This window comes from Microcaecilia unicolor, chromosome 9, assembly GCF_901765095.1.
Source record: "Microcaecilia unicolor chromosome 9, aMicUni1.1, whole genome shotgun sequence".
NCBI lineage: Eukaryota > Metazoa > Chordata > Amphibia > Gymnophiona > Siphonopidae > Microcaecilia > Microcaecilia unicolor.
In genome coordinates, this window is record NC_044039.1 from 222547888 (window position 1) to 222619976 (window position 72089).

Genomic DNA, 72089 nt, shown 5'->3' on the forward strand with positions numbered 1-72089 from the left:
CACACCCTTGCCCTTGAAAAGTGTGGCATGAGTTCCCCTGCATGTTGCAGGCACTACCCACAACCAACAAATTGAGCAGTGAGTTCCAGACCTTAACTATTCTTTGAATGAAAAAAATATTTCCTCCTATTTGTTTTAAAAGTATTTCCATGTAATTTCATTGACTGTCCTATAGTCTTTGTACTTTTTGAAACAATAAAAAATCGACTCACTTCTACTCGTTCTACACCACTCGGGATTTTGTAGACCTTAATCTTATTCCCCCGCAACCATAGCCATTCCTCATATAAGAGGAGTTCCATCCCTTTATCATTTTGGTCACTCTTCTTTGAACCTTTTCTAATTCCGCTAAATCTTTTTTGAAACACAGCGAGCAGAACTGAATGCAGTACTCAAGGTGAGGTCTCACCATAGAGCGATACAGAGGCATTGTAATGTTTTCAGTCTTGTTCACCATCCCTTTCCTAATAATTCTTAGCATCCTATTTGTTTTTTTGGCCACTACTGCACACTGGGCAGAAGATTTCAGCGTATTGTCTACAATGACACCTAGATCTTTTTCTTGGGTGCTGATCCCCAAGGTGGACCCTAGCATCAAGTGACTATGACTCAGATTATTCTTTCCTATGTGCATCACTTTGCATTTGTCCACATTAAATTTCATCTGCCATTTAGATGCCCAGTCTTCCAATTTCCTAAGGTCTTCACAGTCCACATGTGTTTTAACAACCTTGAATAGTTTTGTGTCGTCTGCAAATTTAATCACCTCACTCATTGTTCCAATTTCCAGATCATTTATAAATATGCTAAATAGCACTGGTTCCAGTACAGATCCCTGCTGCATGCCACTATTCATCCTCCTCTGTTGAGAGAAATGGCCATTTAAACCTACCCTCTGCATTCTGTTCAATAACCAGTTCCTAATCCACAACAGAACCTTGCCTCCTATTCCATGACTCTTTAATTTTCTCAGGAGTCTCTCATGAAGAACTTTGTCAAAAGCTTCCTGAAAATCTAGATACACTACATCAACCAGCTCACTTTTATCCACATGTTTATTAACGCCTTCAAAGAAGTGAAGCATATTGGTGAGACACGACTTTCCTTGGCTGAAACTATTCTGACTCTGTCCCATTAAACCATGTTTATTTATGTGTTCCATAATTTTATTCTTTATAATAGTTTCCACTGTTTTACCCAGCACTGACATCTGGCTTACCGGTCTGTAATTTCTCGGATCATCCCTGGAACCCAAAATCGGTGTCACATTGGCCACCCTCCAATCTTCAGGTACCACAGAATACTTTTTTAAAAAAAATTTTAACAAGAATCTTTATTGAAGGAATCCACGTATTACAACTGAAGTTTTACAGGCAAAAATCATACAGGTTCCCCTCCATTAAACTTCTGGTATACATACAATCCTCTACTGAAAGCCTTCGTACAACAGCAATAGTATTTCTTGTAACATTTAAACTTTTCAGTTATACCCATTCCCCTCCAAACCTGGTACCACAGAATACTTTAACGACAGATCAGCAATTTCATGTTTGAGTTCTGTCAGTACCCTTGGATGCGTGCCATTTGGTCCAGGTGATTTACTACTCTTTAATTTGTCGATTTGGCTCAGCACGTCTTCCAGGTTTACCAAGATTTCTTTCAGTTCCTCCCATCATCACCCTTGAAAACCATTTCTGGTACAGGTAGATCTCTTACATCTTCAGTAAAGACTGAAGCAAAGAATTCATTCAGTTTCTCTGCTATGGCCTTGTCCTCCCTGAGTGCCCCTTTTGCTCCTTCATGATCTAATGTCCCATGGATTCCCTCACAGGCTTCTGATGTACCTGAAAAAGTTGTTACCATGAGTTTTAGCCTCTGTAGCAAGTTTCTCTTCGTATTCTCTTTTAGCCTTCTTTATCAAAGCTTTGTATTTATTTATTTATTTGGATTTATTAACTGCCTTATGAAGAGATTCACCCAAGGTGGTGTACAGCAGGCACAATTTAAAATAAAACTTACAATTTTATTAACAGCATAACAATAGTAAAATAACCAAGAATAAACATAAATACAATAAATGAGGTAAACTTGAAAAAAGTAGATTGAAACCTAATAATAGAACTACTGTGAAACAAGTATAAAAAATAAACACATTTAACAGCACTGGAAATCAAATACCAGAGATATAATACAATGTTAGCATAATACTAATGATACACCTAATAAGAAAGCATTAGAACATTCAACTAACACAGATATGATAAGAATTTCTACAATATGGATTACCGTATAGCTAAGGGACCAAGAGCAGATATACGAGAGGAACAAGATGCGTGGTACTAGATTGACAGTGCTTATGTTGCTTCTTATTTTCTTCATTTGGGTCCTTTTCCCATTCTTTTGACTCTAGTATAACATTATATTGTTTGTACATTGGCATATTTTTTGAGGGAAAGGGGAAAGGAAAATGGGACTTGATATACCGCCTTTCTGAGGTTTTTACAACTACATTCAAAGCAGTTTACATATATTCAGGTACTTATTTTGTACCAGGGGCAATGGAGGGTTAAGTGATTTGACCAGAGTCACAAACAGCTGCAGTGGGAATGGAACCCAGTTCCCCAGGACCAAAGTCCACTGCACTAACCACTAGACTACTCCTCCACTCATTCCACCAATAAGAGCCAACCTCATCAGTGATGTCACAATGGCTTGATTGCCCTATACAGTTCCCCAGGATCAAAGTCCACTGCACTAACCACTAGACTACTCCTCCACTCATTCCACCAATAAGAGCCAACCTTGTGATGTCACAATGGCTTGATTGCCCAATACTTGGCTCACTTCTGATATTGTGATGTCATAAGGGAAAGGGGGGAAGGGAAATAGGACTTGATATACTGCCTTTCTGAGGTTTTTACAACTACATTCAAAGCAGTTTACATATATTCAGGTACTTATTTTGTACCAGGGGCAATGGAGGGTTAAGTGAGTTGACCAGAGTCACAAACAGCTGCAGTGGGAATCGAACCCAGTTCCCCAGGACCAAAGTCCACTGCACTAACCACTAGGCTACTCCTCCATTATGATGGCTTATTTTTATTTCCATAGTACTCACAGCACAGTATAAGGTGATTTGGTGTATAAGGCATAAGTGTTTGCACCTAAATTATTGGTACTTAATTCATCTGTCATACTAGTATTCTATGAAGGAAAGCAGGCACCACATAGGTGTCCTCAACATACCTAAACATAAGCTTAGTGTTATAGAATGGAGTGGAGAGGAGTAGCCTAGTGGTTAGAACACTAGACAGACAACCAGGGAAGCCTGATTCAAATCCTGCTGCCTGTTCCTTGGGCAAGTCGCTTAACTCTTTATTGCTTCAGATAGAAACTTAGGGACCAAAGCAAAAAGCTTGCAAAGACATTGGTGCAGGGTTAGCATGAAATCTGTGTGCAATTTTGTGGGCCTGGGATGCAGAGATAACTCTGTATGAATCCACCTGTAGGACACCAGCACACAGCATAATAAAGTGAATATTAATGAAGCTATAAGCTATTTGGCCTTAATGCAGATAAGTTTGCAGAAGACTTAGCTGAGCATACGGCTGGCTGGAGCTTTAACGCCACGTCAGAGGAGGCATTGAAAGGTTTGTACAATCTTATGCAGTACCATCTGAAAAGTATATCTCTTCTTTTTGCTCCAAATGTCCTCAGACTCCCCTCCCCACAGCCCCCAAGATAATCCCCTAATTCCCTTACCTCCCAAGATGACCCCAGTCCCCCAATTCCTATCCTGTATCCCTGAGATACGGATCAAACCTCCCTCTTCAGAAAAACACCCCCATGCCCCTGACCACCTGACCCCATCAACACCCCTCCCAAAAAATCCCTGATAGTCTAGTGGACCTCGCAACCCCTGATCCACTCCAAAATATCCCTGGTGGTCTAGTTGACCACCCCACCCCCTGTGACCACCCTGTGCTCCCCAAGCCCCCTCCCCTGCATACCCTCAAGTAAAGGCAGGAGTGATGCCCACTCACTTTTGTCTGTGTGCCATCATTTTCTCTTATTTGGTAGTTTCTGCCCAGACTATCAAATAAGGGAACATTTCCTATAATTGTCAGACTGATCCCATTTGATGTGTCCCAGGATACTCATGGGTCAGGTGCCACTGTTTTGGAAGATCCTATATCTCTCCCAACGCCTTCATTTTAATTTTTTAACCACAGTTAGAACCACTGGTGGTGACTCTTTTCACATAGGCTGTCAGCCTATTACTACTACTACTACTACTACTACTACTACTACTATTTAGCATTTCTATAGCGCTACAAGGCATACGCAGCGCTGCACAAACATAGAAGAAAGACAGTCCCTGCTCAAAGAGCTTACAATCTAATAGACAAAAAATAAATAAAGTAAGCAAAACAATTAATGTGAACGGGAAGGAAGAGAGGAGGGTAGGTGGAGGCGAGTGGTTACAAGTGGTTACGAGTCAAAAGCAATGTTAAAGAGGTGGGCTTTCAGTCTAGATTTAAAGGTGGCCAAGGATGGGGCAAGACGTAAGGGCTCAGGAAGTTTATTCCAGGCGTAGGGTGCAGCGAGACAGAAGGCGCGAAGTCTGGAGTTGGCAGTAGTGGAGAAGGGAACAGATAAGAAGGATTTATCCATGGAGCGGAGTGCACGGGAAGGGGTGTAGGGAAGGACGAGTGTGGAGAGATACTGGGGAGCAGCAGAGTGAGTACATTTATAGGTTAGTAGAAGAAGTTTGAACAGGATGCGAAAACGGATAGGGAGCCAGTGAAGGGTCTTGAGGAGAGGGGTAGTATGAGTAAAGCGACCCTGGCGGAAGACGAGACGGGCAGCAGAGTTTTGAACCGACTGGAGAGGGGAGAGGTGACTAAGTGGGAGGTCAGCAAGAAGCAGATTGCAGTAGTCTAAACGAGAGGTGACAAGGGTGTGGATGAGGGTTTTGGTAGAGTGCTCGGAAAGAAAGGGGCGGATTTTACGGATGTTGTAAAGAAAGAAATGACAGGTCTTGGCGGTCTGCTGGATATGAGCAGAGAAGGAGAGAGAAGAGTCAAAGATGACTCCAAGGTTTCGAGCTGAGGAGACAGGGAGAATGAGAGAGCCATCAACAGAAATAGAAAACGGGGGGAGCGGGGAGGTGGGTTTGGGGGGGAAAATGAGAAGCTCGGTTTTGGTCATATTTAATTTCAGGTGGCGTTGAGACATCCAGGCAGCAATGTCAGACAAGCACGCTGAAACTTTGGTTTGGATGCAAGGTGACTCGCCTTTTCTCATCATTGGTTCTAAACATAAATGCGGCTATATTAGTGTTTATAAATTTATTTCTGAACAAAATCTAATAAATTGAAATATTTTTCTTCATATATAAATATATATATGAATTTTATAACATATTCCATTCAACTCAATCTATTATATCCTGGATCGAGTTAAGATTAATAAGGCCAGAATTGCATGGAGACACATTGGCCCAGCATATTAAAAATTATAGATTTCCTTGAGGCCTATGAATATATAGAGCACCAAAGATGTTTACATATGATATGGTGTTCTTTAACAAATGGAATGCCATTTTAAATAAAACATCTTACGTTGCTGATAATAGAAACCACTTCTAAAATGGAAAGTGAGATTTAAAAAAAAACACAATTGAAGAAACTGATATCAAGTTAAAACAAACTATCAACATTGAGGATTATGATAAACAACATTTGGAACTATCACAAAAGATTCAGTCTTTCAAAGAATCAATTTGTCAAATTAAGAGGGATGAGCGAGATTATGAAACTGACACGGTTGACCCCTGGATGAATAAGAAGCAGATGGCATTTGACCACTTTTCAGGTGATTCTGATTCTAGTGGAGAAGATAATGAATGACAAATGCCATCTCAGCAAGATCGAGCTTTTATATCCAACAGACAACCAGGCAGACAGCAACAAGGACCCAAACAAGTGGGATATCGAGACCAACAACTATCATGAGGACCAAATACCAGAGCCAGGATGCAACAAGATTGTCAGTTGTCATAATATCAAACTGTAGTCACATCATCTCAAAAACAATTTTTTGAGTATGGATTGAGATTTGTACTGTGTGATATGTCACTTTCAAAATGCTTATAGCAATTTTCAAATTCATTTGTAAGTTACAATTAGAGATACATTTTGAAAACTCTTGCAGGTGCCGAAGTGAGAGAAGATTTTTAGATATATTTTGTTTATTTGAGTTTTACCATCTTTTGAGAGTGGAGGAGTAGCCTAGTGGTTAGTGCAGTGGACTTTGATCCTGGGGAACTGGGTTCAATTCCCACTGCAGCTCCTTGTGACTCTGGGCAAGTCACTTAACCCTCCATTGCCCCTGGTACAAAATAAGTACCTGAATAGATGTAAACCGCTTTGAATGTAGTTGCAAAAACCTCAGAAAGGCGGTATGTCAAGTCCCATTTCCCTTTCCCTTATGACATCACAATATCAGAAGTGAGCCAAGTGACATCAAGCCCCAGTTCCCTTTCCCTTTAATAGTTATTTGCTCATTTAGAACCACTCCTTGATGCAAATACCAAAACATGGCCCATGTCAGCATTTGGCGCAGAATTTGCAAGATAAGTGTTCTTATTTAAGCATTGAATAACTTGCATGTTGCTGCTTTATGCTTGACTGGGAAACCTGCAAGAAGACATCCACTTATCAAGTTATGAGCACTATAATTGATTGAATAACATATTTTATTATGTATATAAAAGAAAAAAGAAGAAAAATGTTTCAATGTATTAGATTTTGTTTAGAAATAAATTTATGAACATTAATATAGCCATGTTTATGTTTAGAACTGATGACGAGAAAATGCAAGTCATAGGCTAATAGCCAATCAGGGGCATTTTTGAAAGAGAAGGGCACCCATCTTCAAACACAAATCGGGAGATGGGCGTCCTCTCAGGGTCGCCCAATTCGGCATAATTGAAAGCCGATTTTGGGCGTCCTCAACTGCAGTCCATCGCGGGGACGACCAAAGTTCATGGGTACGTGTCGGAGGCGTAACGAAGGCGGGACTGGGGCGTGCTTAACACATGGGCATCCTCGGCCGATAATGGAAAAAAGAAGGGCGTCCCTGACGAGCATTTGGTCAACTTGGTCCATTTTTTTCACGACCAAGCCTCAAAAAGGTGCCCAAACTGACCAGATGACCACCGGAGGGAATTGGGGATGACCTCCCCTTACTCCCCCAGTGGTCACCAACCCCCTCCCACCCTAAGAAAAAAAAAATAAAAAAAATTTTTTTTGCCATCCTCTATGCCAGCCTCATGCAGGTCCCTGGAGCAGTTTTAGTGGGTGCAGTGCACTTCAGGCAGGCAGACCCAGGCCCATTCCCCCCACCTGTTACACTTGTGCTGGTAAATGTGAGCCCTTCAAAACCCACTGTACCCACATCTAGGTGCCCCCCTTCACCCCTTAGGGCTCTGGTAGTGGTGTACAGTTGTGGGGAGTGGGTATTGGGGGGCTCAGAACCAAAGGTAAGAGAGCTATGCACCTGGGAGCAATTTGTGAAGTCCACTGCATTGCTCCCTAGGGTGCCCAGTTGGTGTCCTGGCATGTGAGGGGGACCAGTGCATTATGAATGCCGGCTCCTCCCACAACCAAATGCCTTGGATTTGGTCGTTTTTGAGATGGGCATCCTCGGTTACTATTATCGCTGAAAACCGGGGACGACCATCTCTAAGGTCGACCTAAATGTTGAGATTTGGGCGTCCCCGACCCTATTATCAAAACGAAAGATGGACGGCCATCATGTTTCGATAATAGCGATTTCCTTGCACCTTCACCGGGACGTCCTAAGAGATGGGCGCCCTTAGAGATGGTCGTCCCCGTTCGATTATGCCCCTCCATGTGAAAAGAGTCACCACCGATGGCTCTGAGGCAAAAAAATTTAAATGAAGGTGTTGGGATAAATATAGAATTTGGTTACATACTCCTCCTGTTAGAAAAAACAGTCCACAGCTGAGTTAAGATTAATTACTATTCTTGAAGATGGCAGCATGAAGACAAGAATGAGTAGGCATCACTTTTGTCTCTCCTTCAATCTCTGCAAAAAACGGCCATTCAAAGTTCTTAAATTGCAAGAGGATTGTGAAAAATTGCAAGACGACCTTACAAGACTGGGAGACTGGGCATCCAAATGGCAGATGATATTTAATGTGAGCAAGTGCAAAGTGATACATGTGGAAAAGAGGAACCAAAGTATAACTATGTGATACAAAGTTCTACGTTAGGAGTCACCAACCAGGAAAAGGGTCTAGGAGTCATCGTTGATGATACTTTGAAGCCCTCTGCTCAGTGTGCTGTGGTGGCAAAGAAAGCAAATAGAATGTTAGGTATTACTAGGAAAGGAATAGAAAATATAAACGAGGATGTTATAATGCCTTTGTATCGGTCCATGGTGCGACCACACCTTGAATACTGTGAGCAATTCTGGTCACAGCATCACAAAAACGATATAGTGGAATTAGAAAAGATACAGAGAAGGGTGACAAAAATGATAAAGAGGATGGGATGACTTCCCTATAAAGAAAGGCTAAAGAGGCTAGCAGGCTTATTTTCAAAGCACTTTGGGAGGCTAAGTTCCATAGGTTTCTATGGAACTTTGGGAGGCTAAGTGCTTTGAAAATACACCTCAGGGCCTAGGTCTCTTCAGCGTGGAGAAAAACGACTTAGGGGAGATATGATAGAGGTCTATAAAATAATGAGTGGAATGGAAAGGGCATGCAATGAAGCTACAAATTAGTAAATTTTAAACGAATTGGAGAAAATATTTCTTCACTCAGCATGTAATTAAACTCTGGAATTCGTTGCCAGAAAATGTAGTAAAAGCAGCTACATAGTAAATGGGTTTAAAAAAGGTTTGGATAGCTTCCTAAAAGAAAAGTCCATAAGCCATTATTAAAATTGACTTGGGGAAAATCCATTACTTATTTCTAGGATAAGCAGCATAAAGTGTATTGTACTTTTTTGGGATTTTGCCAGGTACTTGTGACCTGGATTGGCCACTGTTATAAACAGGATGCTGAGCTTGATGGACCTTTGGTCTGTCCCAGTATGGCAATACTTACGTACCCTTAGGGTTACCATATGGCTCCAGAAAAAGGAGGACGGATTGAGCCAGCCGGGTTTTACTTCCATTGCTTTCAAGCAATGGAAATAAAACCCGGCTGGCTTAGGGTTACCATATGGCTCCAGAAAAAGGAGGACGGATTGAGCCAGCCGGGTTTTACTTCCATTGCTTTCAATGGAAGTAATTGAGCCACCCGGGTTTTACTTCCATTGCTTTGAAAGCAATGGAAGTAAAACCCGGCTGGCTCAATCCGTCCTCCTTTTTCTGGAGCCATATGGTAACCCTACGTACCCTTAGTAAAACCGTGTTACCTCTGATATTATAACCCAGTGGATTCTAGGAAGTTCAGTCTTCTTTCCTTTAGCAATGCTTCCATTACTTTCCCAGTAACCAAAGTGAGGTTTACCAGCCTGTAGTTTCCAGCTTCTTCTCTGTTGCCACTTTTGTGACCACATCCGCTGTTCTCCAATCCCACGGAACCTACCACGTCTCCAAGGATTTATTAAACAAATCTTTAAGAGGGCCCGCCATAACCTCTCTAAGCTCCCTCAATATCCTGGGATGGATTCCGTCCAGTCTGATGTTTTGTCCACCTTCAGTTTTTCAAGTTGTTCATAAACACTTTCTTCCATGAACATCATTCTCATATGTACCTTTGCCAGTCTATCGTAGTCCTTCTCCAGGATTTTCTTAACAAGAAGTATTTGTTTAGCATGTTCGCTTTTTCCTCGTCACTCTCCACGTAGAGGTCCACAGCATCTTTCAGTTTCTCAATTCCGTTTTTAGCCTTTCTCCTTTTACTAATATACCTGAAAAAATTATTTTCGCCCCGCCTTACATTTTTAGCCATTTGTTCTTCCACTTGAGCTTTTGCCAAACGTACATCTCTCTTGACTTCTTTCAGTTTCATTCACTATTCTTTTCTGTGTTCCTCTTCTTGAATTTTTCTGTATTTCATGAATGCCAACCATATCAGTTACTTTTTTCCTCTTGTTTTTATTTACTCTCCTCGCATAAAGATCAGTAGCCGTTTTTATAGCTCCTTTCAGCCTGGACCACTGTCTTTCCACTTCTTGTATTTCCTCCCATCCCATCAGGTATTCCCCCATTTTACTAAAGCCAGCATGTTTGAAATCCAGAACTTTGAGTTTTGAGTGGCTGCCCTCTGCCCTAGCTGTTATATTAAACCAAACAGTTTGATGATCACAACTGCCCAGGTGGCTCCAACTCAGATATCAGACACACTATCCTCATTTGTGAGCAGCAGATCCAGCGATGCTCCTTCCCTTGTGTGTTCCATCACCATTTGTCTGAGCAGATCACTTTGAAAGGCATCCACAATCTCTCTATTTTTCTTTGCAGTTCCGCAGATGGAACTTTCCATTCTGCATCTGGCAGGTTGAAATCTCCCAGTATCAGCACTTCCCCTTTCTTTTCCAATTTTTGGACATCTACAATCAGATCTTTATCAATTGTGTTGGAGGTCTGTAGACAACACCCATATGGATAGAGGCTCTTTTTTTAAGGTGATCCATATGCTTCTTCCTTTACCCAGGCCCCCTGCATTTCAGTTGCTTTTATATTGTTTCTCACACAGAGCTACTCCTCCACCTTTTCGACCATCTCTGTCCTTCCTAAATAGATTATAGCCCAGTATGTTTGCGTTCCATTCATGGGAATCACTGAAGCATGTCTCTGTGATAGCAACAATATCTAAATCTGCCTCTAAGATCAGGGCTTGCAGATCATGAACTTTATTGCTTAGATTGTGAGTGTTTGTGGTCATTGCTTTCCAGCTACATTTCAGTGGCAGTTTTGTCTTCTGTATTGTTTTTTGTTTAGTCTCATCTTCTGCTTTGTTGCTAAGAAGTGAATAGCCAAGATTGTTGTTTACATTGCTTTCTTTATTATTGTCACATCTTCTCTTTAGCTGGGGGTGACCACTGGTGACCTTCATCCATATGCCACCCCCACCTTCTAGTTTAAATGCCTAGAAACATATTGTCTGAATTTCTCAAAAGGGATTATGTTTCCTGCCACAGTGAGATGCAGCCCATTGTTACAATATAGTCTTTTGTTTTTCCATGTATTGCCCTATCCTCCTATGTACTAGGATTGTACTGAATATTCCTATTCTATTTGGCCACAAATAGTGCCCCAAATACATTATTTGTATTGGAAACGTGAAGGGGCATTTTCGAAAGGTCGTCCAAGTATGAATTAGGATGCCCTAGCAAAGTCGTCCAAAATCAGGTAGGTATAATCGAAAAATAGTATGGACGTCCTTAGACATTCCAATATCACAGCGCGAAACGCCTAAATCGGGGATGCCCAAAATGTAGTAAAAAAGGACGCCCATCTTCCAGAACCACCAAAGGACGTCCCCAACATTCGTCATATGAATGTGCTTCGGCGGTTCTACGAGAAAGATGTCCTTATTACTATACTTTGGGCTTCTCTGATGTATCTGGTTGTTGCGCAAGTACAGTGCATGCAATTGCGGACATCCAGGTACGGGAAATATAAGGAATATTCATAAGTGCAAAATACAGTAAGAAGGACGTGTTTCTTGCAGAACTGCCGAAGGACGTCCATCTTACTAGGCCCTCCGAAAATGAGAGATTTTGCCCATAATCGAAATTAGGACGACCATCTTGGGGACGCCTATGCCGCTCTTACATGGGTGTCCTTGGGACATTCTTGGGATGTCCTTCTCAGTATTTTCGAAGTTTTGCATCCCATTGTCAGAATGGCACCAAAACAGGCACCCACCCGCAAAGGTAATTTCACTGTGTCTTCTGCATTCCTTCCACAGTTCTATGTGTACCCACCTGCCTGTGTGGCTCTCTTGGACATCACTCTCTAAAATGCACTGTACTCCTCTTCTCCAGCTCTGTACCATCTACAAACAGATCTGTGTGATTACCTGCTAATGCCATTCTTCACGATCTGTTTCCTGGGTCTTCACATGTGGGCCTATGTGTCAGACTTGTGAGTTCTTGTACCAAGTAGAGCACTGCTGAGCCCGGTATTCGGATCAGGTTCTGCGTGGCAGCTGGACAACCCCGGGTTTCACCTGCACTGACCGCCGTTCCCCAGAGGTTGAGCCCCTAGGAGCGGGTGACCTGCAGGACTTACGGGACAGAGCTGGAAACGGGGTGATGAATGTATCGGCCAGGCAGGCAGCAGGTCAAGAGAGTAATCCAGGTACAAGCGGCAGTCAGTAGGCAGGTGGCAGGCAAGAGAGTAATCCAGTTGCAGGCTAAAGTCAGTAGGCAGGCGGCAGGCAAGAGAGTAATCCAGATGCAGGCTAAAGTCAGCAGCGAGGGACCAGTAGATAAGAAGCAGACTACAGAGTTAGAAACACCTACCAAAGTAGAAACCGAAGCATGGAGTCCAGGAAGAGCTGAGCTGATAAAGTGCTGGCGTCTGACATCAGCAGGGAGAAGGGGCACAGCCATAGGACAAGAGCAAGGGAAGGAGGAACCAGAAGACCAATAGGAGAGAAGCAAGGGAAGCCAGGCAGAGGAAGAGCAGACCCAGGTGGGTGGAAGCAAAGCAATCAAGGAGCCTGGAATCCAGGTAGAAAAAGAGAGAGCAGACCCAGGTGCATGGAAGCAAGCAATTAAGGAGCCTGCAACCACCGCTTTCTGAACAAACCCAGAGAGGACTACACACACATGGCTCAGGCAGTGCCAGTCAAGTGTGTGTGTTGACGGGACCCCATGCAGCCCGAGGACGCTGCTTGCATTGAGCTAGGGGACATGACACTATGTATATGAATGCTGCAAAACAAAACTGGGTTATTTTGACCAACACACTTCCGCCCCTTTTCCTGTGCAGGTGATGACACCAGTCAGACACAGAAGCTGGTCTTAGTGGGCACCAGCCCCAGCATACTGAAGGGCAGATAGAGCAGCAAACCAGGGACACAGACAAAGGTAACAGGGCACTGAACAACTCTCAACTTTCTCTCTCAACAATGACCTCGCCACTCTCCAACTCCACAAAATTGCTAATGGGTCTAAAGACAACTTTCCTCTTAGCCTGGTCGCTTTTATTTCAGGTCTAACTAAGAACGCCCATGTTCCCGCCCATGCAAACCCATTTCGCTAGCCATTATACGTTGGAGGTGCCCATCTCGTAACGCCGCCCAGAACATGCCTCTAACATGCCCCCTGTGGGGACGACCATAGATGGGCGCCCTGGCACTGAGGACATCTTTACGGCCCTGTTTCGATTATCGGATTTGGACAACCTTCTTTCATAGGGGCGCCCATGTGCTTTTTGTGTTGCTTTTTGAATGCCCTTCTCTTTCGAAAATGAGCCTGATAGTGATTTAAATTCCAATATGATTAATCTAAGGCTCTACTGTCTTAAATCCTACTGAAATAAACACTTGATCTCTGATTTCATGTTGCTTCTTTTATCCGTTCTTATGTTAAAGCTCAATGCCCAATATTCATATCTGGCTGAATAATGGTTTTCATTGTTTGCATTCGGCTGAATAGTAAAAAATGCTATTCGGTACAGCTCTACTGTGTACCTAAAACCTTCTTGGTGATACTAGGCTTTGAGCTACCTATTGAAGTTTTCAGTGTTTTGTAATCTTTCCTCTCCCTTTCCGTAAGTAGGTAGAACTTCAGAAAAAGCTGCAATCTGTAACAAAGGTTTTAATCCCTCCCCCAGCTCCTGGAAAGCTCTCTGCAGTACAAGTGGGGTATTATTGGCCAGGTCATTTGTCCCAGGTGGGGCACTTAGGCTTACAACGTTCCATAGGTTTTTGAAAGAGAAAAGTGTCTAAAAAGTGTCATAAAGCAGCATTTGGATGAAAATCTTCTCAAAACATCCAAATTGGTATTTTCAAAACCTATATTGCAGATGTCTATCTATAATTACATCTTGTTGTGTACATTTTGATTTGTACATGTGGAAAAATATATGTTGGGAAAAACTAGCCGATTGTTAAAACTTTAATGTCTCAGTGAGCATAAACACAATATATTACATCTTAAATTAGAAGCTCCCATCGTAGCACATAGCGTTACAGCACAGCGTACTTTTGGGGATTACAAATGTGTAGTCATTGATCAGATACCAATTTCCATCAGAGGGGGAGATCAAAGACACAAATTGCTACAATTGGAACAAAGATGGATTCATAGATTAAAGTCACACTGGAAAGCTTAAACAATAGAAATGAATGGAAAGGTTTTCTTCAACATCCACTAATTTGGCTTTCATACTGTTCCTTTACTTAATTTAAATATTGATAGGAGCGTTTTGATAGGCTCACAAGGTAAGCGCCCTATTAAAGGGGGACGCCATTTTGAATTTCCCAGCGTTTGAAGAAAAGATTCAAAGAAAAGTAAGAGGTAGGTACAGCGTAACCAAATAATATTCATGTGGATAAGAATTTCATGTAGCTTTCACCAATATTCCCCGTATGTTTATTTGATTTTATCCAGGACAAGTTACAAAGAGGAGTGGTGGATTGACTCCTGAGGAAGAGATAAGTGAAACGGAGGCACTCTGTAGAGCACACCGCAACAAACCATATCTTACCAAGGTAAGTGTCCTCAATTTGTCATGTTCCTGATAAATGATAAAAGTTAATATAGAAAGAAAGAAAAGAGAAAAAAAGAATTAAATATAAAAAATTACTATATCTTACACAATAAAGGGAGGTTTTTAAGACTAATGATGAAACTTGCTCAGCGTCTATATTGGAAATTATACCATTGACAGGCGAGCATCTGAAGTCTTTTCCTCCACCAGTACTATAGATTATTCATATAGGGGATTGGTGTACTTGCTTCTTATAGTGTTTTAAACATCTATCTATGCAATTCATCTGCAGTGTATCCAGATCACAAGGGGGCATGTCAGGGGCGTTTTGAAGGTGGGATTAGGGTGTGCTAAGACTGGGACGTTTTACAACCATAATGGAACAAAATGAAAATGTCCAGGGTAAAAATCTAAATGCTTTGGTCTAGACCTGTTTTTAGAACGAATAAGTTACAAAAAGGTGCCCTAGATGACCAGATGACCACTGAAGGGAATCAGGGATGACCCCTCCTTACTCTCTCAGTGGTCACTGACACCCCCTCCAGAATGTGAATAAAAATAGTACTCACCAGCCTCTATGCCAGCCTCAGATGAAATACTTAGGTCCATTAGAAAAGTATTTCCCAAGTCCGGTCCTGGAGTACCCCTTGACAGTCAGGTTTTCAGGATATCCACAATTAGTATGTATGAAAGAGATGTATATATAATAGAGGCAGTATATGCAAATCAAGTTCATGCATATCCTGAAAACCTGACTGGCAAGGGGTACTCCAGGACCGGACTTGGGAAACACTGCATTAGAGCAGCATGCAAGTTCCCAGAGTAGTGCAGTGGTGGGTGCAGTGCACTGTAGACAGGTGGACCCAGGCCCATACATCTCTCTACCTGTTGCACTTGTGGTGGAAACTGTGAGCCCCCAAAACTCACCAGAAACCCACTGTGCCCACATATTCGTGTCCCCTTCACCCATAAGGGCTATTGTAGTGATGTACAGTTTATTTATTTATTCATGGCTTGATATACCGCTTTAACTGACAGGCTGATCAAAGTGGTTTACATTCAAAAAGAAAAAGAAAAGAACTACAATGCTCAATAGGAAAGTTAGTCACAAAAGAGAGGGAAAACAGCATACAAGTACAACAAAGCAAACAAAAAAGAAGCAGAAACTGGGCCTTCAGGATTGAGAAAAAATGCAGTCCTTTAATTTCACAAATACCCGACACGGGCCGTGTTTCAGCGTACAAACGCCTGCATCAGGGGTCAATAAACTCCTATCGGTCAACTTGCAAACTGTAGCACAAGAGGTGAGTAAACCGATCGGGGTAAAACTCCACAGTGATGACGTGGAAAACTTGGGGAATAACTCGAATATATTCCTCTACAATATATTATTCCTTACCCCACGTCTCATGTAGTAAAAGCTACAAAGCACCAAGGCACTTTCACTTTTCATCCATTTTGATACAGAAAGTGAAAGTGCCTTGGTGCTTTGTAGCTTTTACTACATGAGACGTGGGGTAAGGAATAATATATTGTAGAGGAATATATTCGAGTTATTCCCCAAGTTTTCCACGTCATCACTGTGGAGTTTTACCCCGATCGGTTTACTCACCTCTTGTGCTACAGTTTGCAAGTTGACCGATAGGAGTTTATTGACCCCTGATGCAGGCGTTTGTACGCCGAAACACGGCCCGTGTCGGGTATTTGTGAAATTAAAGGACTGCATTTTTTCTCAATCCTGAAGGCCCAGTTTCTGCTTCTTTTTTGTTTGCAATAGGAAAGTTAAACATGCATTCAAGAACACAGCACAATTTAAAATAACATCTGGTAAGAACTAACATTTATATGTACTCCTTCCCGAGATGCCAGTGCCCAAGAGAGTTACCTCACTCATTAGAATATGCCTGCTAGAACAATCATGCCTTCAAAAAACACCTTAAATTTATTTAGATTAACTTCACCACGCAAAGACAATGGCGTAGAATTCCACAAGTGTGCAGCAATAAAGAAAAAGACACTGACATGTAATTTCCATGTGAACTAAACAGGGTCCTGGAAAGACCATACGATGGTAATTAATGGAGCGCAGAACACAAGGCAAGGCATACAGAGTGGTCAATGATGAAAGAAACATAGGTGTACCCTGACGAAAAGCTTTAAAAGCTAGTAACAATGTTTTGAATTGAATACGATAAGAAACAGGCAACCAGTGATGATTTTTCAAAGCACACACAACCTACACCACGAGAGGGCAAACAGATTCACAAGTATTCTGGCAACTGATATATGACAATGAATGGAAAACACGTACGGACTCCATACACTACCTCAACCATTGGGAGGACAGATGCAGAAGCATACTAAATGAAATAGCTCCCTTAAAGACAAGAATATCAAGAAGACAAAACTCGATACCATGGTTAAAAAAACTCAAAACACAGTCCAGGAAATTTGAACGAGCATGGAAAAAAACAAAAGATGAACATACACTCAATACATGGAAACAAATACACAGAAAATACAAATATGCAATAAGACAAACCAAAAGGTCCTATTACAAAACTGAAATAGGACCGGATTACAAAGATATGAAGAAACTATTTTAACTTGTAAATAAGTTATTAGACACCACTCCTATCACCACAACCAACACAGACATCCCACCCACAGACAAACTTGCTAACTACTTTAACGAAAAAATAATAAAATTACGCAGCACACTTCCTCAGCACAACACTGACATCGAAAACTTCTTCAACGACCTGGACCTAATACCTGGTGGATGCCCAGCTGACCGTATCTGGTCAACATTTACTCTCCTCACCACTGAATCAGTTATAAAAACGACTCATAGGTTTGCCAACACCCACTGCAAACTGGACATATGTCCCAGTCATCTACTCAAATCCACCCCTGATCGCTACATAGCAGACCTCACATCCCACCTAAACTTCATGCTTAAACAAGGTCTCTTCCCTGAGGAATATGACAACATCCTACTCACCCCAATACCAAAAGACGCCAAGAAAACCAGAAACGATTTAACCAGTTACCGCCCAGTTGCATCTATCCCACTAGTAGTCAAACTGATGGAGAGCTTGGTGACCAAACAGCTTACGGAATGCATGGACAAGTTCTTAATACTACGTGACTCACAGGATTCCGCCCCCACCACAGTACTGAAACTGTCCTAGTCACGCTCATGGCCAAATTCAAGCAAGAAATAACCACAGGTAAAAGTATACTTCTCCTCCAATTCGACATGTCGAGCGCATTCGACATGGTAAACCACAATATACTACTAAGACTCCTTGGCCACTTTGGGATTGATGGAAATGTATTTAACTGGATAAAGGGTTTTCTAACCACCAGAACTTACCGAGTAAAATCAAACTCAAATATATCACCACCGTGGAAAGCTACCTGTGGAGTACCTCAAGGATCACCATTATCACCAATACTCTTCAACATGATGATGATCCCACTGGCAAAGTCCCTATCCAACTGGGGCCTCAACCCGTTCATCTATGCAGATGACGTCACAATCTACATTCCCTTCAGTCATGACTTGACAGAAATAATCAATGAAATCAATGACAGCCTGAACATCAAGAACTCCTGGGCAAATTCATTCCAACTGAAACTGAGAGGTGTGGTAGCCGTGTTAGTCCACTCTTAAAGGGTATCAATAGAAATCAAACAAAATAAAACATGGAAAAGAAAATAAGATGATACCTTTTTTATTGGACATAACTTAATACACTTAATACATGAAACTGAACACTGAAAAAACACACTGCCTCATCCTCTCATCTCAACATAACAAGTACAAACCCACAACCATAAACACCCTAGAAAACACCCTCCCTACCTCAGACAGCCTAAAAATACTCGGCGTCACAATTGACCGCAACCTTACTCTTGAGAGCCAAGTAAACTCCGTAATAAAGAAAATGTTCTATTCAATGTGGAAATTTAAACGAATAAAACCTTACTTCCCAAGGGAAATCTTTCGAAACCTAATACAATCAATGGTCCTAAGCCATGCAGATTACTTCAATGCAATTTATGCGGGATGTAAAGAACAACTCGCAAAAAAACTCCAGACTGCCCAAAACACAGCTGCCAGGCTGATATTTGGTAAATCACGCTTCGAAAGTGCTAAAGCCCTCCGAGAAAAGCTGCACTGGCTCTCAATCAAAGAACGGATCATCTTCAAAATCTCCACCTTTGTCCACAAAATTATCTACGGCGTAGTCCCAGGATACATGACAGACCTCATAGATCTACCAACCAGAAACAGAATGATCATCACGATCATACCTAAACTTACATTACCCAAACTGCAAAGGACTTAAATACAAAACAACTTACGCATCCAGCTTCTCCTACGTAAGCACACAACTATGGAATGGACTCCCAAAAGCTGTAAAAATAATTCATGACCACCTAAACTTCAGAAAATCACTAAAAACTAACCTCTTCAAAAAGGCTTACCCCACCGATCCAACGTAAATCCGCACACTCAGCAACACAGCACAACCAATGATCGAATTGGACAATATACAATCTTCATTCCTTTCGACCTACACGGTGCCTGATACACACCTACCTCATTCGACCACAATACCACCTTGTATTTGTTATCAACCGACTGGCGAACGCCTTTACAGTATTATGTAAGCCACATTGAGCCTGCAAATAGGTGGGAAAATGTGGGGTACAAATGTAACAAATTAAAAAAAAAAAAGCAGGTGTAACATGATCAAATTTCTGCAAATAACAAAGGAGGTGTATAGCTATGATGTTACAGTAATCCAAATAAAAAGAGAGAGAATTAGAGAGTGAAAATTATTATGGTAAAAAAAGAATGAACAGATCTCAGCTGATGTAAAAGAAAAAAAATGAGATTTACATTGTTCAGAAATTTGAGGCTCATAAGAAAGGCTAGAATCAAGAAGTACTTCTAAATATCAAAAACTGGTTACTGGAGAAATCAAAGTACCCAGCAGAGTGGGGCAGTTGGAATCGAAAGATAACCAGTTAACCAACAGGCCACCATCTTGTCAGAATTCAGCACAAGGCAGTGGCTCATGAGCGACTAGGCAATTGCACATAAACAACATTGAAGAGGTTGCGGATCAAGATTATGGAAGAATAGATCCCTGTGGAACTCCACATACTAAAGATTTATTAGGAGAATAGTGGTTAAACGTAACAAAGAAAGAAGATCTGTAAGAAATGAATGAAACCAATGTAAAACAGTATTAGAAATCCCCAGAGATGCTAACTGCAAAAGAAGCAAAGAACAATTTACCAAATAACGCTTCAGAAATGGCTAAAGTTAAATAGTGACTGTCTAAGTGTGACCTTACCTCACTAAGAACAGATGCTTGAATAGTTTCAGTACTGCAAGCTGGCCTAAACCCCAGTTGCCTAGGATGTAAGACTAGTTTTTGCTCAATGAAATGATTGAGCTGTGAGAACACCACTTTCTCAACTATCTTTGATATAAAGCACAAGTTCAAAACAGGCCTGTAATTAATGGGAAGAGATGAATCAAGAGTAGGCTTTTTCAAAATTGGTTTAACAGTGGCTACTTTCCAATCTGGGAGGACTTGACCAAACATCAGACTGGAATTCACTATTGATAATAAATAGGGAGATAACTGCAAATTGGACAATTTGATCCAGGCTGATGGAAACGGATCCAAAGAACAAAAAGTAATTCTTAAAGAGGTCAGAACCTTACCCAGAGGAACCAATGTCTGAGGATGAAATGAATCCCAGTTCGAAGAGAGAGCAGTTGTTAAAGATAATGAGTTGGAAGAATCTGCCCCATCTGTACAAGGAAGTGGTACAGGGAGAGAAGAGTACAAAGAACACCATAATTTTTGTACTTTCTCAACAAAGAAGTCCACTAGTGAAGATGGAAGAGTTGCTAATTTTGAGCTAGAAGAATCATTGCGAACAAAAGAACTAAGGATAGCATGCAGTTCTCTTGTGGGGTTGGTAAATTTAATGATCCTAGCCGAGAAGTAAGATTCTTTCCCTTTCCGGAGATAATAATTAAACTGTTGTCGCTTGATGTGACAAAGATAAAGATCAGAAGATAATCTGGGGGTAGTGGGTTTAAGGTGAGTTTTGGAGGGCTCAACAGACAAGAGAGCAACGGTGAGATGTGTACCTGGAAGCATTTATACAAAGTTCACAGCAGTGCCCCCCTAGGGTGCCCCAGTGCTCTCCTGGGATGTCTGGAGGACCGGTCTGCTAAAAATGCTGGTTCCTCCTACATCCCAATGGCTCGATTTTCTACATTTTTCACTTGTACTCTTTTTTTTTTTTTTTTTGTAAATGGCCTGAAAAGATAAATGCACAGAGCACAAAACTTGTTACAAACGGTATTAAAAAAAAAAGATGTTTGCTGTTTTGAAAATGCCCATATTTCCTATTTGGATTTGGGATGTTTAGTACAAAACATCCAAAGTCTAACTTAGACATCATATAAAAAATACCCCTCTATGTAAAAATGCCCTGACCCTCTCCCTCCTCTCCTCTCTGGTAGACGTGTGTAGGCCCTTAAAGCTCATCTCATGTCCTTTACAGAATTCTCTACCAGCACAAACAAAATTGGGCTAAGTATACTTGAGCTTACAAAAAACAAAAAGAAAATCTGGTTCAACTTTTTATAAGTTCTTCTTGTCAAAGGGGCACTAATTAATTTTTGTATAAGACAGTTAATATAGCACGGAGTGGCACTTAGAACCCTAACTACCTTCCTGGGTAGAGAAGACATGCCCTCCTTCTTTGTCCCCATTTAGCATGTAACCATTTTAGTTGCTTTTCTGAATGTGCCTCTACCATATCTCTATCCTTTCTGAGATCCAGCCTTCAAATTGTATATTGTATTGTTTTCATGTCTTTGTCATTTTTTATCCATTATGAATGTTCTTTTGTAACCCACCCAGAATTTTGGATGAAGCAGGATAGAAATTTGTGAAATAAATAGAAGTGAACAGAGTATTTACTTTTTCATTGGTGAAGCCTCACCTAGAGTCCTCTTAGCTTTTTCCACATGTATGGTGACGCCTGGATGTCTCGGCGTCACCTGAAGCTCAACATGACCAAAACCGAGCTGCTTATCTTTCCTCCTAAACCTACCTCCCCTCTCCCCCCTTTCTGTATTTCGGTGGATGGCACTCTCATTCTCCCTGTCTCATCTGCTTGTAACCTTGGGGTCATCTTTGACTCCTCTCTCTCCTCTGCTCACATTCATCAGATTGCCAAAACCTGTCATTTCTTTCTCTACAACATTGGCAAAATCCGTCCCTTCATCTCTGAGCACTCCACCAGAACCCTTATCCACACTTTTATCACCTCTCATCTTGATTATTGTAACCTACTTTTTGCCGGCCTCCCTCTTAGCCATCTCTCTCCTCTTCAATCAATCCAAAACTCTGCTGCACGACTCATCTTCCACCAAAGTCACTATGCCCACATTAGCCCTCTCCTTAAGTCACTTCACTAGCTTCCTATCCGTTTCCGTATTCAATTCAAACTTCTCCTACTGACCTATAAGTGCATTCACTCTGCCGCTCCCCAGTACCTCTCCACTCTTGTCTCTCCCTACGTCCCCCCTCGAGTACTCCGTTCTGTAGATAAATCTCTCTTATCTGTCCCTTTCTCCTCTATTGCTAATTCAAGACTCTGTTCCTTTTATCTCGCTGCATCCCACGCCTGGAATAGACTTCCCGAGCCTGTACATCTAGCCCCATCTTCAGCCGTTTTCAAGTCCAAACTCAAACCACACCTCTTTACCACTGCATTTAACTCCTAACTCACTTACCTTGCCCTTTATCCTCACCTCCTCATTCCCTTACCCTTAATTGTTCTGTCTGTTTACCTGTCTTATCTAGATTGTAAGCTCTTTGAGCAGGGACTGTCTTTTCTGTATGGTGTACAGCTCTGCGTATGCCTTGTAGCGCTATAGAAATGATAAGTAGTAGTATCTGAAAAGTGAGTGTCCTGATTCAGTTTTCACTTAACAGAACTCTTTGCTAGAGGATGTGGTAACAGCGGTTAGAGTATCTGGGTTTAAAAAAGGTTTGGACGAATTCCTGGAGGAAAACTCCATAGTCTGCTATTGAGATAGACATGGAGAAGCCACTGCTTGTCCCAGGATTGGTAGCATGGAATGTTGCAACTAATTGGGTTTCTGCCAGGTACTGTGACCTGGATTGGCCACTGTCGGAAGCAGGATACTGGGCTAGATGGACCATTGCTCTGACTCAGTATGGCCACTCTTATGTTAGAATTTATGACACAAGGCTAAAGGGAGCCTTAACTGTGGGACTAGGCTGACAACTACTTTTCTTGGCTGAGATTAAATAAGATCCGAGTTATGCACCTCCTGACCTTTTGGACTGTCATTGAGAACCTGTACAATATGAGGACTCGACTTAGTAACAGAATAAATGACAGCAGATGAAGACCAACATGGTCCATACAGTCTGCCCAGTTAAGGTGGTTAGGATTGTAAGTGCCACTTGGTGCAAGTTCCCCCCCCCCCCCCCCCCACCACCGCCACACACACTCACTTTTATTTTTGAGTTATGACTGCTGCTCCTTGAAAGTTACCTCCCTCTGTGAAAGTCATTTAAGTTTTGCTGTGAGCAGAAATTCTCTATACTGTGATTCTTGTTATATATAAGGATAATCTGTGTTTAACCCAGGCTATTTTGAAATCTGCCTCTGCCAGGAGGGTACTGAAGGCATCTACCACCTTTTCTTGCTGTATGACCCTCCTGAGGACACATAAGTGTTTTCATCCTGGCCAAAAAGGGAAGATTAAATAGCCCATAAAACAGAAAGGGATACATGTAGGTACATTTTTTTCTGTACAACATGACTTCTAATCTGAAGACAAACATATTTATTTATTTATTTATTTGTTACATTTGTACCCCGCATTTTCCCACCTATTTGCAGGCTCAATGTGGCTTACATAGCGCCGTGGGACGAAAACCTCCTCCAGTGAAGAAACAAATATAGAGTGATGTTATTTTAAATGAAATAGATATGTACTGACACATTAGGGAAACATAGAGAGGGAAGTTATATAAAGTTCATTAAGTTCATAACAAATTTGGGTCAAATTTCTGTCTACTGTACAGAACAAAACTCTGTCTACAGATGCTAGTAGTTCTGAAACAGTCTGATATGAGGGGAATGGATCTTTTGACTGCTCCTTTCTGCTAGTGTTAAGTGTATGCACATGAGTCTGCTCTTATCCAGATTTTTAAAAAAGGCATGAAGGAGTGGCCTAGTGGTTAGGGTGGTGGACTCTTGTCCTGAGGAACTGAGTTCAATTCCCACTTCAGGCACAGCTCCTTGTGACTCTGGGCAAGTCACTTAACCCTCCATTGCCCCAGGTACAAATAAGTACCTGTCTATGTAAGCCATATTGAGCCTGCCATGAGTGGGAAAGCGTGGGGTACAAATGTAACTAAAATAAATAAATGTGAGGAAAAAACAGCTCCTCTTGTATAATTATTGCAGGTCACAACTAGACCTTATGCTACCAGTACTTCTCTTCTTACCCAATTGATTGTGCCTGTTGGGAAGGTTACATCTGCACTGCATCGGTATAAAGACACACACACAAAGGGGACTGAAAGTGGTTTACATAGTAGATACAGGTACTTATTTGTAACTGGGGCAATGGAGGGTTAAGTGACTTGGCCAGAATCACAAGGAGCTGCAGTGGGAATTAAACCCAGTCCCCCAGAATCAAAGTCTGTTGCACTAACCACTAGGCTACTCCTAGAAGCATTCACACACCCACAAACACAAAGAGGTATGCCTCATAGAATGCCTGTCACACACCCAGAGCCCGAACAGACATACATGAGTTTGTAAATGGAGGAAGTGGAAACACACCATTTTATACTATGTGCATACTTTTCAACTGTTTTCTTTGCAATTTGTAGGGTCAGACCCCTAGAGGTACTACAGTGGCTCCCTGAAAGCAGCTGACCTGGAGCTGTTTCTGATTTTCTACCTTTGCACCAGCTGCAGTTTCTCCCTCCAGCTATCAACATTACAGCTAGTCATGAGGCTGCTATGTTGGTATTTCATGCTTAAGTGGCTCTGTTCAAGCTACTCTTGTGCAATCACACTGTACAACAGGCATTCACTCCTACCCAAAGCTTCAGGCAAGGATCAGCCAGTGCAGGGAAAACAAACAGGGTTGCGCTAGGAAAGATCAGTCCACAGCACAGATAGTAATCTCAGAATTTGCATTCCAAAAGTGTAGAGGAGGAGCTGACCTAGTAGAGCCCATTTCTGCCTGATTACTTGGCAGGTTATCATTTGGGAAGGCTTTTTAAGACTGGTCTTGCCAGTCAGGCAGCTGTGTGCTACAGTGAGATGGCTGTTACCAAACAAGGTGATTATGCAACAGGAGCCTGGGGAGTTGAAGGCAGAGGCTGGGCAGGCACTGTACAATCTGCTGACTTTAAACTAGAGAATGACACAGGGACAAAGTTTGTCCTCATCCCTGCAAACTCTGTCCCTGTCTACAGAAGCCTCAAACAGTTGATTCCATATTTATATCTTTTTATTACAGTATAAAAATGAGAAAACAATATTCTGAACTGTCATTTATAAATGCCCTGGGCAGTGGCGTAGCCAGACCTGACATTTTGGGTGGGCCCAGGGCTAATATGGGTGGGCACTGTGTATATATATATATATAACCTTTTCTCACACGAGCACGCAGCTTTGGAATACACTGCCGCGCAACTTAAGCCTGGGGAGTTGAAGGCAGAGGCTGGGCAGGCACTGTACAATCTGCTGACTTTAAACTAGAGAATGACACAGGGACAAAGTTTGTCCTCATCCCTGCAAACTCTGTCCCTGTCTACAGAAGCCTCAAACAGTTGATTCCATATTTATATCTTTTTATTACAGTATAAAAATGAGAAAACAATATTCTGAACTGTCATTTATAAATGCCCTGGGCAGTGGCGTAGCCAGACCTGACATTTTGGGTGGGCCCAGGGCTAATATGGGTGGGCACTGTGTATATATATATATATAACCTTTTCTCACACGAGCACGCAGCTTTGGAATACACTGCCGCGCAACTTAAGAACGATTTACGAACAAGCCTCCTTCCGCAAATTACTGAAGACTTATCTGTTTGAAACAATTTATGGCAAGAGCCAAAACACATAGAGTCCACACTCACTGATCATCAATGCATCATACACCCACTTCTAACCCTCATCCCCCGTAATTCCACATCACTCATACATTGATGTCCCATTGTTATATTCTTAATGATACTTTGATGGTTTCACAAAACTTGTACAATGTAACCCATAACCAAGTTGTAACAAATGTATTTCCATTAGTCATATCTTATTGTAAGCCACACTGAGCCCGCAAAGAGGTGGGAAAATGTGGGATACAAATGCAATAAATAAATAAATAAATATTGGTATGAGTAGTGTTTCTTGGGACACTACAAAATAATGCCTTAGAATGAACTTGATGATGAATTTCTAAGTAATCTGCCCAACAGCTGCCCTGCATCAATATAAACCATATACATACTTAATGGAAAAATAAATATTTTTAAATATAGCTACATTAAGAGGGGCATAATCGAACAGAAACGCCTATCTCCATGGGCGTTTATCTCCGAGAACGGGTCCGTGAAGGGGCGGGGCGGATCGTATTTTTTAAAAGAAAAAGACGCCCATGTTTTATTCGTCAAGGTGTGAGCTGGGCGTTTTTGCTTTTCAGCGATAATGGAAAATGAAATCGCCCAGCTCAAAAACGAATAAATCCAAGACATTTATTCGTGGGAGGGGCCAGGATTCATAGTGCACTGGTCCCCCTCACATGCCAGGACACCAACCGGGCACCCTAGGGGGCACTTTTACAAAACCAAAAAAACAGGTAAAAGAGCTCCCAGGTGCATAGCACCCTTCCCTTGGGTGTTGAGCCCCCCAAATCCCCCTCAAAACCCACTGCCCACAAGTCTACACCATTACTATAGCCCTAAGAGGTGAAGGGGGGCACCTACATGTGGGTACAGTGGGTTTGGGGGGGTTGGACGACTAGTAGCATTAAGCAGCACAATTGTAACAGGTAGGGGGGGGATGGGCCTGGGTCCACCTGCCTGACGTCCACTGCACCCCCTAACAACTGCTCCAGGGACCTGCATACTGCTGCTTGGGAGGAGGGTATGACATTTGAGGGTGAAAGTAAAAAGTTGTGAAACATCATTTGTTGTGGTGGGAGGGGGTTAGTGACCACTGGGGGAGTCAGGGGAGGTCATCCCCGACTCCCTCTGGGGGTCATCTGGTCATTTAGGGCACTTTTGGGGGCCTTATTCGTGAAAAAACAGGGTCCAGGAAAAGTGTCCTAAATTCTAGCTCAAAACTGTTCCATTATCGGCGAAGGGCGCCCATCTCTGTTCGCCCGATAACCACGCCCCAGTTCCGCCTTCACCACGCCTCCGACACGCCCCCGTCAACTTTGTCCGCACCCGCGACGGAGTGCAGTTGAAAGCGTCCAAAGTTCGGCTTTCGATTATACCGCTTTATTTGTTTTTGTGAGAAGAACGCCCATCTCCCGATTTAGGTCGGAACTTGGGCGTTATTCTCGTTCGATTATAAGCTGGTAAGTCTACTATAATGGCAAACATCTCAACACACATGACAGGATTCTGCAATATAATTACAGCAATATATACTTCAAACTTTGCAAACTTTAACACCAATTCCAATAACAATACCTTTACAAAGGCAGCAGTGAATATACACAACAGCACTAAGCATTCCATTGGAAACGTCAGACAAGTCACTCATAGATCCCCACACAAACCACATACCAGCATACTCAGTCAAATGAAGAACACAAACCAACCCTCATCAATTACAGAATAAAGGACCAAAATTTAGAAATTGTCCTGTAACCTGACATCAGCCCTTCCCTAAACCCCCTCCTATCCATCCCTATAGCCCGTCATCAGCTTTTCCCTTCCCTACCCCCCCAACCATAGCCCAGCATCAGCTTTTCCCTCCCCCCCCCCCCCCCCCCCCATCCATCCCCATAGACTGCCATCAGCCCTTCCTGAACAGATTTGAAGAAGCATGCTCTAGGCATGGTTTGGGCAAAAGTTAAAACTACATGTGTTTCCTAGGCCTGGGTGGAGGCGATAGCGACACTGATGGCAGCCTCAGCCGGCACAGAACATTTCCCGTTCAGCTCAACTTCGGCGCTGTGATGCACACGCACTGGGGGCGGGGAACAAAGAGCAAGGCAAAGCACTACTACTATTTAGCATTTATATAGCGCTACAAAGCATACACAGCGTTGCACAAACATAACTGCAGCCAACTGGGGGGGGGGGGGGGAACAGGCCATCTCCCACCCCACCACCCAGGATCTCCCAGCCAGCCACCTCACCACTAGCACCCAGGAACTGCAGCCACCTGGGGGGGGGGGGGGGAAACAGGCTATCTCCCACCCCACCACCCAGGATCTCCCAGCCAGCCACCCCACCACCACCACCCAGGAACTGCAGCCACCTTCACAAGGGCAGCAGGAAAGAGCAGAGAGCCGAGGAGAGGGAAGGAGTTTTGGCCACCAAGTCACTGGCATTCGGCTGCCTTCACACTCTCACTCGCCGAGCACCCCCCCCCCCCCAACGCCTCACACGCATTCGGGGCAACTGGTTTCGCCACCTCTCTCCCTCTGTCTTTCACCTCCTTGTAGGCGACCCGGCATCTCTCTCCCCACCCCGTTGTCAAACTCATACCTGAGGTCGGCCACCAACAATTCCACAGCTTTCCTTCTCCGGTGCCCCATCCCCTATGACACAGCTTCTCTCTCTCTGAGGCATCCCGCCTTGCCGGAAACAGGAAGTTGAGCACAGAACCGGATGGGGAGCGAGGAAGGCACTGAACTATGACGTGCAGGCTGCAGCTGTAGCGCAACTGCTACAATGACGGACCTGCCTACAACTTCCGTATCAGGACTCGGGAGGACGAGGACTGGAGAGCTGCCGGCTGTCTGGATGGGCCTGAGCCGAGATTAGGTGGGCCTGGGCCCACCCAGGCCCACCCGTAGCTACGCCCCTGGCCCTGGGATTTGTAGTACTGAGTGTTGCCAGATACTTGTGACCTGGCTGGGCCACTGTTTGGAAAACAGGATTCTGGGCTAGATGGACCAACCGTCTGACCCAGTATGGCTACTCTTAACATTCTTATGTTCTAAAACAAAAATAGAAGATACACCCCCCCCCCCCATCTTCCCTCCCTCCTCCCCTCTCACAAACAACATCTCCTCCCCTACACTCCCTCCCTGCCCCACTTACAAGAAACACTCTTGCAGTCAACAAATATGAAGCACCTTGCCCATAGAAACACTCCCTATACTCTTGAACTAGTGTTCTGGTTTTTTAATCTGTGGATGAATAGTAAGTCATCCACAATATCGGGATTCAATCAAGCTCTCCTAATGTAGCCTAGTGGTTAGTGTAGTGGACTTTGATTGTTTCCTCGGAGGCAGGCCGCAGTAGACAGAAGAGGCCGGAAACCTCCGCTCACAGGACAAATCCCTCCTCTCAGTACCCTTCTCCTCCACCGCCAACTCCAGGCTCCGCCCTTTCTGCCTCACCTCACCGTACGCTTGGAATAAACTCCCCGAGTCCATACGTCAAGCCCCCTCCTTGCCCATCTTCAAATCCTTGCTCAAAGCACACCTTTTCAATGTCGCCTTTGGCACCTAACCATTATACCTCTATTCAGGATATCTAGACTGCCCCAACTTGACATTTCGTCCTTTAGATGCAGGGACTGTCCTTCGTTAAACTGTACAGCGCTGCGTAACCCTAGTAGCGCTTTATAAATGTAGTAGTAGTAGTAGTAGTGGCAGGGCAGCCTATGGGATTTGCTGCCGTCTTTTGGAAAACAAAGGTAGGCTTAGGGAAGGGGGTTGAAGAAGGAAGGGGGGAGATGCCAGACCACAGTCAGGGGGGGGGGGGGGAGCGCCATCTCAGCCCTCGCCTCAGGCGGCAGCAGATTGCCTTGTGCCACCTCTGGGTTCAGGTACTACAAATCTCACACTGCTTTGAGATGTAAATTCAAAACCAGAACTGTCCCAAAATTTCCAGCTTTGAACTGGGTAATTTGGCATCTCTGATTTTTTATTAACATCAGAGAGAACAGGGTGGCTGGAAGTTTCAGGAAACAATCCCTTTAGTATTGGTGGCTGTTCAGACATGGGCAGGGACCTGGGTGATAGATGACAAGCCCTGGAATAAGCCTCACTGTAATGAAATTTCAAGATGCCTGGGACAGACACAGAGGGCAGTGTGTTATGACTAGGACTGAGGGGGTTAGTAAAAGTAAAGCCTAAATTTCCAAAAAGCACTAAAAACAGACCTGTTCAGAAAAGCATACCCCACCGACCCAACTTTAAAAACCTGGATACCTTCGACATAACGTAACCAAACACCGTTATGGACATATCCTAACTCTTCCTCTCCCTCTCTAAGTTCCCACATACATGTACCTCATTCTACCACAATATCACCTTGTATTTGTTCATACCGGAACCGGCTAATGCTGTTTACGGTACTATGTAAGCCACATTGAGCCTGCAAAAAGGTGGGATAATGTGGGATACAAATGTAACAAACAAACAAATAAATAAATAAATAAATAAATAAAGCCATGCAGGGAACTTAAAAATATAGATGTACCAATACCCACAGTGATAGGAGCTAGAGAGGATGACAGATCAGCAGATTAGGTGGGCATTTCACAATCTCATCTCCCAGCTGTCTCTTTATCATTCTTTACATTTCTCTGAAAACAGCATGGTGACATCAGGGGCAAGGACCTTAATCTGTGTGCTTTGTAAGAGTAAAATAATCAGGGACTGTCTGAAAACAATTTATTTCTCTAACATGTTGACTGGGATAGACACATGAAGACAAAATATATATTTTCCCCATTATGAATAGCTTTAAAACTGTAAAGAGTTCTGGCTAGAAAGCTTTGTTTTTTGTATGTACTTTTTTGGGTTTTGGGGAAACTTTGAGGGTCTCTTTGAGCCCTGTGAAGCTGTCTGCTGCCCCTCTTACTTCTCTTACTGTTCTGCTGCTTCACTTCACTCTTAGGATTTTGGAGTATTTGTGGAGATTCCTGTATGAATGATAATACAGGAAGATAAAAGGTACTATAGTGATTTCTAACCTATTTTAGCTGACATTTAGAACATAAGAGTAGCCACACTAGGTCAGACCAGTGGTCCATCTAGCCCAGTATCCTGAACTGTGGCCAAGCCAGGTCACAAGTACCTGGCACAAACCCAATTAGTAGCAACATTCCATGCTACCAATCCCGGGGCAAGCAGTTGCTTCCCCATGTCTGTCTCAATAGCAAACTATTGACTTTTCCTCCAGGAACTTGTCCAAACCTTGAATAAACCCAGATATGTTAACTGCTGTTACCACATTCTCCGGCAAAGAGTTCCAGAGCTTAACTATTTGTTGAGTAAAAAAAGTATTTGTTTCTATTTGTTTTAAACGTATTTCCATGTAACTTCCTTGAATGTCCCCTAGTCTTTGCACTTTTGGAACGAGTGAAAAATTGATTTACTTCTACTCGTTCTACACCACTCAGGATTTTGTAGACCTCAATCATATTTCCCCTCATCCATCTCTTTTCCAAGATGAAGAACCGTGGCCTAGTGGTTAGGGTGCTGGACTTTGGTCCTGAGGAACTGAGTTCAAAACCCACTTCAGGCACAGGCAGCTCCTTGTGACTCTGGGCAAGTCACTTAACCCTCCATTGCCCCAGGTACAAATAAATACCTGTATACAATATGTAAGCCGCATTGAGCCTGCCATGAGTGGGAAAGCACGGGGTACAAATGTAGCAAAAATAAATAAAAAATAACCTCTTCAGCCTTTCCTCATATGAGAGGAGTTCTATCCCTTTTGGCTGCTCTTCTTTGAACCTTTTCTAATTCCGCTATATCTTTTTTGAGATATGGCGACCAGAACTGAATGCAATACTCAAGGTGCGGTCACACCATGGAGCGATACAAAGACATTATAGTATTTTCGGTCTTATTCACCATCTCTTTCCTAATAATTCCTAGCATCCTGTTTTCTTTTTTTGGCTGCCGCCGCCGCACACCGAGCAAAACATTTCAGGGTATTATCTAGAGAGCCGTGTTAGTCCACTCTTAAAGTTTATCAATAGAAATCAAACAAAATAAAACATGGAAAAGAAAATAAGATGATACCTTTTTTATTGGACATAACTTAATACATTTCTTGATTAGCTTTCGAAGGTTGCCCTTCTTCGTCTGATCGGAAATTATCTACAATGACACCTAGATCTTTTTCTTGAGTGCTGACCCCCAAGGTGGACCCTAGCATCAGGTAACTATGATTTGGATTATTCTTTCCAATGTGCATCACCTAGCATTTGTCCACATTAAATTTCATCTGCTATTTGGATGCCCAGTCTTCCAATTTCCTATGGTCTTCCAGCAATATTTCACAGTCTGCACATGTTTTAACAACCTTGAATAGTTTTGTATCATCTGCAAATGTAATCACCTCACTCGTCATTCTGCTTTCCATATAATTTATAAATATGTTAAACAGCATTGGTGCCAGTACAGATCCCTGTGGCAATCCACTGTTCACCCTCCTCCATTGAGAGAAATGACCATTTAATCCTACCCTTTGTTTTCTGTCCAATAACCAATTCCTAATCCACACCAGAACCTTGCCTCCTATCCCATGACTTTTAATTTTCTCAGGAGTCTCTCATAAGGAACTTTACCAAAAGCTTTCTGAAAATCTAGATACACTACATCAATCACGGTGCAACCACACCTCGAATATTGTGTTCAATTCTGGTCGCCGCATCTCAAAAAAGATATAGTGGAATTAGAAAAGGTACAGAGAAGGGCGACGAAAATGATAAAGGGGATGGGATGACTTCCCTATGAGGAAAGGCTAAAGTGGCTAGGGCTCTTCAGCTTGGAGAAAAGGCAGCTGAGGGGAGATATAATGGAGGTCTATAAAATAATGAGTGGAGTTGAATGGGTAGATGTGAAGCGTCTGTTTACGCTTTCCAAAAATACTAGAACTAGGGGCCATGCGATAAAGCTACAATGTAGTAAATTTAAAACGAATCAGAGAAAATGTTTCTTCACTCAATGTGTAATTAAACTCTGGAATTCGTTGCCAGAGAATGTGGTAAAGGCGGTTAGCTTAGTGGAGTTTAAAAAAGGTTTGGACGGCTTCCTAAAGGAAAAGTCCATAGACCATTATTAAATGAACTTGAGGAAAATCCACTATTTCTGGGATAAGCAGTATAAAATGTTTCGTACTTTTTTGGGATCTTGCTAGGTATTTGTGACCTGGATTGGCCACTGTTGGAAACAGGATGCTGGGCTTGATGGACCTTTGGTTTGTCCCAGTATGGCAATACTTATGTATTTATGTAACCGGCTCACCTTTATCCACGTTTATTCACGCCTTCAAAGAATGAAACAAAATTGGTGAGACAAGAATTCCTTTGCCTGAACCTATGCTGACTGTCCCGTTAAACCATGTTTGTCTATGTGTTCTGTAATGTTATTCTTTATAAAAATGTCCACTATTTTACCCTATTTGGGGTTTTTTCCATACCTCAATTTCATTTCAGAACAGATTGCAGAAAGAGTTCTGCTGGCATGAATAAGACCCTGTTTTTCAGCCCCATAAATCCTTATCGTCTTGAAATACTACAGTTCTTACACTAATTTGCACTCCTCACTAGGGCTCAGATTAAAACTTCAGACTCAATCAGTTAGGAACAAAATATCCCACACTGTGCACGTCTGTATTATCGTATGAAGCATCTGATGACAGAGATTCTTGTTCTGAATAGCTTATGCTTCAATAAATCTGTTTGTCTCTCAGATGACAGTTTTGCGAGCACAGACTAACATGGCTGTCCCTCTGGATGTGGGAAGTATATGTGAGTAATGCAGACTTTAACTTTAAAGCTGTGCAAGAGTAATTACAGGTCCTAGTGTCACAGCAGAATCTGCAGAGAACATTTACTAGCTTTGGGCAATAATTTCATTTGGAAAACAGTAGATGCAGTGAAAAATTCATATTACATTTATAAAATTTACCTCAAGGCTGTATTATTTGGAATTTGTACACAGAGCTCTAACTTGGAAATATTTTGGCTTATCAACCCTCATTCTTTGTGTGGCTTGGCTGGTTGAAACTATAATACAAGGCATTTTGCTGCAGGTGACTGATTATGAGTGATCTTGCTGGGGTCCTGTGAGCTAGTGCTGTTGTGTATTTCTGTTTTGCTCTGGTAGTTGTCCTGCACCTAACGTGAACCTCTTCTATACTGGGCTAAGAAGCCTCTATTTGCAGCTACCTGAGCTTTTATATCCCTACTCTCACCATTTTAATCCAGTCATATTCATATGACAGCCACCTGTGACAGCCTGCTCACTCTGATCCAGCTACCAGATGCTGCTGATGGTCAAAAGCTGAGATTTCCTCTCAGTTCTTCTGCTTTCCAGTGAGCTACTGGGCCAGTCCTAGTCTTGAGTTTTTATCTCTTTCTGAGCTGCTCAGCGAGAGTTTTTCAGTTTAAAACACTGTAAATAAAATAAACAAGGTTGGCTCACCTGTTCCCTATGATCTGGATCCAGGCTGTCAACCTACTAGCTTGTAAGTATAACCCTGGTCTCGCCAAACACAGTCCGGGCACCAGCTAGCTCGTCGTGGGTCAGGGGTACCCTGAAACCAGGACCACAAAGAACTTCAATGTTCACCTAAAGCACTGTAGCTTTATCAGTCACATACACTGAGCTGGGCACAGGCTGGGGCCAGATAAAAATCTGGAAGGCCATAGGGTTATGAGCTGGGGCTTTATTTCTCTCATCTCTTTACCGGTCTGGGAGTAAATGAATTACACTCTCACTCAAAGAAAAGACTACAGTCCAGACAGTTATGCAAAAATAACCAAACTTTATTGAAAAATTCTGCAATACACAGTTCAAGTCTTCCTTGAAGCAAACAGCCAATTTATAATCCACTTAATGTCAAATGCAAATTATAATCCAAAGCAATTTAGGGATATGGTGTATCTTCTCAAAGGCAATTTATAATCTTACAGTATATACATATTTACAGCGCCTCCTGTCCATATCCATCCCTTCTGGGTGAAACCATCTAAGGCTGTGCCTGCAGTACATATGCAGCAAGCAGATCCTCTGGATCAGACCTCCCTGTCTGTCCACCTCCTCTCCTCCAAAGGAGTACGTCTCCAGTCTACCACCTTTGGCTCTGAACAGCTCTTCACTGCTACTGCTCCCAGGCTGGGATCCCTTATATCTTATTTATTTGTAATTCAATATACTGCCTTTAACCGAAGAACAGAGCAAGGCAGTTAACAGTAAAATAAAAGCACAAAAAAGGAACTACAATGTTTTGACAGGAAAGATAAGCAAACATACAAGCAAAATCAAGCACTCCAATACAAGCAGACATAGATCTTCCCCTTCCCAGGTAATGGCTACCCCAGGGAGCCATCTCAATCAGCTAGTATAAGCCTGCTTAAATAACCAAGCCTTCAACAGAGCCTTAACTTTCTTAATATTGGGTTCACTACGGAGAAATAAAGGCACTGAGTTCCAAAGATGAGGAACAGCAAAAGAAAAAAGAATGCACTGCAACGAGTTGTTTTGATTGGGCAAAATGAGGACCTGGTAAAACCATGCGGTGGTTGTTAGTAGAAAGAGTGGAAGTAGATTAATGACCCAAGAGACTAGGACAACAATCTTTATTAACAGTGGTTTATTGTAGACTTAACACAGATCTGTGTTTTGGACACAGGCCTGCCTCAGAAGTCTTCTAATGTTTCAATATTCTCTTTGAGCCAGCGATACTGTTTTCAGCTGTTCTTGCTGACTTTCGACAAAAGGTCTTTTCCAAAACTCCTGAGGCTCCTAAATCCCGATTGACAAGCATATAATACCAGGTTTTTTAAAAAATTGGCTTAATTGTAAGAAGACGACCTTTTCAACCACCTTTGAAATAAAGCACATATTAGATACCGGCCTGTAATTAACAGGGAGAAAAGGATCCAAAGTTGGCTTCTTCAAAATCAGTCTTACAGATGCAATTTTCAAATCTGAGGGAACTGAAGTGCAGTTTAAGCTAGAATTGACAATGGACAACAACTGAAAAAGTAGATGTAGGTTGGGCAGGTTATATTTCAATCTTTTTTATTCAAATGGCAAACAGCTCAGAAATTAACAACACCCCAGACACTTCATTCCGTGTCCGGGAAAAAGACCATATTGTGTACAAACATTTCCACAACCGTTTTCCTTTTTCCCCTTTCCCCGTCTTGTTAACATTATTTCAACGGTATTGCCGCTTTTTCTTTTCTTCCCCCCTCCCTCCACCCTTCCCCCCTTTCCCCCCCACCCCCCTTCTTTAGAGCTAAACTACTTTCCCACTAATCCCTCACATCAACAACATCTTTAGTCTTATCTAATCCTCTTATTTAATGTATGTTCCACTAACTGTCTTTAAAGGTTCAAAAGTTCAAAAGGTAACTCCGGGCTGCTGGGGTTCTTGTCGACCAAAAGGGAGTCCAGCACTTTTGGAATTTCTTCCCTGTCTCTGAGTCTAGGTTGTGAATCCCTTGCCGTTCTATTCTCATTAGGTGCAACATCTTGCTTCTCCATTGTTGTCTCGTGGGTGGTTTGGCTGAGATCCATTCTGACAGAATGATGTGCTTAGCTACGATGGTGGTTTTAAGTACAAACTCTTTGAGCCCCCCAGGGCTGGGTGTACTCAACCGTGGCTGGCCAAACAACAAAGTCGCCTCACACATCCAAGACGTGTTCCATAACTGTGAAACATAGGATGTAATGTTTCTCCAGAATTTCCCAACTTTCCGGCAGGTCCAGAACAGGTTGGGCAGTTTAATCCAAGCCAAAGGAATTGGGTCAAGGGAACAAGAGGTGATTCTCATTGAAGATAGCACCTTACCCAAAGAAAATAGGGTTTGTGATTGAAATGTGTCCCACTGCAATGATAGTCCAAGAACTGACTCTAATAGGTCAGGATTATTTAAAGGTGAGGGAGAAGGAAGAATGGGGAAAGAATTAAGTAATTTTTTAATCTTACCGGTAAAGAAGTCAGCCAAGGAATTTGGAGAGAGAATGTTGGTTTGATTTTGCAGGATGAGTCTTTACAAACCAGAAATCCGAAGATGGAATGGAGTTCCCTTGATGGGTTAGAGGATTTGATGATTCTTGTTGAGAAAAAAGCTTATTTAGCCTTTCCGAAGGAAACAATTAAATTGATGTTGTCTATTATGGCAAAGATTTAAATCAGCTGGTTGCTTAGATTTTCAACAGCGATGTTCTGGCTGACAAAACTGGCATTTAAGTAGCCTTAAACCACTGTGATACCAAGGTCGCCTGTCTGATTAGTCAAAGTCACGGATTCTAAAGGAGCAAATTCATCTAAAGTGGCAGCTAAGGTAGAATGCCATAAGAGCTTCTTCAACCTCAGTCTCACTGTTTTTCTTCCTTTGAAGTCCACTCCATCCGTCTATTTGCTCCTCTGCCTCTCCGAGTAGCAGTCATTTATCGACCCCCTGGTAAGTCCCTTTCTTCCTTTCTCACTGACTTTGATGCCTGGCTTTCCTTCTTTCTTGAACCTTCATCTCTTTCCCTCATTCTTGGGGAATTTAACATTCATGCTAATGATCCCTCTGACTCTTATGCTTCTCAGTTTCTTGCTTTAACATCCTCTTTCAATCTTCAAATGTGCTCCACTGCCCCCACTCACCAGAATGGTCACTGTATTGATCTTATCCTCTTCTCAAACTGTTTACTCTCCGGTTTTTGTGCCTCAACTCTTCCCCTGTTTGACCATCATCTGATAACTTTCACACTTAAACACCCTCCTCCCCAGTCCCGTCCAAACTTAACCAATACATTTAGGAATTTTCAGGCTATTGACCCTTCTACAGTGTTTCAAATCTCTTCTCTACCACTATGTTATCCAAGTCTGTCAATGAGGCTGTCTCTTCCTATACTATTCTCTCCTCTGCTCTGGATTCTCTTGCTACTCCCATTCCCCGTTCTGTAAAACATACCAAACCCCAGCCTTGGCTGACCTCTAGAATCCGCTACTTACGTTCCTGTGCCCGCTCTGCCGAACGCCTTTGGCTGAAATCCCGTGCCCATGTTGACCATACATTTCAAATTCTTGCTGACCTCCTTCCAGTCTGCTCTTTTACTTACCAAACAGGACTATTACATCCAGTTGACAAATTCTCTTGGCTCAAACCCTCGACGTCTCTTTGCCACACTGAACTCTCTCCTCAAAGTGCCTTCACCTCCAACCCCCCCTTCACTTTCCCCCCAGACTCTGGCTGAGTACTGTCATGATAAGGTTCACAAGATTAAACTTGAATTCTCAACCAGGTCACCTCCACCTCTCCTTCGCTTAGTCTATTCTCTCAACCCTCCAACCCCTGCCTCCTTTTCTTCCTTTTCTGAAATCACTGAAGAGGAAACTACACATCTTATTTCCTCCTTGAAACTAACTACCTGTCCCTCTGATCCTGTTCCCACCCATCTACTTAACACTATCTCTCCTACTGTCATCCCTTTTATCTGTCATATCCTCAATCTTTCACTGTCCACTGCGACTGTTCCTGATGCCTTCAAACATGCTGTAGTCACACCACTCCTTAAAAAACCTTCATTGGACCCTACCTGTCCTTCCAACTATCGCCCCATCTCCCTCCTCCATTTCCTATCCAAGATACTTGAACGTGCTGTTCACCGCCGTTGCCTTGACTGTCTTTCATCTCAAGCTATTCCTGATCTACTTCAGTCTGGCTTTCGCCCCCTTCATTCAACTGAAACAGCGCTTGCTAAAGTCTCCAATGATCTGTTCCTGGCCAGATCCAAAGGTCTTGATTCTATCCTCATCCTTCTCAATCTATCTGCTGCTTTTAACACTGTTGATCACAGCCTACTCCTTGATACGCTGTCCTCACTTGGATTTCAGGGCTCTGTTCTTTCCTGGTTTTCTACTTATCTCTCCCAGCGTACCTTTAGTGTATACTCTAGTGGCTCCTCCTCTACTTCTATCCCACTGTCAGTTGGTGTACCTCAGGGATCTGTCCTGGGACCTCTTCTTTTCTCCATCTATACTTCTTCCCTTGGTACTCTGATCTCATCCCATGGTTTTCAGTATAATCTTTACACTGATGACTCCCAGATCTACCTCTCCACACCAGAAATCTCAGCCGAAATCCAGGCCAAAGTATCAGCCTGCCTGTCTGACATTGCTGCCTGTATGACTCAGCGCCATCTGAAACTAAACATGACCAAGACTGAGTTTCTTATCTTTTCCCCTAAACCAACCTCTCCTCCTCCCCCATTCTCTATTTCTGTGGATAACACTCTCATCCTTCCTGTCTCATCAGCTCGTAACCTTGGGGTCATCTTCAACTCCTCCCTCTCCTTCTCTGCACATATTCAGCGGACTGCTAAAACCTGTCGTTTCTTTCTCTATAATATCAGCAAAATTCGCCCTTTCCTTTCTGAGCACACTACCAGAACCCTCAACCACGCTCTTATCACCTCTCGCTTAGACTATTGCAACTTGCTTCTCACAGGTCTCCCAATAAGCCATCTCTCTCCCTTGGTTCTGTTCAAAACTGTTGTGCACGACTTATGAGCATTGCGACGCTGGTGGTATATATTAGCCCTCTCCTCAAGTCACTTCACTGGCTTCCTATCCGTTTCCGCATACAGTTCAAATTCTTCTTATTGACCTATAACTGCATTCATTCTGCAGCTCCTCAGTACCTCTCCACTCATCTCTCCCTACATTCCTCCCCGGGAACTCCGTTCACTGGGTAAATCTCTGTTATCTGCACCCTCCTCCTCCATCGCTAACTCCAGACTCCGTTCCTTTTATCTTGCTGCACCATATGCCTGGAATAGACTTCCTGAGCCGGTATGTCAAGCTCCATCTCTGGCCGTCTTCAAATCTAAGCTAAAAGCCCTCCTTTTTGATGCTGCTTTTAACTCCTAACCCTTATTCACTTGTTCAGAACCCTTATTTTATCATCCTCACTTTAATATTCCCTTATCTCTTGTTTGTCTGTCCTAATTAGATTGTAAGCTCTGTCGAGCAGGGACTGTCTCTTCATGTTCAAGTGTACAGCGCTGCGTATGTCTAGTAGCGCTTTAGAAATGATAAGTAGTAGTAGTAGTACTTATGTCAGTGCCTGAGTGCTGATTGGCTCAGGCACTGACAAGAAAGTCAATATGGTAGCATGCTGCAGCTGCTTATCCCCAAACCCTACTGAGCCCGAGCCTTCCCCACCCAACCTTAAAAAAATCACCTGGTGGACCAGCAGGCCCACCAACCTGACCTGGTGGCCGGGCCTGACCCCCTAGTCGCCACTTAAGCCTTCATGGTCTAGTGGAATTTCCCTCTCCCCCAATCCTCCACATACCCTTACTGTGGGAGTTAAGAGGAACACCTACTCCTTCCTGCCTGTGCATTGGGAGGGGCCTAAGTACCATATAAGGAAAAAACTCCTTGAAAACCTGACTGGCTGAGTGTACCCCAAGGATTGGGTTGAGAAACACTGCGGTATAGTCACCACACAAACACCTATGTGATTTAAACAAAGGAGCCCTTTTACTAAAGTGTGTTAGATTTTGTAGTTAATGCATCATAATGTAAGAAATCGACCTGTGTTAAGTACAAATCTAATATCGTAACTATTGGAATAGTGCTGGGGAGGAGCCGGCTGTCTTACATAGTAGATGACGGCAGAAAAAGACCTGCATGGTCCATCCAGTCTGCCCAAGAAGATAAATTCATATGTGCTACTTTTTTATTTGTACTGTCCTCTTCAGTGCACAGACGGTATGAGTCTGGCCAGCCCTATCCCCGCCTCCCAACCACCAACCCCGCCTCCCAACCTCCAGCTCTGGCACAGACCCTATAAGTCTGCCCAGCACTATCCCCGCCTCCCAACTACCAGTCCCGCCTCCCACGACCAGCTCTGGCACAGACCGTATAAGTCTGCCCAGCACTATCCCTGCCTCCCACCACCGGCTCTGGCACAGACCGTATAAGTCTGCTTAGCACTATCCCCGCCGCCCAACCACCAGCCCCGGCACAGACCGTATAAGTCTGCCCAGCACTATCCCTGCCTCCCACCACCGGCTCTGGCACAGACCGTATAAGTCTGCCCAGCACTATCCCCGCCGCCCAACCACCAGCCCCGGCACAGACCGTATAAGTCTGCCCAGCACTATCCCTGCCTCCCACCACCGGCTCTGGCACAGACCGTATAAGTCTGCCCAGCACTATCCCCGCCGCCCAACCACCAGCCCCGGCACAGACCGTATAAGTCTGCCCAGCACTATCCCTGCCTCCCACCACCGGCTCTGGCACAGACCGTATAAGTCTGCCCAGCACTATCCCCGCCGCCCAACCACCAGTCCCGGCACAGACCGTATAAGTCTGCCCAGCACTAGTCCCGCCTCCCAACCACCAGCTCTGCCACCCATTCTAGGCTAAGCTCCTGAGGATCCCTTCCTTCTGCACAGGATTCCTTTATGTTTATCCCACGTATGTTTGAATTCCGTTACCGTTTTCATCTCAACCACCTCCCGCGGGAGGGCATTCCAAGCATCCACCACCATCTCCGTGAAAAAATACTTCCTGACATTCTTCTTGAGTCTGCCCCCCTTCAATCTCATTTCATGCCCTCTCGTTCTACCGCTTTCCCATCTCCGGTACCAATGACATAGGAAAATGTGGGCGAGAGGTTCTGGAAGCCAAATTTAGGCTCTTAGGTAGAAAGCTCAAATCCAGATCCTCTAAGGTAGCATTTTCTGAAATGCTACCCGTTCCACGCGTAGGGCCCAAGAGAAAGGCAGAGCTCTGGAGTCTCAATGCGTGGATGAGACGATGGGGCAGGGAGGAGGGTTCTAGATTTGTTAGGAACTGGGCAACATTTTGGGGAAGGGGGAGCCTATTCCGAAAGGATGGGCTCAACCAGGGTGGGACCAGGCTGCTGGCATCGGCATTGAAAAAGGAGATAGAGCAGCTTTAAAACTAGAAACGGGAGGGGGGGGGGGGGGGGCGACAGTCGCTCAAAAGCACATGGTTCAGGATAAGGTATCTTTCAAAGATATCACCAAAACAGGGAAGATAGGGTATCCTGATAGTGAGACTGGAAAAGAAACCGTAGTAGAGATTAGCCTGCTTATAATCGAAAGAGAATAACGCCTATATTGCGACCCAAATCGGGAGATGGGCATCTTTCTCCCGTGGGTGCCCAAATCGGTATAATCGAAAGCCGATTTTGGGCGTTTCCATCTGCAATCTGTCGCGGAAACGGGTAAAGTTGACGGGGGCAAGTCGGAGGTGTGGTGAAGGCAGAACTGGGGCGTGGTTATTGGCCGAGGAGAGATGGGCGTCTTTAGCTGATAATCATAAAAAAAAGGCGTTTTTACCGCGATTTTGGTTCACTTTTTTGGACCCTTTTTTTTCACAAACAAGTCCCAAAAAAGTGCCCCATCTACCCAGATGACCACTGGAGGGAATCGGGGATGACCTCCCCGGACTCCCCCAGTGGTCACTAACCCCCTCCCACCAAAAAAACCCACTTTAATAACTTTTTTCCAGCATCTATGCCAGCCTCAAATGCCGTACCCACCTCTATGACAGCAGAATGTGTTCTATCTTGTGACAGCCTTTCCCTGGTTCTGATGTGGCTCTCGGGTGAGTGTGACAACTTTTCTGTTATGCGCACTGCAGAGTCACATCAGCAATGCATTGTGGTGGGTGTAGGGTATTGGGCTCCGTGATTCCACTAGCTTGTGGCAAATGCTCACGATGTTGGTAGTTGGTAAGCTCTACTCCCATGGTGCTTTTCCCTCTGCTTACTGGGTCAGAATGTGCCCTGTTTTGTTTCCGGTAGTCCATGAGGTAGTGGCCATTTTTGTAAGCCAGTTTTAGATCCCTTTCACGTGTTAGTCACGTTACAGAACTTAGTTCTTACCTTGAATGTGGCTGAAAGAGGGCATTGTACACCATTCTGCCAACTCTGACCTACTGCTAATCTCAGTACCAGGGAGACTCGTTGCCAGTGGGGCACAACCTCTGATCTGCAGTTAACTGTGAGTAAGCGTGCTTATTCCAATAAAGGACGTTTTCGGAGAGATTAGTCTTCAGGTGTCAACTGGTGTGCCAATGTTATATAGCAGCAACAAGTCCTAGAGGCCTGCGTGTATGCAGGTCCCTGGAGCACTTTTAGTGGGTACCGCAGTGCACTTCAGCCAGGTGGACCCAGGCCCATCCCCCCCTACCTGTAACACTTGTGCTGGTAAATGGGAGGTCTCCAAAACCCACTGTACCAACATGTAGGTGCCCCCTTCACCCCTAAGAGCTATGGTAGTGTTGTACATTTGTGGGTAGTGGGTTTTGGGGGAGGGGGGTTGGGTGCTCAGCACCCGTGGTAAGGGAGCTATGCATGTGGGAGCGTTGTCTGAAGTCCACCACACTGACCTCTAGGGTGCCCAGTTGGTGTCCTGGCATGTCAGGGGGGCGAGTGTACTACGAATCGTGGCCCCTCCCATGACCAAATGGCTCGGATTAGGACGTTTTTGAGCTGGGCGTTTTTACTTTCCATTATCGCTAAAAAAAAAACAAATGCCCAGCTGAAAAACATCCATTTTTTCGAAAATACGGTCTGTCCCGCCTCTTCACATACCCGTTTTCGGACATAGACGCCCATGGAGATAGGCGTTCGCGTTCGATTATGCCCCTCCACGTGTCCTTAAATAAAATTAAAAATCAGACAAAAGATTGCAAATTAATACTGTCAAGTACTAAGCATGATGTAAATAGGAACAACAAACATACTTTGAAATGTCTATATGTGAATGCCAGGAGCCTAAGAAATAAGATGGGAGAGTTAGAATATATTGCACTAAATGGAAAAATTAGATATAATAGGCATCTCTGAGACCTGGTGGAAGGAGGCTAACCAGTGGGACACTGTCATACCGGGGTACAAATTATATCCTAGTGATAGGGTGGATCGAATTGGTGGAGGGGTAGCATTGTATATTAACGAGAGCCTTGAATCAAATAGATTGAAAATTCTACAGGAAACAAAACACTTCTTGGAATCACTGTGGATTGAAATTCCATGTGTAAAGGGGAAAAGGATAATGATAGGAATGTACTACCGTCCGCCTGGCCAGGATGAACAGACAAATGCAGAAATGTTAAAGGAAATTAGGGACGCAAACAAACTGGGCAACACAATAATAATGGGTGATTTCAATTACCCCGATATTGACTGGGTAAATGTAACATTGGGGCATGCTAGGGAGGTAAAATTCCTTGATGAAATCAAGGACAGCTTTATGGAGCAGCTGGTATAGGAACCGACGAGAGAAGGAAAAATTGTAGACCTAGTCCTTAGTGGAGCACATGATCTGGTGCGGGAAGTAATGGTGCTGGAGCTGCTTGATAACAGTGATCATAATATGATCGGATTTGATATTAGCTTTGAAGTAAGTATACATAGGAAATCAAATATGTTAGCGTTTAACTTTAAAAAAGGAGACTATGATAAAATGAGAAGAACGGTGAAAAGAAACTTAGTGGAGCGACTGCGAGGGTCAAAAATTTACATCAGGCGTGGATGCTGTTCAAAAACACCATCCTGGAAGCCCAGGCCAAATATATTCCGTGTATTAAAAAAGGAGGACGGAAGACCAGATGACAGCCGGCGTGTTTAAAAAGTGAGGTGAAGGAAGCTATTAGAGCTAAAAGAGAATCTTTCAGAAAATGGAAGAAGGAACAAATTGAAAATAATAAGAAACAGCATAAGGAATGTCAAGCCATTTGCAAAGCGCTGATATGTATGGAAGGCTAAGAGGGACTTCGAAAAAAAGATTGCATTGGAGGCAAAAACACATAGTAAAAATTTTTTTAGGTATATTAAAAGCAGGAAGCCAGCAAAAGAATTGGTTGGACTGCTAGATGACCGAGGAATAAAAGGGGCGATCGGGGAAGACAAAGCCGTAGCGGAGAGATTAATTGAATTCTTTGCTTCGGTCTTCATTCACTGCGGAAGATTTGGGTGGGATACCAGTGCCGGAAATGGTATTCGAAGCTGACGAGTCAGAGAAACTTAATGAATTCTCTGTACACCTGGAGGATGTAATGGGGCAGTTCTACAAACTGAAGAGTAGAAAATCTCCTGGACCGGATGGTATTCATCCCAGAGTACTGATAGAACTGAAAAATGAGCTTGCAGAGCTATTGTTACAAAAAATATTACAGTTCTAATATGATATTTAAGAACAGGGGGAATTACTCAGAGCACGTGGTAATATTTCTAGTTTTTAAGAACATGCGCTGTATTTATAAGTTTTAAGATATATATTTTTATTAATTCTCCACCAACTACCTATAAGGTAATAAGATTTACAATTGCAAGAATAAAAATGAATTTACATTAAACTGCACTGCAAGGTTTAAGAACTTGTGCTCAGAACATAAAGACCATATATTTAGCTTCAAAAGGGGTTTATTTACAATACAGGTAATGTAATAGTTCCAAACAAGAGGTAGCTTAAGAATCTTTACAGGAGAATTTGTGTTTTAACACAAGATAACAGGTTTAAATCAAAAGTTAACTTACAAAAGTCTTTGTTGTTGTCCAGCTGATTGATGAGCAGCATGAGGTAAGAGGAGCCCAAGAATTCTGCAGTAGAGAGTTGCACGGGGACAGAAATCCAACCAGTTCCCACCCATTCCCACTGGAATCCAACCCATCCCCGTCCTTTTGGCTCTCTCAGTCTCTGGGTTTGAGCTGCAGCACTGCAGGCAAAGAAGGAATGGAAGTTGGAACACTCTGGTGCCTATGTCAGAGCTGAGGTCTGTGCATCAACCCGGGAGCAGAGAGGATTAATAGTAACATAGTAAATGACAGCAGATAAAAACCGGATTGGTCCATCCAGTCTGCCCAATAGTCATAGTAACAATCATTACCAATTCATGATTAAATCAACAATGAATGTGATATCATATACTTGATTATGATCTTTCTGTGGCGTGTCTGGGACATAGACCATAGAAGTCCGCCTGGCCCTATCCTTATGTTCCAACTGCTGGAGTTGCCCTCAAAGCCCACTCCAGCCTATTCACTCATTTGCGGGACACAGGCCATAAAATTCTGTCCAGCACTGTCCTCATTTTCCAGCCACTAAAGTTGCTGTCTAAACCCTTTCCAGCCCATCCTAAACCAGATTGCCATGTATAAGACACAGACCATACAGGTCTCCCGATATTGGCCCTAGTTCATCACAGCCAGAGTCACCATCTAAGTGTCACGTGACACATCCACACACATGCAGCCATTTAAGTTTAGGTTTTTTATAACTTCCATTTTCTAATTAGAGATCCTCTGTGTTCACCCCATGCCTTTTTGAATTTCATCTCCATTTGTATCTCTACCACCTCCTTAATGGAGACTTTCCACATCTGTGCTGTTAAAGCAAGGAGGAGGACAAGACAGCACTCAAAGAGCTTGGTACTCAGTAGGTGAGAGGCTGGTGCAAGTGCAGCATACGCTTCATGAGAATGCCATAGGCACTGCTTCCGTCCCCACAGGAACTGCTTCCGTCCCCACGGGAACCCCCGCAGGGAGCTTCCGTCCCCGTGGAAATCCTGCGGGTTCCTTGGGATTCACGCAAACCCCGTTCCCATGCAGGTCTCTATTCTGCAGTCAGTGATGGAAGAGAAGAGCAGGGCAGGGAGTGGAGAGTTTGTCTCAGAGGAGCATGCTCCTGGCTTTTTATTATGTCTTTTTGGAGCACTGAGTTGCAAAGGATCATGGTCCTTGGTGCACTGATCCCTGGGTATTGCAAAGGATCATGGTCTTACACTGAGTCTTGGGTAATGTAGTTCGTATGAGAAACATGATCACATGCTGTAAGCCCTTTTCTCTGCAACTGGAAAGAACATACTACTTCTACAATTTGACATGTCAAGCGCTTTTGACATGGTTGATCATGGAATACTACTACATATCCTTGAGTACTTTGGAATTGGAGGTAAAGTTCTCAATTGGTTCAAGAGATTCTTAACCACACGATCATACCAAGTAACATCTAATTCGATTACTTCAACCACATGGATACCTGAATGCGGAGTCCCTCAGGGATCCCCCCCTCTCGCCGACTCTATTCAACCTAATGATGATACCCTTAGCCGAACTACTATCAAACCAAAACCTCAACCCATACATATACGCAGATGACGTAACGATCTACATCCCATTTAATCAAGATCTAAAGGAAATTTCCAATGAAATCAACCAAAGTCTCCAGATCATGCATTCGTGGGCGGATGCATTTCGGCTGAAACTTAATGCAGAAAAAACCCAATGCCTAATACTCTCCTCTCATCATAACAAGAACAAATTCACCGCCATCAACACACCAACTCTGAACCTTCCAATTTCGGACACCCTAAAAATTCTTGGAGTTACCATTGATCGATACCTAACACTCGAGAGCCACGCGAAAAACACAACCAAGAAGATGTTCCACTCAATGTAGAAATTAAAAAGAATAAGACCTTTCTTATTGGACCTGGTACAATCAATGGTGCTCAGTCATCTAGACTACTGCAATGCGCTGTACGCCGGCTGTAAAGAGCAAATAATCAAAAACCTTCAAACAGCCCAGATCACTGCATCTAGACTCATATTCGGTAAAACAAAATATGAAAGTGCTAAACCTCTATGAGAGAAACTACATTGGCTCCCACTTAAAGAACGCATCACGTTCAAAATATGCTCCCTAGTCCACAAAATCATTCACGGAGATGCACCTGCCTACATGTCAGACCTGATAGACTTACCACCCAGGAATGCCAAGAGATCATCCCGTACATTCCTCAATCTGCACTTCCCTAACTGCAAAGGTCTAAAATACAAAATTAATGCACTCATCAAACTTTATCTACTTGAGCACACAGTTATGGAACGCATTGCCACGCAACCTAAAAACGATCTACGAACTAACAAACTTTTGCAAACTGCTGAAGACCCATCTCTTCAACAAGGCATAACACAAAAATCAACCAATGTGAACATACATAACTCCTACACATATATTCAGAACTGTCTTACAAAATCTGCTTGTTATACTACTATGATGTTTCTTCTTTATCATGTTGCCCAAGATCCTACTGTAACACTAAATGTGTATTTTCTGATACATTTCCACTATTCATGATTATTGTAAGCCACATTGAAAAGCGTATTTTCAAAGCACTTAGACTTACAAAGTTACATAGTGCATTAAGTCTGTGTGCTTTGAAAATGAGCCTCTGAGCCTGCAAAGAGGTGGGAAAATGTGGGATACAAATACAATAAATAAATAAAAATTGATAGAAAAAAGTAATTTATCCTTAAAATTGAGCATGGCACCGGAAAATTGGAGGGTGGTCAATGTAACGCTGATTTTTAAAAAAGGTTCCAGAGGAGATCCGGGAAATTATAGACTGGTGAGTCTGACGTCGGTGCAGGGCAAAATGGTAGAGGCTATTATTAAGGACAAAATTACAGAGCATTTTCAAAAGCATGGATTAATGAGACAAAGTCAACATGGATTTAGATTGTAAGCTCTGTCGAGCAGGGACTGTCTCTTCATGTTCAAGTGTACAGCGCTGCGTACGTCTAGTAGCGCTATAGAAATGATAAGTAGTAGTAGTAGATTTAGTGAAGGGAAATCTTGCCTCACCAATCGATTACATTTCTTTGAAGGGGTGAACAAGCATGTAGATAAAGGTGAGCCGGTCGATATTGTGTATCTGGATTTTCAAAAGGCGTTTGACAGACTACCTCATGAAAGACTCCATAGGAAATTGGAGAGTCATGGGATAGGAGGTAGTGTCCTATTGTGGATTAAAAACTGGTTAAAAGCTAGAAAACAGAGAGTAGGGTTAAATGGTCAGTATTCTCAATGGAGAAGGGTAGTTAGTGGGGTTCCCCAGGGGTCTGTGCTGGGACCGCTGCTTTTTAACATATTTATAAATGATCTAGAGATGGGAGTAACTAGTGAGGTAATTAAATTTGCTGATGACACAAAGTTATTCAAAGTTGTTAAATCGCGGGAAGATTGTGAAAAATTACAAGAGGACCTTACGAGACTGGGTGTCTAAATGGCAGATGACGTTTAATGTGAGCAAGTGCAAAGTGATGCATGTGGGAAAGAGGATCCCGAATTATAGCTACGTCATGCAAGGTTCTACGTTAGGAGTCACGGACCAAGAAAGAGATCTAGGTGTCGTCATTGATGATATGTTGAAACCTTCTGCTCAGTGTGCTGCTGCGGCTAAGAAAGCAAATAGAATGTTAGGTATTATTAGGAAAGGAATGGAAAACAAAAATGAGGATGTTATAATGCCTTTGTATCGCTCCATGGTGCGACCGCACCTTGAATATTGTGTTCAATTCTGGTCGCCGAATCTCAAAAAAGATATAGTGGAATTAGAAAATGGGAAGAGAAGGGCAACAAAAATGATAAAGGGGATGGGACGACTTCCCTATGAGGAAAGGCTAAAGCGGCTAGGGCTCTTCAGCTTGGAGAAAAGGCGGCTGAGGGGAGATATGATAGAGGTCTATAAAATAATGAGTGGAGCTGAACGGGTAGATGTGAAGCGCCTGTTTACGCTTTCCAAAAATACTAGGACTAGGGGGCATGTGATGAAGCTACAATATAGTAATCTTAAAACGAATCTGAGAAAATTTTCTTCACTCAACGTGTAATTAAACTCTGGAATTCATTGCCAGAGAATGTGGTAAAGGCGGTTAGCTTAGTGGAGTTTAAAAAAGGTTTGGACGGCTTCCTGAAGGAAAAGTCCATAGACCATTATTGAATGGACGTGAGGAAAACCCACTATTTCTGGGATAAGCAGGATAAAATGTTTTGTACTTTTTTGGAATCTTGCCAGGTATATTGTGACCTGGATTGGCCACTGTTGGAAACAGGATGCTGGGCTGATGGACCTTTGGTCTTTCCCAATATGGCAATACTTATGTACTTATTTTTCATCTGTAGATCCTGCATTAAAATGTCCAATAGTGCATGGTACTCTGCTTGCAACTAGCACGGATACACATAGTGCCTCTTATTTAAGGAGGTGCTAAAGTGGACCCACACTAACTGCACAAGTGTCAGTTAGCACAAGGTATGTGACATGCACTGCCTGCTGTTTGCTCCTTGTGCCCGTTCTCCACGCATGCCTCAGCGCAATGTGTAGCAGTGGCTAAGAAAGCAAATAGAATGTTAGGAATTATTAGGAAAGGAATGGAAAACAAAAAGTGAGAATTTTATAATGCCTTGCTATCGTTCCATGGTGCAACCGCACCTCGAATACTGTGTGCAGTTCTGGTTACCGCATCTCAAAAAAGATATAGTGGAATTAGAAAAGGTACAGAGAAGGGCGATAAAAAATTGATAAAGGGGATGGAACGACTTACCTATTAGGAAAGGCTAAAACAGCTAGGGTTCTTCAGCTTGATGATTGAAGGGAGATATGATAGAGGTATATAAAACACCGAGTGGAGTGGAACAAGTAGATGTGAATTGCTTGTTTACGCTTTCCAAAACTACTAGAAGATACTAAGTAGTAAATTTAAAATGAATCAGAAAAAATATTTCTTCACTCAACGAGTAATTAAATTTTGGAATTCGTTACCAGATAATGTGGTAAAAGCAGTTAGCATAGCAGGGTTTTAAAAAAGTTTGGATAATTTCCTAAAGAAAAGTCCATAAACCAGTATTAAGATGGACTTGGGAAAATCCACTGCATATTCTAGGATAAGCAGCATAAAATCTGTTTTACTGTTCTGGGATCTTGCCAGGTACTTGTGATCTGGATTCTCCGAGGACAAGCAGGCTGCTTGTTCTCACTGATGGGTGACGTCCACGGCAGCCCCTCCAATCGGAATCTTCACTAGCAAAGTCCTTTGCTAGCCCTCGCGCGCCTGCGCGCACCGCGCAAGCGCGGCCGTCTTCCCGCCCGAAACCGGCTCGAGCCGGCCAGTCTTCTTTTGTCCGCACTCGGTACGGTCGTATTTTTCGCCGTGTCGAGCCCCGGAGAGTCGACCTCGCGCGTCCATATTGTTGAACGTGTTTTTTTTTTTTTTCTTCGGAAAAGCTTTTCTTGTACTCGGGAAGTGCTCCGGAACCCCTCCACTGGGTTTCGTTTCAATCCTCCCCGTATTTCCAGCTTTTGGCCCCGATAAGTTTTCTTTCGTCGTCGGGGTAGACCTCTTTTCGGCCTCGGTCGAGATTTTCTCCCTCTAAAGTTTTTGGTGCTCTTTTTCCGTCATTTCGGACTTTGATTTCGCCGGCGTGATTTTTCCGCCCATGACATCGAAGCCTTCCAGCGGCTTCAAGAAGTGCACCCAGTGCGCCCGGGTTATCTCGCTCACTGATCGACACTCGTCGTGTCTTCAGTGTCTGGGGGCCGAGCACCGCCCTCAGAACTGTAGTCTGTGTTCCCTGCTTCAAAGGCGGACTCAGGTAGCGAGATTAGCCCAGTGGAACGTTTTGTTCTCGGGCTCTTCGTCGGCATCGGCACCGGGATCTTCGAGTGCATCGACGTCGTCAGCGTCCAGACCATCTTCCTCGGCCGCCCTTGCATCGAGTGCATCGAGGCATCGGGCCTCTGCATCGGCGCCGAGACATCGGATAGCTGCATCGACGTCGGTGGTACCGGGACCTCGTCTGCTGATGTCGTCGGACGGTGGTGCATCGTCAGGAGTGCAGGTGAGGGCTGTCCATTCCCCTGCTGGTGGCGGTGAGCCTTCGGGTGGGTCTCCTCCCACCCTGAGGGCTCCTGCGGTACAGCCCCCCCGAGACCGACCTTCTTCGGCCTCGGCCCCGAGGAAGCGACGGATGGATTCTACGTCCTCCTCGTCGGTGCCGGGGAGCTCCGGTGACATGCTTCGGAAGAAGTCGAAGAAGCATCGACACCGGTCTCCTCCCCGCGTCGGCACCGAGAGCTCTGGGTCGCCGAGGGATTCGGCACCCAGCAGGCATCGGCACCGAGAGGACCGCTCACCCTCTGTCCAAGAGGTGTCGATGCGCTCCACTCTGGACAGCCCGGAACAGCCTCCTCGCCCGGAACAGGTCCTGACGTCGACGCCTGCATCGACCTCACAGCCTTTCTCTGCAGCCGCTCTAAACGAGAGCCTCCGGGCCGTTCTCCCAGAGATTCTGGGAGAGCTGTTGCGCCCTACCCCTCCGGTACCGGCGGTGCTTGCGCCTCCGGTACCGTCGAGCGTGGCGCCGGCTGGCCCATCGCCCAGGTTGAGGTCCCCGACGTCGGTACCGCGTGCGGTGCCGGCAGCGGCCACCTCCCAGGAAGGCTCCCCGACTACGTCGGCGGAGGGAGCTTCGCCGATGCGGGCGAGGGAGTCTACCTCTCGACGCCCCCATCGTGGACGTGGCTCCACTGAGTCGAGCAGGGCGAGGTTGCAGACACAGGTTCGTGAACTTGTGTCTGACACCGAGGGTGAGGCCTCGTGGGAGGAAGAGGAAGATCCTAGATATTTCTCTGACGAGGAGTCTGAGGGTCTTCCTTCTGATCCCACTCCCTCTCCTGAAAGACAGCTTTCTCCTCCCGAGAGTCTGTCTTTCGCTTCCTTTGTCCGGGAGATGTCTACGGCCATCCCCTTCCCGGTGGTTGTGGAGGACGAGCCCAGGGCTGAAATGTTTGAGCTCCTGGACTATCCTTCTCCACCTAAGGAAGCGTCCACTGTTCCCTTGCACCATGTCCTGAAAAAGACATTGCTTGCGAACTGGACCAAGCCATTAAGTAATCCCCACATTCCCAAGAAGATCGAGTCCCAGTACCGGATCCATGGGGACCCAGAGCTGATGCGCACTCAGTTGCCTCACGACTCTGGAGTTGTGGATTTGGCCCTAAAGAAGGCTAAGAGTTCTAGGGAACATGCTTCGGCGCCCCCGGGCAAGGACGCTAGAACCTTAGACTCCTTTGGGAGGAAGGCCTACCATTCCTCTATGCTCGTGTCCAAGATCCAGTCTTACCAGCTCTACACGAGCATACACATGCGGAACAATGTGCAGCAGTTGGCGGGCTTGGTTGATGCTCTTCCCCCTGAGCAGGCCAAGCCTTTTCAGGAGGTGGTCAGGCAGCTGAAGGCGTGCAGAAAATTCCTGGCCAGAGGAGTTTATGACACTTTTGATGTTGCGTCCAGGGCCGCTGCTCAAGGTGTGGTGATGCGCAGGCTCTCATGGCTGCGTGCCGCCGACCTGGAGAATAGAATCCAGCAGCGGATTGCGGACTCGCCTTGCCGTGCGGACAACATTTTTGGCGAAAAAGTCGAACAGGTGGTAGAGTCTCTCCACCAGCGGGACACCGCATTCGACAAATTCGCCCGCCGGCAGCCTTCAGCTTCTACCTCTACAGGTAGACGATTTTTCGGGGGAAGGAAGACTGTTCCCTACTCTTCTGGCAAGCGTAGGTACAATCCTCCTTCCCGACAGCCTGCGGCCCAGGCTAAGCCCCAGCGCGCTCGCTCTCGTCAGCAGCGTGCGACTCAGCAAGGCCCCGCGGCTCCCCAGCAAAAGCAAGGGGCGAGCTTTTGACTGGCTCCAGCAGAGCATAGCCGACATCCAAGTGTCCGTGCCGGGCGACCTGCCAGTCGGAGGGAGGTTGAAAGCTTTTCACCGAAGGTGGCCTCTCATAACCTCCGATCAGTGGGTTCTGCAAATAGTCCGGCAGGGGTACACCCTCAATTTGACCTCAAAACCTCCAAATTGTCCACCGGGAGCTCAGTCTTACAGCTTCCAGCACAAGAGGGTACTTGCAGAGGAACTCTCCGCCCTTCTCAGCGCCAATGCGGTCGAGCCCGTGCCATCCGGGCAAGAAGGGCTGGGATTCTATTCCAGGTACTTCCTTGTGGAAAAGAAAACAGGGGGGATGCGTCCCATCCTAGACCTAAGGGCCCTGAACAAATATCTCGTAAAAGAAAAGTTCAGGATGCTTTCCCTGGGCACCCTTCTCCCCATGATTCAGCAAAACGATTGGCTATGCTCTCTGGACTTGAAGGATGCCTACACACATATCCCGATACTGCCAGCTCACAGACAGTATCTGCGATTTCAGTTGGGCACACGCCACTTCCAGTACTGTGTGCTACCCTTTGGGCTCGCCTCTGCGCCCAGGGTGTTCACAAAGTGCCTAGCTGTGGTAGCAGCGGCACTTCGCAGGCTGGGAGTACACGTGTTCCCATATCTCGACGATTGGCTGGTAAAGAACACGTCCGAGGCAGGAGCCCTGCAGTCCATGCAGATGACTATTCGCCTTCTGGAGCTACTGGGGTTTGTGATAAATTACCCAAAGTCCCATCTTCTTCCAGTGCAGAACCTCGAATTCATAGGAGCCCTGCTGGATTCTCGGACGACTCGCGCCTATCTCCCAGAGACGAGAGCCAACAACTTGTTGTCCCTCGTCTCCCGGGTGCGGGCGTCTCAGCAGATCACAGCTCGGCAGATGTTGAGATTGCTGGGCCATATGGCCTCCACAGTTCATGTGACTCCCATGGCCCGCCTTCACATGAGATCTGCTCAATGGACCCTAGCCTCCCAGTGGTATCAGGCCGCTGGAGGTCTAGAGGACGTGATCCACCTGTCCACGAGTTTTCTCGAATCCCTGTATTTGTGGACGATTTGGACCAATTTGACTCTGGGACGTCCCTTCCAAATTCCTCAGCCACAAAAAGTGCTGACCACGGATGCGTCTCTCCTGGGATGGGGAGCTCATGTCGATGGGCTTCACACCCAAGGAAGCTGGTCCCTCCAAGAACGCGATCTACAGATCAATCTTCTGGAGTTACGAGCGATCTGGAACGCTCTGAAGGCTTTCAGAGATCGGCTGTCCCACCAAATTATTCAAATTCAGACAGACAACCAGGTTGCCATGTACTATGTAAACAAGCAGGGGGGCACCGGATCTCGCCCCCTGTGTCAGGAAGCCGTCAGCATGTGGACCTGGGCTCGCCGGTACGGCATGGTGCTCCAAGCCACATATCTGGCAGGCGTAAACAACAGTCTGGCCGACAGGTTGAGCAGGATTATGCAACCTCACGAGTGGTCGCTCAGCTCCCGAGTGGTGCGCCAGATCTTCCAAGCGTGGGGCACCCCCTTGGTGGATCTCTTCGCATCTCGAGCAAACCACAAAGTCCCTCAGTTCTGTTCCAGGCTTCAGGCCACCGGCAGACTGGCGTCGGATGCCTTCCTCCTCGATTGGGGGGAGGGCCTGCTGTATGCTTATCCTCCCATTCCTCTGGTGGGGAAGACTTTGTTGAAACTCAAGCAAGACCGAGGCACCATGATCCTGATTGCTCCTTTTTGGCCGCGTCAGATTTGGTTCCCTCTTCTTCTGGAGTTATCCTCCGGAGAACCGTGGAGATTGGAGTGTTTTCCGACCCTCATCACGCAGGACGAAGGGGCTCTTCTGCATCCCAACCTCCGGTCCCTGGCTCTCACGGCCTGGATGTTGAGGGCGTAGATTTTGCCTCTTTGGGTCTGCCAGAGGGTGTCTCCCGTATCTTGCTTGCTTCCAGGAAAGACTCCACTAAGAGAAGTTACTTCTTTCATTGGAGGAGGTTTGCCGTCTGGTGTGACAGCAAGGCCCTAGATCCTCGCTCTTGTCCTACACAGACCCTGCTTGAATACCTTCTGCACTTGTCTGAGTCTGGTCTTAAGACCAACTCCGTAAGGGTTCATCTTAGTGCAATCAGTGCATACCATTACCAAGTGGAAGGTAAGCCGATCTCAGGACAGCCTTTAGTTGTTCGCTTCATGAGAGGTTTGCTTTTGTCAAAGCCCCCTGTCAAGCCTCCTACAGTGTCATGGGATCTCAATGTCGTTCTCACCCAGCTGATGAAACCTCCTTTTGAGCCACTGAATTCCTGCCATCTGAAGTACTTGACCTGGAAGGTCATTTTCTTGGTGGCAGTTACTTCAGCTCGTAGAGTCAGTGAGCTTCAGGCCCTGGTAGCCCAGGCCCCTTACACCAAATTTCATCATAACAGAGTAGTCCTCCGCACTCACCCTAAGTTCCTGCCAAAGGTCGTGTCGGAGTTCCATCTGAACCAGTCAATTGTCTTGCCAACATTCTTTCCCCGTCCTCATTCCTGCCCTGCTGAACGTCAGCTGCACACATTGGACTGCAAGAGAGCATTGGCCTTCTACCTGGAGCGGACACAGCCCCACAGACAGTCCGCCCAATTGTTTGTTTCTTTTGATCCCAATAGGAGGGGAGTGGCTGTAGGGAAACGCACCATATCCAATTGGCTAGCAGATTGCATTTCCTTCACTTACGCCCAGGCGGGGCTGGCTCTTGAGGGTCATGTCACGGCTCATAATGTTAGAGCCATGGCTGCGTCGGTAGCCCACTTGAAGTCAGCCTCCATTGAAGAAATTTGCAAAGCTGCGACGTGGGCTTCTGTCCACACATTCACATCCCATTACTGCCTGCAGCAGGATACCCGACGCGACAGTCGGTTCGGGCAGTCAGTTCTTCAGAACCTGTTTGGGCTTTAGGATCCAACTCCACCCCCCGAGGGCCCTGTTTGTTCTGTTCCAGGCTACACTCTCAGTTAGTTGGTAAATTTTTTTTTAGGTCAATTTCTGTTATGTCCTCGCCGTTGCGAGGCCCAATTGACCATGGTTGTTGTTTTGAGTGAGCCTGGGGGCTAGGGATACCCCATCAGTGAGAACAAGCAGCCTGCTTGTCCTCGGAGAAAGCGAATGCTACATACCTGTAGAAGGTATTCTCCGAGGACAGCAGGCTGATTGTTCTCACAAACCCGCCCGCCTCCCCTTTGGAGTTGTGTCTTCCCTTAAGAGTTTGTCTTGCTACATACTGGACTGGCCGGCTCGAGCCGGTTTCGGGCGGGAAGACGGCCGCGCATGCGCGGTGCGCGCGGGCGCGCGAGGGCTAGCAAAGGACTTTGCTAGTGAAGATTCCGATTGGAGGGGCTGCCGTGGACGTCACCCATCAGTGAGAACAATCAGCCTGCTGTCCTCGGAGAATACCTTCTACAGGTATGTAGCATTCGCTTTGGCCACTGTTGGAAACAGGATGGGCTTGATGGACCTTTGGTCTGTCCCAGTATGGCAATGCTTATGTTCTTATGCCCCTCCCAGTTGCCACCCCTAAACACTAAATGCTGTTAACGCAGATTGTGAGCCCAGTAGGAACAGAAAAATACCGCATTGGTTGTACAACAGAAGGGTGGTATATCAAGTATTTTTTTAAACCAATGTGTTAACAGTTGCCACACTTGTGCAGTAGCAGTTAATATATGTTAATTCACGTCTAAACTGCCTAACACAGGGTGTTGTAAGAAACTATCCAGCTCATAATCAAAAGTGATCACTGGCCATTTCCTGACACAAATCGGGAGATGGCCGGCGATCTTGGAAAAGCAGCGAAATCGGTATAATCGAAAGCTGCTTTTTTTGTCAGCATCGCCGCTGTCCTGTCGCCTCACCAGCGAAAGTTCAAAGGGGCGTGTTGACGGTGAAGCGAAGGCGGGACATGGGTGGGTATGGGCGTGGCTACCAGATAGCCGGCTTTCGCCGATAATGGAAAAAAAAATACGGCGTTAAGCAGTATTTTGCAGGGTTTACTTGGTCCTTTTATTTTCACGACCAAGCCTCAAAAAGGTGCCCAAACTGACCACATGACCACGGAAGGAAGCGGAGATGACCTCCCCGTACTCCCCTAGTGGTCACTAACCCCCTCCCACCAAAAAAAAACCCACTTTAAACACTTTTTTCCAGCCTGTATGCCAGCCTCAAATGCCGTACCCACCTCCACCTCCATGACAGCAGAATGTGTTCTGTCCTCCGACAGCCTTTTCCTGCTTGTGATGTGGCTCTGGGGTGAGTGTGACACCTTTTCTGTTATTTGCACTGCAGAGTCACATCAGCAATGCATTGTGGTGGGTGTAGGTATTGGTAGTTGGTAGGCTCTACTCCCCTGGTGCTTTCCCCCTGCTTAGTATTGTAGATGTATTAATAAATGTTTATAAATAGAACATGTAAATAAGGTAATCTTTTTATTGGACTAATTTTAATACATTTTGACTAACTTTCGGAGAACAAAACCCCCTTCCTCAGGTCAGGATAGGATACTATAACAGCACTATACTGTATTGACCTGAGGAAGGAGGTTTTGTCCTCTGAAAACTAAATGTATTAGTTCAATAAAATGGTATTATTTTATTTTCTATATTTGTTTTATTTCTATTTGTTAATTTGTAAAGTGGTGATTGGTATTTGTTAGATTTTTTCAAATTTACATCTGCTGTCTTTATATTTTGCACAGTACTAGGGGACATTTTCTGTTTCTGTAGTGTTGCATTGTATGCAGAGTCTGGCATCTTGGGGGTTCAGTTTAATTTTTGTCTAAATAGAAAGTTTATGATTACTTATTCTATAGTGGATTTTAAGGTATATCTGTGTTTGTGAAAAAGACATGGCTTTCAGTTGGCATTGACTGTGCAGGATCGACGATCTGTACTATTCTGTCTGGATTCGTTTTACAATGGGTGAATTGATGTTCTAGTGCTCACTGTAGTGTTTAAGATGCTTTCCTTTTCCTTGTGTGACTCATAGAAATGTCTGCTTATGGTATGGTAGAATTGCTCTATAGGTCCCGAGTGTTTTGTATTCTCGGTATGCCTAGTACTGGATTTTGGAGGGGGTGTTAAAAAATTACCAGCCCCGAGCGTCAACTACCCTAGGTACGCCACTACGTTATACTAAGTTTTATCACAACAGAGTAGTCCTCCGCACACACCCTAAGTTCCTGCCGAAGGTGGTGTTGGAGTTCCATCTGAACCAGTCGATTGTCTTGCCAACATTTTTTCCCCGACCATATGCCCATCCTGGCGAAAGCAGCTTGCACACCTTGTATTGCAAGACAGCACTGGCCTACTACATGGAGCGGACAAGGCCCACAGACAGTCCACCCAGCTTTTTGTTTCTTTTGATCCCAACAGGATGGGGGTCGCTATCGGGAAACACACCATATCCAATTGGCTGGCAGACTGCATTTCCTCCACTTATGCCCAGGCTGGGCTGGCCTTAGAAGGTCATGTCACAGCTCATGTCAGAGCCATGGCTGCGTCGATAGCCCACTTGCAGTCAGCCTCCCTTGAAGAAATTTGCATGGCTGCGACATGGTCATCAGTCCATACATTCACCTCTCAGTACTGCTTTGAGCAGGATACCCAACGTGACAGTCGGTTTGGGCAATCAGTGTTGCAGAATCTGTTTGGGGTCTAGAATCCAACTCCACCCTCCTAGGCCCATTTTATTTTGTTCCAGACTGCACTCTCACTCAGTTGAATTTAGTTTTAGGTTAATCTGTGTTATGTCCTCACCATTGCAAGGTTCAAATAACCATTGTTTGTTGTTTTGGGTGAACCTGAATGCTAGGGATTCCCCACATGTGGGAATATGCAAGCCTACTTGTCCTCAGAGAAAGCGGAGATACTTACCTGTATCAGGTATTCTCAGAGGAAAGCAGGCTTCTGGAGTTGTCTCCTTGAATATTTTTATTTTTGCTTTAATATTGAACTAAGGGGACTGCGTACATGTGATGGACGGGAAGCAGTGGAGCGTGGCTCGTGCTTCACCAAGCTCTTTTTATTTTGGCATAAATGCCGGACTGAGCAACGCAGATCAGTGTCTACCCACTTGTGAGAATATGAAGCCTGCTGTCCTTGGAGAATACCTGCTACTGGTAAGTATATCCGCTTTATAACATCCTCATTTTTATTTTATTTTTATTCATTTATTTGTTGCATTTGTATCCCACAATTTCCCACTTATTTGCAGGCTCAATGTGGCTTACATAGTACAGTAGTGGCAGTCGCCAATACCGGCATGAACAAATACAAAGTGAGGTTATGAGAGAATAATGATCAGGATTGATAGACACATTGGGGGTCATAAGGGGAAGAGTAGGTTATGTCCAGTACGAACATTTATATTGTTGTGTTGCGGGGTTAAGGCATTTAGGTTGGGTCGTTTGAGTATGCCTTTTTGAACAGGTTAGTCTTTAGGAGTTTCCGGAAGATTAGATGGTCCTATGTTGTTTTCATGACAGTCAGTAATGCGTTCTGCTGCACGTCTTATATATTCCGCCTGAACCGATATACTCATATCACCCCTCTCCTCAGGTAACTTCACTGGCTTCCGATCAGATACCGCATACAGTTCAAGCTTCTCCTTCTTACCTACAAATGCACTCAGTCTGCAGCCCCTCATTACCTCTCTACCCTCATCTCCCCTTACGTTCCCGCCCGAAACCTCCGCTCACAGGACAAATCCCTCCTCTCAGTACCCTTCTCCACCACCGCCAACTCCAGGCTCTGCCCATTCTGCCTCGCCTCACCCTATGCATGGAACAAACTTCCTGAGCCCGTACACCAAGCCTCCTCCCTACCCATCTTCAAATCCTTGCTCAAAGCCCACCTCTTCAACGCTGCTTTCGGCACCTAACCTTTATACATTTCAGGAAATCTAGATTGCCCCAATTTGACTGCCCCTACTTGACTGACTGTACATTTGTCCATTAGATTGTAAGCTCTTTGAGCAGGGACTGTCCTTCTATGTTAAATTGTACAGCGCTGCGTAATCCTAGTAGCGCTTTAGAAATGTTAAATAGTAGTAGTAGTAGTAGTAGTAGTAGTTGTGTGCTTATATAAGAGAAGCTGGATGCATAGGTTGATTTGTATTTGAGTCCTTTGCAGCTTGGGTGGTGGAGATTTAGGTATGTTCGTGTTGATTTTGTTGTGTTTCTGGTTGGTAGGTCTATAAGCTCTGTTGTATCCCGGGGCATTGCTGTAGATGATCTTGTGAGCCAGGGTGCAGATTTTGAACGCTGGGAGCCAGTGTAGTTTTTCTCGTAAAGGTTTGGCGGTTTTGAATCTTATTTTTCCAAATATAAGCCTGGCTGCTGTGTTTTGAGCAGTTTGGAGTTTCTTTATGATTTGTTCTTTACATCCTGCATAGATTCCTTTGAAGTAATCTAGATGGCTTAGTACCATGGATTGTACTAAGTTGCGAAATATTTCCCTCGGGAAGAAAGGTTTTACTCGTTTGAGCTTCCACATTGGGTTAAACATGTTCTTTGTTGTAGCTTTCACTTGGCTTTCCAGTGTGAGATTTTGGTCGATTGTAACTCTGAGAATTTTCAGGCTGAGATAGGGAGGGTGTGATCTGGGGTGGTTATGTTGGTGGGTTTGATTGTGTTATATTGGGATGTGAGGTTGAGACAGTGTGTTTTTTTCTGTATGTATTCACCCAAGAGTTCATGATGTTCAAGCTGAGTTTGATTTCTTTGGTGATTTCCGTTAGATCATTTTTGTAAGGGATGTACAATGTGACGTTGTCCGCATATATTTATTTATTTGTTGCATTTGTATCCCACATTTTCCCACCTATTTGCAGGCTCAATGTGGCTTACAATGCTCCGTTATGGCTTTTGCCATTCTAGAGTGAGAAGAATACAAACAAATCTTGGAAGAAATCAGTTTGGAATATAAGGTACAGAAGCGATAAGTTATGATTATAATTATTGCTCATTGTGGTATACCTTGTTGAAGAAGTAGGTCTTCAGGGATATACGAAAGTTAGTTAGTTCATACATTGTTTTCTCCGAGGACAAGCAGGCTGCTTGTTCTCACTGATGGGTGACGTCCACGGCAGCCCCTCCAATCGGAACACTTCCTAGCAAAGTCCTTTGCTAGTCCTCGCGCGCCGATGCGCACCGCGCATGCGCGGCCGTCTTCCCGCCCGAACCGGCTTGTGCCGGTCAGTCTTCTTTTGTCCGCGCTCGGTACGGTCGTGTTTCGCCATTCGCGCCCCAAAGTTGACCTCGCGCGTCGTTTTATCGACTTCATTAAAAAAAAAAAAAAAGGTGTCGGAAGGAGACCTTTATGGTTTTCTCCCTTCCCGTACTTCCAGTCTTTGCCCCGGTAAGTTTTCTTTCGTCGTCGGGGTAGGCCCTATTTAGGCCTCGGTCGAAGTTTTTCTTCCCCCTATTTTTGCGGTGCTATTTTCGTCATTTCGAGTTTTGATCTCGCCGGCGCGATTTTTCCGCCCATGACATCGAAGTCTTCCAGTGGCTTCAAGAAGTGCACCCAGTGCGCCCGGGTAATCTCGCTCACTGACAGGCACGCGTCGTGTCTTCAGTGTCTGGGGGCTGGGCACCGCCCTCAGGCCTGTAGTCTGTGTTCCCTTTTACAAAAGCGGACTCAGGTAGCGAGGTTAGCCCAGTGGAACATTTTGTTCTCGGGCTCTTCGTCGGCATCGGCACCGGGAGTATCGACTGCTTCGATGTCGTCGGCGCCTGGACCTTCATCTTCGCCCCCGATTGCATCGAGTGCATCGAGGCATCGGCCCTCTGCATCGGGGCGACATCGGAAGGCTGCGTCGGCGTCGGTATCGAGACCTCCTCGGCTGCTGATGTCGTCGGACGGTGGTGCTTCGTCTGGAGTGCAGGTGAGGGCTGTCCGTTCCCCTGCTGGTGGCGGTGAGCCTTTGGGTGGGTCTCCCCCCATTCCGAGGGCTCCTGCGGTACAGCCCCCCCGAGACCGACCTCCTTCGGTCTCGGCCCCGAGGAAGCGACGGCTGGATTCTACGTCCTCCTCGTCGGTGCCGGGAAGCTCCGGTGACATGCTTCGTCCCAAGAAGTCGAAGAAGCATCGTCACCGGTCCCCTTCCCATGTCGGCACTGAGAGCTCTGGGTCGCCGAGGGAGTCGGCACCCAGTAGGCATCGGCACCGAGAGGACCGCTCGCCCTCTGTTCAAGAGGTGTTGATGCGCTCCCCTTTGGACAGCCCGGAACAGCCTCCACACCCGGAACAGACTCTGACATCGACGCCTGCATCGGCGTCCATGCCTTTTTCTACAGCCGCTCTGAATGAGAGTCTCCGGGCTGTTCTCCCAGAGATCCTGGGAGAGCTGTTGCGCCCTACCCTTCCGGTACCGGGGGTGCTTGCGCCTCCGGTACTGTCGAGCGAGGCGCCGGCTGGCCCATTGTCCGGGGTGAGGTCTCCGACATCGGTGCCGCTTGCGGTACCGACTGCGGTAGCCTCCCAGGAAGGCTCCCCGACTACGTCGGCGGAGGGAGCTTCGCCGGTGCGGGCGAGGGAGTCTACCTCTTGACGCTCCACGTGGCCGTGGTTCCACAGAGTTGAGCCGAGCACGGTTGCAGACACAGGTCTGTGAACTTGTGTCTGACACCGATGGTGAGGCCTCGTAGGAAGAGGAAGAAGACATCAGATATTTCTCTGACGAGGAGTCTGAGGGTCTTCCTTCCGATCCCACTCCCTCTCCTGAAAGACAGCTTTCCCCTCCTGAGAGCCTGTCTTTCGCTTCCTTTGTCCGGGAGATGTCTACGGCCATCCCCTTCCCGGTGGTTGTGGAGGACAAGCCCAGGGCTGAAATGTTTGAGCTCCTGGACTATCCTTCTCCACCTAAGGAAGCGTCCACAGTACCCATGCATCATGTCCTCAAAAAGACATTGCTGGCGAACTGGACCAAGCCTTTAACTAATCCCCACATTCCCAAGAAGATCGAGTCCCAGTACCGGATCCATGGGGACCCAGAGCTGATGCGCACTCAGTTGCCTCACGACTCTGGAGTTGTGGATTTGGCCCTAAAGAAGGCCAAGAGTTCTAGAGAACATGCTTCGGCGCCCCCGGGCAAGGACTCTAGAACCTTGGACTCCTTTGGGAGGAAGGCCTACCATTCTTCTATGCTCGTGGCCAAGATTCAGTCCTACCAGCTCTACACGAGCATACACATGCGGAACAATGTGCGGCAGTTGGCGGGCTTGGTGGACAAGCTCCCCCCTGAGCAAGCCAGGCCTTTTCAGGAGGTGGTCAGGCAGCTGAAGGTGTGCAGAAAATTCCTGGCCAGAGGGGTGTATGACACCTTTGATGTTGCGTCCAGGGCCGCTGCTCAAGGTGTGGTGATGCGCAGACTCTCATGGCTGCGTGCCTCCGACCTGGAGAATAGAATCCAGCAGCGGATTGCGGACTCGCCTTGCCGTGCGGATAATATTTTTGGAGAGAAAGTCGAGCAGGTGGTAGAGCAGCTCCACCAGCGGGACACCGCATTCGACAAGTTCTCCCGCCGGCAGCCTTCAGCCTCTACCTCTACAGGTAGAAGATTTTTCGGGGGAAGGAAGACTGTTCCCTACTCTTCTGGCAAGCGTAGGTACAATCCTCCTTCTCGACAGCCTGCGGCCCAGGCTAAGCCCCAGCGCGCTCGCTCTCGTCAGCAGCGTGCGCCTCAGCAAGGCCCCTCGGCTCCCCAGCAAAAGCAAGGGGCGAGCTTTTGACTGGCTCCAGCAGAGCATAGCCGACATCCAAGTGTCAGTGCCGGGCGACCTGCCAGTCGGAGGGAGGTTGAAAGCTTTTCATCAAAGGTGGCCTCTCATAACCTCCGATCAGTGGGTTCTCCAAATAGTCCGGCAAGGATACACCCTCAATTTGGCCTCAAAACCTCCAAATTGTCCACCGGGAGCTCAGTCTTACAGCTTCCAGCACAAGCAGGTACTTGCAGAGGACATGTGGAGTTGTAGGAGAAGTATGCATTTTGCCTGTTGCAATTTCTTGTTTGAATTTCCATTCCTTTCCTAATAAGACCTACTATTCAATTTGCTTTCTTAGCCACCGCCGCTGCACACTGAGCAGAGGGTTTCAACGTATCATCAGTGATGACACCTAGATCCCTTTCCTGTTTGGTGACTCCTAATGTGGAACCTTGCATCACGTAGCTATAGTTCGGGTTCCTCCTTCCCACATGCATCACTTTGCACTTGATCACATTAAACGCCATATGCCATTTGGATGCCCAGTTTCCCAGTCCCATAAGGTTCTCTTGCAATTTTCACAAGCCTCTTATGACTTAACAACTTTGAATAACTTTGAGTCATCATCAAATTTAATTACCTTACTAGTTATTCCCATATCTAGATCATTTACATATATGTTAAAAAGTAGCGGTCCCAGCACAGATCCCTGCGGAACCCCACTATCTACCCTTATCCATTGAGAATACTGACCATTTAACCACATACTTTCTGTTTTCCATATTTGAACTAGTTTTTAATTCGAAGTAGGACATTACCTCTTATCCCATGACTCTCCAATTTCCTCTGGAGTTTTTCATGAGGTACTTTGTCAAACGCCTTTTGAAAATCCTTTATCCACATGTTTGTTCACCCCTTCAAAAAATGTAGTAGATTGGTGAGGCAAGATTTCCCTTCACTAAATCCTTGTTGGCTTTGTCTCTTTAATCCATGCTTTTGAATATGCTCTGTAATTTTGTTTATAATAATCTCTACCATTTTGCCCAGCACAGACATCAGGCTCATGGGTCTGTAATTTCCCGGATCACCTCTGGAACCCTTTTAAAAAATCGGTGTTATATTGGCCAGCATCCAAACTTCCAGTACCATGCTTGATTTTAAAGATAAGTTACATATTACTAACAATAGTTCTGTTACTTAAATATTAAAGACACCTGCAAACCTGAGGGCTATTGAGGTACAGTGACGGTACAGTAGGTATTTCGCTGTCTATGGAGGGTTCACCATTTAAAATAACAGAGTTGCAGTGAGCATGAACCTGGGTGCCCTGGATTAAAGTCCACTGCACTGATCACTAGGCTGCCTTTCTGTTCTGCAGGGACATCTGCGTGGCCATTTTTGTACAAATACTGCCAGACAGGCATCCTTGTCCCTGGTTTTTTGGGGTTTATAATTTGCACGTTTTATTTTAGAAAATGGCTGTTCATTTTGGACATTCTCATATATTTTCAAATAGGAAACCAAAATGTTTTTCCTGTTTGAAAATTGCTGTGAGATGGCCTTTATTTGGATGTTATCAGTGGGACATCCCTATTTTGACTTGGACATTCTTTTGAAAATGCCGTTCTTTAGTAGAAGGCCCCCAAGTGGAAGACGTGTGTACTGTTCTTGAGGTGATAATCACAATTATTTTTTGTAATGGTGACGCAGAACTGGAAGTGCAGGGTTTATATTGAGATTTTGTCCAATTCTGTAGGGTAGGGCTTCTCAATCCTGTCCAGGGGGCACACCCGGCCAATCAAGTTTGCAGGATAAACATAAGGAATATGCATGAGATAGTTTGCCTACTATGAAGGCAGTGCGTGCAAATCTCTCTCATGCATATTTAATTTGGATATTCTGAAAATCTGACTGGCTGGGTGTGCCACCTGGACTGGATTGAAAAGGAATCTGGTTGTTACTTTTGAAAAGTACTTAAGTAAAAATTACAACTACTGGATTTTGAAGTATTTAAGTAAAAGTAGTTAGCAGCGGGCCCAGAAATTACTTAATTAAAAGTATGAAAATACTAAGACTAAAATACTTTCTAATTAGAAACTAAAAAGTAGTATTGAACTTGATCCTCATTCACCAGTCTCACTCCCACTTCTGCTGCTGATCACAGAGCCTTGGCCTCTGTGCACACGTCGGCCAACCCCACCCGAATAACTACTTCCTGTTAAGGAGGGGCGTTTATGGCAGAGTAGCAGTCACGCACAACATGGAGGCCAAAGACAACAAATATTGGCTTATTGAACTTAATTCTCATTCATCACTCTCACCCCCATTGCTGCTGCTGATCACGAAGGGCCTCAACCTCTATGCTTGCAGCTGCTAACTCTGCCCCCTCTGACTTCGACTTCCTGTTTGGTAGGGGCATTTCTGGCAGAGCAGAAGTTGCGCACATGGAGACCAAAGACAGCAAATGTTTCTATTCTCTTCTTCAGTTTGTTGAATTTCATTCTAATTCATCATTCTTACCCCAGTGGCTGCTACTGATCACAAGACCTCGGCCTCTATGCCAAGGTGAGTAGGGGAGAGAAACAAAGAGATGCTGGATGGAAGGGGGTGCACAGTGTGTGTGGAGGTGCGCATTTCCAGTTAAAGTTCACGTACATAGTGCTTTTTTTGGAAACATCTTTTTAACATGAGTGTTTCATTACAAAGTAGGAAAGTACAAAAGAAAAGTAAGTAGTTACAAGCACAAAGTACAATTTGTCTTTTGTAACTTGTTACAGGCAACAGTACTCAAAAAAGTAACAAAATATTTTCACTTAGTTACAACCCAGCCCTGCAACCACACAGAGGAATTTGTTAAATGATTCTATCAATTACAATGGCGTTTTTATTGAGTAGCTGAAACTAGCTTGAGGGGGAGGGTTTCTTTATACACAGAAGGTCATGGTGTCTTAAATAGCTAATTTAAAAGTGGGGGTGAGGGGAGGGGCTGTGATGTGGTGGTGGACCTGATATGTGGAAAAAAAAGACTACCAAAAACTTTAAAAGAAGATAAAACACGAAACCATCAACCTTTGCATGGAAGTGAACTGGAGAACCAGGGAGGATACCTGGATTCTGGGATGGGACATACACATGCATATACTTATGATGACGCAGGCATGTGTAAAGGGAAACATGACCAAATAGCAAAGCAGGGCTAATAAGTACAGCAAACTCTTCCTGATCTTTCAGTCAAAGTAGACAATTCTATAAACTCGTAAATGTTGTAAAATTACTACTGACAATGTCGAGCAGGGACTGTCTCTTCATGTTCAAGTGTACAGAGCTGCATACGTTTAGTAGCGCTATAGAAATGATAAGCAGTAGTAGTAAATGCCACCCAGACTAAACAAGCATAAGAGTACATTTATAGCACCAGTGCTACCATCTCTTGATGCCACATGAATTTAAGTTTTTATAGCCCATGTTTTTCAGCCCTAAGACTGTACAGAACAGGTTACAATAATTAAAAACAAATACAATTTACATCCCCTAGTACAATTTAAAACCCTCTCCCCCCAATCAAAAATCCAAAGGCCCATAATATTCTCCAAAGAGCCAAATTTTCAACTGTCGTTGGAAAGTCACATAATCAAACTCTTCAGTCCCACAGGAAGCTTATTCCAAAGACCTGGTCCAGCATCAAAAAAGCATTGTGACCAAGTCTGTGCCAGCCTAAAATCCTTGGATGACGGAAGTTGCAAATCATGAAGTGACAACAAGAACAGCTGAATACCTGAGCACCATAAGCAGCAACACCATCCTTAATGAATCAGCAGCTTGGAAAGTTTACATGAGATGTTTGACACGTCAGAATAAGAAACTTTGGCCTATTGCCAAAACTTTAAGTATTTCAACACAGCTGACCCTAAAGCTGGCTGTTGGAACTCTTTCCTCTGTTTGCGTAACACTAATAATATGTATTATATTGCACTCCTCTGTCTCTTGAAGCAAGAGTAACTTTTCTTACCAAAACTTATTTTCCTCTATGTTTCTTACTTACTTCAATTCAGGAATTACATAGAAGTGAGGAGAATGATAGCGGATAAAGCAATCTAGCCTGTCCATTCTCGGTGCAATACTGAAAAGCCCGTCTGGTCTTCAGCTTTATCCTTACCTCTGAGAATCTTGAGTACTTATTCAAAGCAACCTTGAACTTTGATAACCATTTTTCATTAGTGGTTAGAATTGCACCAGGAGTTCAATGAGAACATACTGTATATAGTTATAATCATACCACACTACACAAAACACAACATACACATTATAACGATTAAACGAACACTAAACATAATACTCCTATATATGCTTAAATCCTTGTCACTTAACATATGAAGAAAAAGCTTTCTGGAATATATATGCTTTTAACATCTTATGAAGAGTCGATACACAAGTAATAGATCTCAACTGTATAGGCAAAGATGTCCACAAACGAGGTCTGGCTACAGAAAAATATGCGGTCATGATTAGTATCCAAACGGACCTGATGAAATGACAGTATATCAAGAAAATCTGAAATGGCTGATCTCAACATCCTAAGAAGATCGATAAGTGCAGAACTAATACTTAAGGGAGTGTCTTGATGTAATGCGTTAAATACTAAAAATATAATCTTGAATTGTACTCTCCATACTGCTGGCAACCAATATAATTTAAACAGCATCGGCGTGATATGATCTAACTTACCTATACCCGTCAAAACTCTAGCAGCAACATTTTGGACTAATTGCCGTACCTTTCAACATGAAGCTGTTAAACCCAAAAATAAACTAATGCAATAGTTCAATGATATAACTAAATGCTTACAACAAAATATGAAAATTATCTACTGTAAGATGACACTTCAAAATCCTGACCAAATGCAATTTGAAAAACGTTCTTTGAACTATGGCTTTAATATGTAATTTCAGAGACAGTTTTGGATCATGGAGTACCCCTAACTTGTGTAGAAATAGGGATAGGGGTCGACTGTACAGGCCCGCACAGTGAAGCTAGGCCAACAGTGTTGGGCAATATTAAATTACTAAAGTGATATATACTACTACTACTTAACATTTCTAGAGCGCTACTAGGGTTACGCAGCGCTGTACAAGTTAACAAAGAAGGACAGTCCCTGCTCAAAGGAGCTTACAATATATCATCAGTAATATATTACTTTTAAAAGTAACAAGTAATTGCAATGATTATTTTTGTGCAAATGTAATGAAATAACTCTAATCATTACTTTTCCCACTAAATTAACTTACTACTTTTATTAAACAAGTAAATAGTAAGTATAATATATTATTTTTACAAAGTAATTTGGGAAACATTGTAGGTCCACAGATTGAGACACCACCACCATCTCAGTTTTAGAAAGCTTCAGTGCTAATGTATTGTGTGGCGTGTGCACAGCTACAATCCATGAAGCAGCACCATCTAATATTTTTGGCAATGAGTCTTCAACTGTAGTGAAGAATTGTAAATCGTCAGCATAAAATCTATACAGCAATGCTTCTCAACCCACTCCTGGAGACAGTCAGGCTCTCAGGATGACCACAATAAATATACATGAGCTAGATTTGCATATAATGAGTTCTCTGCATTATGCAAATTTATCTTGTACAGATTCATGGTAGTAATCATGAAAACCTGACTGGATAGGAGAGAGTTGAGAAGCACTGCTATAATGCACTCCAAGGGTTGTCAAAAGTTTGCAAAAGGAAATCATGGAAATGCTGGACCGTGAGGTACCCCTATATTCAAAGAAAACCAGTCAGAACAATTTCCATTTACATCTATAACTTTTTGAACAAGCATCCACCATCGTTTCTATGACAAAATCTATGGAAGTATTTAATAGCCCTGGTGGTTCTGTCTTACTCCGGCTCTGGCTGTGCAGAGCTGCCTCTGGCATACTTATGAATGTAGGTTCTGATCTATGTGCACATTTGATGTACCTACAGTATGTAGGCGGCTCTGGTCGGTACCCGTGTGTTGCATACCAATGCTGAGTAGAGTGTTGCCGTGCATAGACTCAGACGAATACATGCATGGGACATAATTATGTGTGGACAGTCTGTGCAAAGCCATACGGTCAGAGGGAGGCAAGGGGACAGGTGCAGTGGCAGTAAGATGATGATGCTGTATTGGCAGGAAGGGGCAGTGCCAAAATAGGCTCATTTTTCTAATTTTCTTCTTCTTTTTTTCCATGTTATTCATTTTATTTATCCACGATTTTAATTGGAGACAGATAATAAATACCTCCTTGGAGCCTCATACCATGGCATCTTGTGCATCCAAGTGGAGTAGAGGAATAGTCCAGGGGGAACCAGGTTCAATTCCCACTGCAGCTGCTTGTGGCTTTGGGCAAATCACTTAACCTTTCATTGCCCCAGGTACAAAATAAGTACCTGTATATAATATGAAAACTGCTTTGATTGTAACCACAGAAAGGCGGTACATCAAATCCCATAGTCTTTCCCTTAAAAAAAAAGTAGCTAATAAATTCATTAACATTGCATTTAAAGGAACAATGTGCTGCTCAGTATATAATTCTTTGCACAGTTTTCTTGCATGAATAGGGTGGCTGTAACAGCACCCTAAGCCTCTGGCCCTTTATTGCACTGGTCCCTAAGTGTATACAATATTCTTATATGCCGCAGAATATGACAAATGGTTCCATGCGGATCACAATAAAGAAGCTAAAGCTACTGTCTTGGCAGCATATGTAAACTTGTCATGCCAATAAAATGATCTGAATCTGAGAATGTGAAAGCTGGTGGTTTCAAAGCCCAGCTCAAAAGGGCAAGAAGAAACTGTCAGTCCTCTGGCACCAATGTTAAATTTGAGCTAAACGTGTATAGCTATCAAACAGCATGTAAAAAGCATTATAAGTCCGTGGGAAAGCTAGATCAAGTGAGCCTCACTGAAATGCTGCTTTAAAGAACATGTAGGCTTTCTGCCAGTGAAGGAGACGCACCAGTGTGATGAGAACAAGTTGTACCAAGCAGAAGAAATCCAATCTTCAAAGCACATTGTTTTCCTAGGTTTCTATAGATTGGGGTGCGTTGCAACCTGTGCCTGTGCAGCAAGTCTACACCCATTCGGTGCAGGTAGAGCTGGGATTGTAATGTCAGAGGCAGAACCTGTTTGGCAACGAGCTCTTCAGCTTCTTCCATCAGGCCACCACTGCTCTATTTCCGTCTCTGATGCAACCTGAGGCCTGAGAGGTGGGGCTTTGCTGCCTGACAGACAGCCCTTTCCTTTGTGTAGACACAGAGGGCCTCTTATTTCCTTCTATTTCTGAATCTGGCCCAGGTCGGGTTTCTTGCAGTCTGTGCCACCACTAACTAAATATGGAAAGGCTGAACTGCTTCTTCTGTATGCTCCGATCAGATCCTCGTTGCTGTTCTGCCTTTTCATCCCAGATTTCCTCCAGCTGTCTATAAGTACTTTCTGTCATTTCCAGTGGTCCCAAATGTGGTAGTACTTAGTAATTAGGCTGAAATGATGTCAGCATTGGCCCCCATCATTATCTTCACTTTTCTCAGCGCTTTCCTCTTCTGATCCCCTTGGCCTTTTCGGGGGCTCTTTCAAAGACATAGGAAAACACCGTGTCTGCAACAAATCCCTCCCCCTCGTCTTCTGAAACGTATTCTATTTATAATTGTGTGCTGCGGTTAGGTTAAAAATGGTAAGAGTAATGAACGATTTGGGGGAGGGTAGGCAGGCAAGCGTGGAACCAGGAAAAAGGACCACCAAA